General features: G+C 39.0%; 1 protein-coding gene across 1 annotated transcript; it reads right to left on the bottom strand.

Annotated features, from left to right (window-relative positions):
- Window positions 1–15,004: 15,004 nt before the first annotated feature.
- Window positions 15,005–47,613, bottom strand: LOC102956535 (cytohesin 1 interacting protein). The gene is made up of 8 exons (XM_007078484.3): window positions 47,355–47,613; window positions 40,113–40,162; window positions 39,814–39,868; window positions 35,512–35,614; window positions 35,205–35,298; window positions 32,308–32,377; window positions 20,661–20,727; window positions 15,005–17,829 (listed from the first exon to the last, which is right to left on the bottom strand). The coding sequence occupies exons 1-8, from the start codon at window positions 47,526–47,528 to the stop codon at window positions 17,372–17,374; spliced, it is 1,071 nt and encodes a 356-aa protein (XP_007078546.1). The 5' UTR covers window positions 47,529–47,613; the 3' UTR covers window positions 15,005–17,371.
- Window positions 47,614–64,866: the final 17,253 nt, after the last annotated feature.

Here is a 64,866-nt window from a genome sequence, read left to right on the forward strand (position 1 = left end):
GAAATAGACAAGCCTCAGCCAAAACTGAAAGGGGAAAGTGAGAAGAGACAAACAAATGTTAGGATTTTTAAAGATAGCATAACTAAATAGTTAATGAAGATTAAAAAGAAAATCAAATGATACCATGCAGAATATTATACTAAAAGCTTTCAAAACTTACATGACATGAGCAGTCTTAGAAGTATGTAAGTTATTAAAAATCGCTCAAGAAGAAACAGAACTATTTTTTTAATTTTTTAAAAGTTTTTATATATTTATGAGAGCTAGAAACAGTATGAATGGGGGAGTGACAGAGAGAGGGGGAGACACAGAATCCGAAGCAGGCTCCAGGCTCTGAGCTGTTAACACAGAGCCTGACACAGGGCTTGACTCACAAACCATGAGATCATGACCTGAGCTGAAGTCGGACCCTTAACTGACTGAGCCACCCAGGCAGCCTGAAACAGAATTTTTGAATAATCCTATAATTAGTGTATAAAGTCAAGTAAAAATGTACAGATCTTCTTGAGAAGTAAATAGCAGGCCCAGATAACTTTACAGTTGAATAATACGAAGTTTCCAAGGAATAGATCATGCCTATCTTTCAGAAACTCACCAGGAGAAGAGAAAAAAGAGGAAACACTCCTTGATTCAATCCTTAGACTGATTGGTAGGTCCCAGAGCTACAATAAGGAAAATGAAGGTGATTCAGAGAAGACTTCTGGCCAATACCAAAAATTTGGGATAATCCTCAACCTCAGATGGGATAGGAAGAATGGGGTGGCAGGGGGTGATTGAGTACCTGCAACATAGACGAGGAATAAGAAAACCAGGAATCATTAGCATGTGAAGGGGCCATCACAGTGAACAAGGGACTCTTACTAGGATAGAGTGAGTATACTAATTAGAAGAGAATATTTAGAAACATAATTGGTAATTTCAAGGTGATATAATTCAATGCTAAAACGTTCTAGATATTAAGAACTTGATTCTGAGTTTTACAAAAATAAGTCGATGTACCAAAAAGAAAAGTAGACCATGATTTATGAAGGAAGACCATCATAAATCAAGCAAAAAATGAAGAAAAATGATGGCAACCCAGGGGGGGGGGGGAGAAAAGATTTGGAGAACAGAATACGCAGATTGTTAAGCTATAAAAAGTGGGAATTCAAGAAAAAGAGAAGGTAGAGATAGAGCAGAAGCAATAATCACAGAAACAAAATAAGGGTAAGCCATCATTGGGTGAAAAAGGAGGTGAATTGTTCAGATCGAATGGTCAATCTAAACACGTGTAATGCACACAGACACCACTGATGCTCCTTAGTCTGATAGGCAAAATGTATCTGAGAATGTTTTCCAAGAATAAGTACCCAAGAATTCCAAGAGTACGTATTTTAAAATATACTTTATAAGGGAAACAAACTGGCTTTGGATTGTTTACATGCAAAACGAGAACGCAAAAGAGAGAAAATATTTATTACCGTCTTGAGAAAGGGCTGTCATCCTAAAGCACAATCCCCACCAGTAGAGCATTCACTTAAGAAAGCAAAGAAGAGGTGTTTTCATATATCAAAGGTTCAGAACATATGCATCTGATGAAGTTTAAAAATAAAGTTGTGGAACATTATATGTGGTAAAATTCAGTTTAGGTAAATGTATTAGATGTTTACGGTTTTTAGATATTAAAAACTACAATTTCATACATAAATTATATTTTTTACATACAATTTCATATAGACATGCCCAAAGGTCTGTAAGAAAACTCACTAAAATATTAACAATACCTCTGAGGACATGAGTAGGCATTAACTGGAAGCATTTTTTATTTGATTTAATAAAAGCCTTGAGATGCCTTGGTGGCTCAGTCGGCTGAGTTGTCTGACTCTTGATTTTGGCTCAGGTCATGATCCCAGGGTTGTGGGATCAAGCCCCAGGACCAGCTCTGTGCGGAGTGTGGAGCCTGCTTAAGACTTTCTCTCTCTCTGTCTCTCTCTCTCTCTCTGTCTCTATCTCTCCCCCCCCACCCTTCTCCACTTGTGCTCTCTCTCTCTCTCTAAAAAAACAAAAAGCATAAAAATTATTTTGTCATTGCCAAGCAACGATGCCCATGAACGTTCTCGTTTGAGGATAGTCTCCTAATCCATGCTTAACTCGTGTTAAACATGTTCTCTCCTCTGGCACCTCACAGAGGATTTTGCTCTTAGAAACCTGACATTTAAAAAAAATTTTTTTGTTTCCAAAATGAGCCCAAAGGGCACACATGTCTCTCTTGCTTTCTAAAATGACTGCCAAATTTTGTGTGTCCCATGCTTAGTGATGCATACACAACATTTAGCTTTTTATTGTTGTTTGTAAGACAAGAGGGTCAATAAGTATCTTGTGGATCCTTTTGTTTATTAAATTTCCCCCCTAAAGGAGCAACAATCAAAACCCTCCAAATAAATGACACAAAGGGAAAGCATGCGGATTTGTGTGTGTGTGTGTGTGTGTGTGTGTGTGTGTAATTCTTCAAATTGTAAAATCAGCAGAGATACTGCAAACATGATCGGTTACACATTAAAATCCAAGGATTTTGTTAAAAGCAATGAACATCAACTCGACAGTGGTCTGGCAACATACCATTTCTAATCTCACTGTATCTTTTTACCAGGGGCTGATTCATCTGTCACCTCCAATGACAGAGAAAGGGGAGACGCTCGTTTGTTACAACTGGCCTACAATTTCTGAGACAGATTCTAAGTCTCTTGAGTATTTAAATACGATCGATCCCAAACCCTCTGATTACCAATAGGTTTGAGCACCCATTTGAGGCCCCGATGAGCCTGCCCATTAGCATTATTTGGTGCCAAGTCAGAGAGAGAAGAGTTTTGAGGGACAAGAATCAAAGCCAGCTTCAAAACTTCGCACGTGCGTGGACAATGCTAGGTACTATGGGACACACAGAAATGAATAAGTAAGCAAATCCGCCGTCAAAGAAGGTAGCATTTTTAGCGGCATAAGGTAAGAACATGTATGACGATATATTCCATACTGTTATATACAATATAAAAAAAATACAATCAGTGCTATTAAGAAAGTGAAGCGCAAAGACCAAGGAAAGGTAAAGGATGGACAGCTCACATCAAGGAGGAGATATCAAGGGGGAAATTGTGGGTGCGTGTGTGGATGTGAATGCATATGTGTATTCACACATCTGTGGTGTGACGGGGAGGGTGGCATCTGAGCCATTTACACACAATTTATTGAATTTGAGAAAATTAGAAACGGAGGGGGGGAGCTGTATGTAGATCAAAGGAACGGCATCAATAAAACAATAATGTTGAGAAAGCTTGGGAGTGAAATGGCGGTGCAAAATCCCAAATTCAACCCAAGATAATTTGGCATGCACTCGATCAATCCACAAATTTTGTTAAAGCAGGTGATCATAAAAACCGGAAGATTTCATCTAAAAGATACGAGTGTATATTCATTCACCAACATTGTAACCTAAAACCAAGTACCCTTCTTTGAGTATGGACTCCCTGATTGGAATTCCAAAGGCATCATTCTCTTATAAAGCATTTATCTAGAATATCCAGCCCCAATTTCTTTAAAGTGTGAGGTGAATTCATAGACCCTTGTGAAGCAAACCAATTGCAGAATTTGAGGCTTTTATTATTTTCTTCCAATGTTTTATACTGTCCTGCCCAATTTCAGTAACAATTTTTTTTTTAAATTAAGTTTATTTGTTTTGAGAGAGACAGAGACAGCACGAACAGGGGAGGGGCCGAGAGAGAGGGAGAGAGAGAGAATCCTAAGCAGGTTCGGTGTTGTCAGTGCAGAGCCAGACTGGGGATTCCATGTCACAAACGGTGAGATCATGACCTAAGCCAAAACCATGAGTCAAATGCTCAACTGACTGAGCCACCCAGGTGCCTGCCCCTCAGCAACATTTTTAAATAGTAAGTACACTTGGGAATTACAAACAACCAAACCCTGAAGAGCATAACCTCAACAAAAGTTAGATGAACACACCGAATGTGAATTAACCCGGGAGTGGAGATCTTGTGTTGGTCTGATGAGGCAGTTATGCAGAGAAGTCTGTTAAGAAAGCCTCTACTGCAGTCCAGAGGCATGAGATGCATGTAGAGAAGCTGGGGAAATACAGCTGAACGGGAAAATCGGGACTGTGTTGAAGAAAGCATTGAGAGCTCTGCTAAGGGGGCGCCTGGGTGGCTCAGTCTGTTGAACGGTCCACCTCCTTACATCAGCTCAGATCATGATCCCAGGGTCCTGGGGTTGAGTCTCGAGTTAGGCTCTGCACTGAGCATGGAGCCTGCAGCCTGCATAGGATTCTCTCTTCCTCTCTCTGCCCCTTCCCCACTTACACTGGCTCTCTCTCATCTCTCTCTCTCTTAAAAAGAAAAAAAAGGGGTGGGGGAGATTAACCTAGCAATCGAGTAGGATGAGAGGGAGTAGGCAGAGAGTGGGGGTAGGAGTGTGGATTGTGCAGGGAGTTTCTTCCACAGTCTAGATTTAGGTCCGAAATTGCAAACTGGTTTCCAGGAGGCTAAATATGGCTGCCAGATATATTTTCTTTGGCTTGCACTGTGTTTTCTCAAGTTCAAAATTTAGTTGTCGATGTTTAGAAACGGGGAGACCATGACCATGGACAAGACAGTTAAAAACAGAAAACCTGAAAAACAATTCACGGGAGCCGAGTAGCAGCTGCCCTTCTAGCCAGAAGCTCTACAGTCCCCATCTCTTTCTGCTGTCCTGACACTGAGGCTGATTTGTCTTTATCTTGCCTATACCACTCACTCATGTGTGTACTCTCCCTAATCTTTGTAGTTATAGAAGCTGGAAGGTCTGTCCATTTGATAAAATCGAAATACAGGATATCTAGGAGAGACAGGGAGAGTGGGGGTCAGGTATATTAGAAGCAAGGAATTCTGGCTTGAGAAAATGGCTGAGGAACACAAGTAATATTTCAAGTTGTGACACGGGATGAAAACCCCAGGGAAAAGGGTAGAGAGGGAAAAGCAGAGAGCAGAGTATGTAACTCAAGGAATGGCTCCATTTAGGTCAGTGAAAGAGGAATTAGAAAAGGAATAATCAAGAAGGCAGGACGAGAGTATTTCATAAAGGAGAGAGTCTGACTGCAGAGAGCAAGTGTTACAAAGAGGTTGAGAAAAACCAGGTTTAATATACACACATATTTAAAACATGTAAAATTATGACTGGATCCCCTAAGTCTAGGAGTGGAGACAAGTTATCTTGGAGTATGATTTTGTTATGAATAGGAAGTTTCTAGAGTGGATCCTTAATTAGGTAAATATAATCTACTGTCTTACAGAAATAACAGGACCTTTCATCAGCTAACTGCAGCTGCCCCTGGCATGCAAAGTTGGGCACTATTGTAGGTGAGACAAGAAAACACTGATCCCTCTTTTTAGACTCTAAACTTAGCCATTTAAGACCTCCACTGCATTGAGATTGTCCTTAATGAGATCCACTCACAGGGAAAGGACACAAAGGAGATTGACCACAAGGGAAGGAGTAGTCTCAACAGATGGTCTTTGCTCAGTACTAGAACCCTGCTAGGCATGCAAAGAGGGGTTGCTCCCATGTGAAAATTAGAATAACTCCTTCCAATTCAGCCATCCCATCATGAAAGGGGTCCTGAAGACAAAAGACTAAGCATGAGAAATTGAAAGAACTGCCATCTTGAGAGCTCACGTGCTCTTGGCTGAATTAAATACCAGATGATCTAGACTGTCCTCTTTCCAAAAAAATCCCAAGATACTGAAGCCTTGGGACCAGGAAAAATACCAATCAGTGCCCTACACTCTGGAGAGCAGGATTTCATTGATGACATTTTGTGACACAAACAGAAAGCACAGTAAGTGAACCTGGGCTGCCGAGTAACTTCTCACAGTCTCCATTTGTCTTTTCAGGAAGTTTGGAAGCACAACCAAGTAAAGTCCCAAGGTTCTCAGGGAATTTGGAAAGGAAGATAGAATAGGATCCATGAATGATAGTTTGCTCATGCTAAGTTGAGCAAATCCGAGGATCACAAAATTTATTTCAATATTGAAGACATATGACCTTCTTTTTACTTTTCATGTTGGTAAAGCAGACTTAAGTATTAAATTCAGAGTAAAGAAAGATGGCAAACATTTATAGGCCTGATGGAAGAAATCTGTGGCTAAGTACGAAAGATGTGGGACATGGGAAAAACAGATTCACATCAGTCAGTACCTTTTCTCAGAAACAGGGCCAGAGGGAAAGTGACACAGACACCACTGGGGGTAAAAGAATTGAGGATATTCTTTTCAGATGGCTTCCATTTCAGTCAAGTAAGAGTCAAAATCATTCCTTGTTGAAAATGAGGGAAGGGCACCTGGGTGGCTCAGTTGGTTGAGGGTCAGACTCTTGATTTCAGCTCAGGTCATGATTTCACGGTTCATGAGTTCGCCGCTGAGTTCGACTCATGAGTTCATGAGTGCTGACCGCTCAGAGCCTGGAGCCTGTTTCAGATTCCGTGTCTCCCTCTCTCTCTGTCCTTCCCCCACCTGCACTCGGTCTCTCTCTCTCTCTCTCTCTCTCTCTCTCTCTCTCAAAAATAAATAAACATTTAAAAGTATATAATAAATTAAGACATGTAATTTTCGATAGTTTTCATAACTTTCTTATCCTTTTTCTCTTATCACTCAGAGTCCAACCCTTTACCAATAAGAGAGCCGGCAGAGAAATCATGAGCATAGAACAGTGTTTCTATGGTTCCTTGACTATTTGTGTAAGAATCTGTCGGGGAGCTTGCTTAAAAGGAAGATTCCTGGACCCCACCCAGGCCGATTTGACAGACTTTCTGGGATCTGATGCCTGCATTTTACAAGTTTCCCAGGTGGTTCTTATGCAACAAGCCAGCACTTGTCTGAAGACTGCTGTTTTAGAACCACTATCTTAGCTCATGTCTAGTCCAGCAAGTCTTAGGCACGACTACTCACCCACATCCTGTTTTTAATCGGTGGCTCTGTCTGTAGTTTTAAAACTAAAATAAAAGAGTCACACACTGTGGTGAGGAAATGGCAATTCTGTCTAATTAGGATCAGTCGCATACCCATTACTGTCTTCTATGTTTCACCTATGTATTTTTAAAAAACACTTTAAAAAATTTGCCTGTACATCACTTATGGTCAAGATTTGAACGATACTATAATTAAGTACAATTATATAATTTTATAATATTAAACTGCATTGCCTAGTCAATCAGTTTATCATTGTCCACTATTTAGTTGTGGTGGTGATGAGGTTTAAAGATATATTGACACATTAACTCAATTTCTGGACATTTGGGGAGAAAGCAATTACAAAATTTCACCCTCCAAACAGTGTCATTATGTACTTCTCATTTCCTTTCTGGCATTACGGGTTCATTAGCATTTGCAGATTCGGATAATAAACAATTGGGGCAAGAATGGAAGACACTGTCTTCAAACATCCACTGAGAAGGGAAGGGGTACTAGGCGATATCTTGTGTGCTTACCATTTTGAGCATGGACATCAGTAATAATTTGTAATCTTACCTGAATGCTCTCAGGTTATAATCACAAAATTGACACTGTCGTAAAGAAAAGAAAAGCTTACTGCAAATCCAGGTGATTTGCTTAGAACAACAGTTTTATAATTTCCCTTATCATATATCTGATTGATTGATTGATGACAAACAACTTTTTTTTTTTTTGAGAAAGAGAGAGAGAGTGCATGTACAAGAGCAGAGAAGGGGCAGAGGGAGAGGAAGAGAGAGAATCCTAAGCAGGCTCTGCACTGGGCACGGATCTCAAGAGCTCAATCTCAAGACTGTGAGATCATGACCTGAGCTGAAATCAAGGGTCAGATGCCTAACCGACTGAGCCACCCAGGCGCCCCTCATATATCTGTGTTAATGTCATAAATGAAGTGAAGTTCTTTGCACTCCTTCCCTAAAGGGTTTATGTACAAAAATAATCATGTTTCTGACTCCAAATTGAGTTAGGTGGCCCTTGTATAGGCTCCTAAAATATATTATATATCTTCTTTGCCTTAGAATTTATCATAATATAATATGTGTCTTCTGACACAACTGTAAGTATTGAAATAAGAAAGTTTTATCTGTTTTCAGTTTCTAACACAGTCCCCCCTAATTAAAACTGGTCAATTGTTCATTGACTTGTTGAGTGATTGAAGAAACAAATGAAAACTGAACATAAGCATTCTTTTGTGAATCAAAATTCTTGTCCCTTTAAAAAATATTTTGTTCATCTGGTAGCTACAAAATTATAAGAAGGAAAATTGTACATGCCACCAAAGGTGACTTAAGCTATGCACCTTGGAAAGTCTAGTAGACAGTCTCACGAAAGATATCACAAAGTTACACTCTTTATCATGGAGAATTTAGTTAGTAGTAGGTGTCCTCACCGTTGTAGATTTAGAAACTTGATTCTGTCATCATCAGTATTGTTCCTTGTAATCGGTCCTTTCTCTGGTTGCTTTTAAGATTTTCTTACTGATCTAAGTGTTCCATGATTCCACTATAATGTGTGAGTGTGGGTGAATGTTATTTGCCTGTTCAAAATGTAGTCTTTTTTGACTCTTGTAATTCATGGGTTTTTTCTTGGATTCTGTTAAATTCCCTTTCATCAGCTTTTCAAAACAGCAACCCTCTCATTTCCTCTATTTCATTAGGTGTATCCTCAATATTTTCATTCTCTCCTCCCTCTCTTTAACCTATTTCTAATATTTTCACTCTTTTTGTCTTTCTTTCTCTATGTGAACGTAATTTCCTACATCTTTTAGTTCACAAATTCTCCGTATCTATGTTGGGAGGTTTTGCTCCTCCCATCTGGAAGGTTTAAGTTCAATGACCATGTTTTTAGAGTAAAAATGTGCTTAAATTTATTTAAATCTTCCCAGTTAATCTTGATTAAAATAAAATTCCACCGTGCTTCCTATTCCTTCCTTTTATTCTTTTCAATCAACTTCCATGTACTTCTTTTTAATAAACTTTATTTCTTGAACAGTTTTGGTTTTACAGAAAAATTCTGGAGATAGTTCAGAATTCCCATATACCCAGCACCCAGTTTCCCCTATTACTGACATCTTATGTTAGTATGGTACATTTGTTACTGTTAATGAATGAATATGGATGCATTTTTAGTAACTAGAGTCCATACTTTATTCAGAATTTCTTTTTACTTAGTGTCTTTTTGTTGTTGTTGTTGTTCCAGGATGCCATCCAGGAGACCACATTACATTTAGTCATCATACCCACCTTGGCTTCTCTTGGCTAGAACAGCTTCTCAGACTTTAGTTGTTTCTAACGATCTTAACCATGTTCGGGGGTTACAGTCAGTATTCTATGAAATGTCTCTTAACTAGGATTTGTCTAATGTTCGTCTCATTATTAGACTCAGGTTAAAGGTTTGAGAAGGAAGACTACAGAGATGTAGCCCTTCTCACTACATCATATCAAGCCTACGTGTAATCAATGTCACCTGTCACTATTGATATTGATCTTGATCACCTGACTGAAGTAGTTGTCAAGTATCTCTGCTGTAGAGATACTTTTCTCTCCCCTTTCCATGCTGTATTCTTTGGAAGGAACTAACCACGTTTAAGGAATGAGGTGCTATACTCCACCTCTTTGAGAGTGGAATGTCTACATAAGTTATGTGGAGTTTTTCTGCACAGGAGATTGGTCTCTTCCCTCCATTCATTATTTATTCAGTCATCCATTTATATCAGTATGGGCCCACCCATGGGTATTTATTTTATATCTTTGGCTACAGTCTAATACTCTTAATTAATTTGTTGCTCAAACCTCCACATTTGGCCATTGGAAGCTTCTGTCTCCCTTTGATATCTCCATTACAATGAGGTTTTGTTTTTATATTAAATACTTTACATTCTGGCACTACAAAGTACTCCAGGTTCTTGTACATTTCCTGCCCCAGTTCTAGAATCAGTCATTTCCGCAAGGAATCTTGGCTTCTTTTACTGGAAATGGATTTAGAAACCAAGATCTTAGTGCTAGGTCTGCTCATTGATTCTAGGGTATCTCATTCCTTCTATACCTTCTCTGCTGACAGAGCAAATTAATATGTGTGAGTATATTAACCCATGTATATAATATAACTATAAATATTTCTCTGTGTAACCATCTGTATCAGTATTAAGCTAATACTGAGTGCATACTGATGTCTCTATCTATAACCCATTTCCACATGGACCACCCTAGTCTCTTCCCTTACTTACAGTAAACTCCCACTCCAATAGAGAAAATCCAGGCTCTCATCAACAACCAGTCATTTATTAATAGTTCAACTCTAATATACATGTACAGCAGTATCAGAATGGTTTACAGCCACCCCTATCAGAAAAAAAAATTTTTTTTCAACTGGGATATGTTTATGTATGGTTGCTTTTGCCTTTAATTTTATAGACTAATCATTCCCAAAGTTACTTAAGTCGGCTCCTTTTCCTTATCTTTTCTTAAGTAGGTGTTTCATAGATTAGTAATACAGTCAGAGTGTCTTGTCCCATTCTGCATTTAATCCTGGGATCCTCCAATGTTTTAAACGTGTTTTTGTTAATTCTCATACATTAAGTTATTTTTTGTGCTGTAAAGTTCTATGAGTTTGGACAAATAGATAGTGTCATGTATCCACAATCATAATATCATGCAGAACAGTTTTATCATACTTGTCTTGGTCTGCTTGGGCTGACATAACAAAATTCCACAGATTGGATGGCTTAAACAACAGTTGTCTCACAGTTCTGGATGCTGGGTCCAGATCTAGTCCAACATTAAGGTTCCACAGGGTTTGGTTTCTGGGGAGAGCTCTCTTCCTGGTTTGCAGATGGCTGCTTTGTCCTCAAATGGCCATTTCTACCCACAAGGCTCTGCTCCCGAGCAGTCAGTCACCAGAACTGTGAGAAAATAAATTTCTGTTGTCTAAGATTCTCCATCTGCAGTATTTTGTTTCTGTAGCAGTATGTTGTTTCAGTAGACCAAGTAGACTTAGACAGATCTATAAAACTCACCAGGGCTCCATCTATTCAACTTTCTCCACATACACATCCCTCCATCCTACCCCAGACCTCTGGAAACCACTGATTTATTTGTCTCTTCCAGAATTTCACGTAAATGGAATCTTATAATAGCCCTTTCAGATTAGCTTCTTTAACTTAGCAAAAGGCATTTAGGATTTATCAGGTCTTTTCCTGTCTCGATAGCTCATTTTTTATACCTGAATAATATTCCATTATATGGATATACCACAGTTTATCCATTAACCTATCAAAGGACATTCAAGTTGCTTCCAAGTTTCAGTGATTACGAATAGAGCTGTTACAAACATCTGTGTGTGGGTTTTGTGTGAACATAAGTTTTCAATCAGTTGGGTTAATACCTAGGAGCACAATTGCTGAACCATATGGTAAAGCTATCTTTAGCTTCATGGGGAAAAAAAAAGCCAAACTGTCTTCCAAAGTGACTGTGCTATTTTGCATTCCTACCAGCAATGCAAGAGCTTTTCTGTAGCACTACATCCTTGATGTCAATTGGCATGGCCAGTTGTTTAGATTTTAGTTATCCTGTAGCCATGTAGTAGTACTTCATTGTTGTTTGAATTTGTAAATCCCAAATGACAAATAATACTGCATTCTTTTCATGTATTTATTTACCGTCTACGTATTATCTTTGGAGATGCGTCTGTTTAGATGTTTCGAACATGGTTTAATTAGGTTGGATTCTTAGTTTTGAACTTTAAAAGTTCTTTTTGTATGTTGCATATAAGTCCCCTTCTAATATGTTTTTTTGCAAATATTTTCTCTCAGTCTATGCTTTTTCTTTTGATTCTGTCAACAGTATCTTTCCCAAAGCAGAAGCTTTTAATTTTAATCAAGTCCAGTATATTGATGTTTGGTTTCATGAATCATCCTTTTGTTTTACCTAAAAATTCATGACCAAACCCATGTTATCTTCCAGAAGTTTTAGACTTTTAAGTTTTATATATAGGCCTATAATTCATTTTAAGTTACTTTTGTGAAATGTGTAAGGGCTTGCATATGGATATCCAGTTGTTGCAGAGCCATTTGTTGAAAGCACCATCCTTTTTCCATTTAACTGCCTTTACTTCTTTGTCAAAGATCAGTGGCTATATTGTTACAGGTCTATTTCTGGGTACTCTCTTCTGTTGTGTTGATTTACATGCTATTCTTTTGCCAATATCATGCTTCTTAATTATTGTAGACTTACAGAAAGTCAAGAAATTAAGTATTGTGATCCCTCCAACTTTCCCCTCCTCCTCCTCCTTCTCTTCATTCTTCTTCTTCTTCACTTTGGCTACTCTAGGTTTTTTGCCTCTCCATAGAAATTTTACAATCAGTTTGTCAGGGTCTATGAAATAGCTTACTGAAATCTCGATGAGGATTTCACTAGATGTATAGATTAAGTTAGGAAGAAGTCACATCTTAACACGATGAAGTCTTCCAGTCCTTGAACACAGACTCTCCATTTATTTAGATTTTCTCAGACCGAATTTTTCACATATAGTAACAGTACATATTTTTTCAGGTTTATACTTAAGTATTTCATTTTGGGGTATTATTATAAGCTTTGCTGTCATGTTTTTGTTTTTGTTTTTATTTCAAACCCCAGTTGTTCAGTGCTTGTATATAAGAAATCAACTGGCTTTTGTGTAGTAATTTGTATTCTGTGAACTTTCTGTACTCACTTATTACTTCCAGGATTTTTGTTGTTGTTGATTCTTCCTGAATTGCTACATAATCATGTCATCTGCAAAGTTTAATTTCTTGTTCTCAGTTTGTATATACTTTTTGTTTCCTTTCTTGTCTTAGTACACTAGCTAAAACTTTTAGCACAATGGTGAATAAAAGTGATGACAGGACATCCTGAGTTTGTACTTGAACTTAGTGAGGAAATAGACAGTTTCTCACCATTATGATATTTGCATATATTCTTTAATAAGGGACTTCTCTTCTATTCCTAAGAAATATAAGTCTTATTTTCTTTCAAACTGCTTTATTTACTCATATTCTGATGATTCTGCTATTTGTGGCATCTCCTGACTTTTGCTCATGGTTAATCATTTCCTTTTGTGCTTTGTAGTTTTGATTATGAGAATTTTATTTTGTTTTTCTGTGGCATTCCTGACCTATGCTCATAAAGATGTACCCACATAGAAGTGACAAATTTCATCGTGTCGATCACTGAATTCACTTAAATACACTCAAATTCCCTGAGAAGAATTTTAAAGGAAGTAGCTAGTTCACACTTTAATATTCTTTGAAGTTTCCTAATATTTCATGCACCTGAGCAACAATGTTGGGGGGTCAGTAATGGACCTGAATTCAGTTTCCTCTTCAGCTTTTTTGGTTAGTTATACAATCTTGGCCAGGTTCTTTAATTTCAGAACTCTTTCATCTTACTACTTCTGTATTAAAAATTGTTAACATTCTCCATTTATATTTACTCAAAGAAGTTTAGAAAAGACTCACTGTATTATCAAGTTTGTGAACTCCTTGAATGATGTTGTGAACAAATCCTAAGGCACCTCCTTGATCCCCACCTCCTGATATTCACGCCTTGTGCCATCCCTGCTCTTTGAGCTTGGATGGATCCCATGACTTACGTCTAACATAATGTGGCACAGTTGGTCGGATGTCACTTGTGCAGCATGTCCTGCGATGTGGCAAAGATGATGTCACCTGTATGGTTACATTGCATTATTTAAGGCTGCCTTGCTTGCGGTCTCTCTTTCCATTGCTGGCTTTTGGTGAGCGAGCTTCCGTGAATCCTATCTATGGCACGAAGAAATGATTCTGACAGCAACCTGAGGGAGCTTAGTAGTGTTTCTTTTCCCAGTCAGAACTCCAGGTAAGAAGTCATCCCAGATGACACCTTGATTGCAGCCTCATGAGTCCATGAGCAAACCCAGCTAATATTTGCCCAGACACCTGACCCACACAAATTTTGAGCTAATAAATGTGTTTGAAACCTCTAAGTATGTAGTAATGTGTTAAACATCAAACAGCTAATACAAGGGCAAAGCCTCAATTAAGTAGGTAATGCCTTTTAAAAATGTCAGGGGAACCTGGGTGGCTCAGTTAGTTAAGGGTCCAATTTTGGCTCAGGTCATGATGTCGTGATTTGTGGGTTTGAGCCCCAATGTCAGGCTCTGTGCTGACAGCTAAGAGCCTGGAGCCTGCTTCTGAGTCTATGTCTCCTTCTCTCTCTGCCCTTCCCCTGCTGATGCTCTGTCTCTGTCTCTCAACAATAAATAGATGTTAAAAAAATTTCTTTGCAAAAAAAAAATAAAAATGTCAAAAAATTAGGTATCAAGAGGTCATCCCAGATCTCTTAAAAATCTGCTTTTAAAATAATCATTTCATGTAAGGTGAATAAGTAAAGAGATAGAGATAGAGAGAAGGGGGGAGAGAAAGGGAGGGAAGAGACTTCTGACACTGAAGAATAGCATTCTTTATTCCAGAAAGGTATTAACTTTTTTATTGCCCATATTCTGTAAGGAAATAGATACAAAGTACCAATAACCTTGTAAACTGAAGGGTTCGATATAGTTGTTATGTAGTATTTACTGTACTTAAGTTGTATACATCCATAAATACTTATACTGTATGATCAGTACACACAAATTATACCCAAGTTTGATTTCTTCAGTTCAAACTAGGATTTTTAATACTATTTGTACATGCAACTAAGATATAAAAACACTACAAAGTAGAAAGTGATGAAGAAAAGCTCATTTCAAAAAATAGAGTACCCACGTTTCTGACACCACAAAGGTGGTGTTCCTTTAGCCACATGACAGAATAATTTTCAATATGCTTCATTCAAATTTGGCTTCTCGATGCCATGCGACAAAAAATGCATTTTCACAACCAGTTATAAATTAGTGAAATCCACCAATATCGCATATTTGACAACTTTGGGATAAGCAAAAAACAAAGCACTTAGCTTTTCAATTATTTTCTCAAAAATTACATCAAAGTGAGTCATTGTGCTCCAAAAGATTAGAGAAATGAAGTCTTCTAAAGCCCCACTGAGGTCACAAGTCTGAAAAGCTCTGCTGTGAGAAATTTACCCACATTTCCACTGAACAGCTAGTTTTCTTACAACTTGTGAACACACAAAACATGAGATACCCTTCCTTCCTGTACTTTGGTTAAAAAGTGCTTTTCTTTTTTTCCAGAACATATCAAACTCTTGACTCTCATTCTTCTTACCTCAGACTATAGTAAAATTTGCTCTGTCCCTTCCCTGAACTTTTTTAGATTTGACGATTACTGTAAGGAAGATGTATTTAACACTTAAAGCCAGAAGAAAAGCAAATAACCTATAACCTGCTTTCCCAGATGATCTGTGGAAGTTCTTGAAACACTGATCACGTTGTAGAAGAATTTAAAGTCATCTTTCCTCAAATAAACATGATGATTTCTTTCCCCCGGATTTGGCAAAATAAGGTTAACAAAATACACTGCAGATGATCGTTCTAATCTATGATGGGAAATAAACAGTGTCAGGCAATCACAACTGGTTTGCAAGCCCTTGCTGAAAATAAATGTATTGTTAACCACGTAGCTATTAATGTGCCCATATTTGAAAACTAGCCTGTGGAGGCCAAGAGAAAGAGTTATTCTAAATGCGTTTGTTTTCTTTTTTACCAAAGACAATTTTTGTCCATGCAGAGTCTCTGAGGGGTGTGCTTTATGTATTCTCTGAGGAGTGGGGGTGGGGGGAAGTTCTGTGGTGATGACCACACAGAACCAGCAAAAGAGTAAACAATATCTCGAAAGACTGAAGATAGGCCAGAGCCAGAAAGAAATGGCTTTCGATGTAAGCCTCGCCCTTGGCCATGGGAACTTCTCTGAATTCCTCCTCCTTTCTGTAGGCCTAACACCTATCTAACAGGGTTGGATCACATGGAAAGCATCTTTAACCTGCTAGGTATTCAGTAAGTGGTACACAGGATTGTAACTGTTCCTGTGAAACACTACAAACTGCTTTTCATATGAATGATTCTCAAGCAGAGCCGACTGGATAATTCTAAGTTCAAATAATTAATGGAAAGCAGGTTCCAATTAGAAATCTTTTTATATTTTATTTTTTAACATTCATTTATTACCGTACAGGCTTCCTCACGCTTCCTTTTTTTTTTTCTCAAAATGACTCATTCTTTTGATTTAAGTGTGGTTCCACTCAAAGTCACCTATCAAACATCTCTTTCTCCCAAACACACACACACACACACACACACACACACAGCTTTAAATCAGTAAGGACTATTTATTACACTGTCTACTCTAGAATATAGGTCATGAGCAGCTGTATCACCAGAACAGAGTAACCATGGACTTCAAATGGATACTGAATGAAAATGTCATTGAAAGGCTAGAAGTAATGTGATACTAACATGACCAACACGCAAAAAAATGCTAAGGCAGTAACTGTGGAATCTATAATATAAAGTGAGGAATAATGCAAAAAACTCTACAGGAGAAAAATCCTTTTCCTGGCTTTAATTTTTCAAATTTCAGACATTTGCTCAAAAACAAAGATTACAAAGTTGTATGCAGGATCTTGAGAATTCTAGACTTGCCATCAAAGTTTAGGCAGAACAAAAGTTGAATCGCGTAAGTGACATTCTCACCTATTTTGGTTAGGCTGACTATAAAAAAGGCCGTATCATAATCTTCCTCAGCACCCCTATTAGACAACATGTTTCCATGGATCTCATGGATCTAAACCCTAATATTAACTTATATGCTTCCTGCTTTATTGTTGCTGTGTTTGTGAAACATAGCTATCATCTTTATTTATAATCCTTCACAGATTTAAGCAGAAAACGTTCAAAATTGCCTATTATTAAGCCTCCCTGGAGGCTTCTGATCTTAAGCAAACATAAGGTTCCGTGACCTACCAATGAACCTACGGAAGGTATCCCAAATAATTATATTCCGTCACTCTTTTATTTACACTTGACTCTGAAAAGTTCTCAGTTTTTCACATAGATAATCCAGAAAATAAATATAACCCTTGCCTTCACAGGCAGCATTAAAATGAGCAGGAATGTGCATTAATTTGTTATAGTATCTAACTTATGACTTAATTCCCCTACCTTCTGGTTATAAACAGAGCTTTCCTGGCTACAAAACGACTTAAGAAGCAAAAATCATGACATAAAAATTTAAATAAAGGTCACTATTGCCATGAAATGGGGTTTCAGTTTTGCAATCCCTCCACAGTTTCCCACCAGGCCGGGTGGAGTTGTTCTAAACAAGTCTAGAGATATTTACGAAATAAGCTAATACAAAAGGGCAAGACAGCCCATCAGAAGCGACTCTCTTCCTCTTCCACTGCACGGTGAAGGCCGGGGATGAATTTTAAGAGTTGTTTCCGGACACTTCCCCTTCTGCTTTTCCGGGGCAGGGTCCCAAATATGTTTGAGAAGTTGCCCTCCCACAAGGGGGACATGGACCCACTACTGGCAGTACTAATGCTTCGGTTCCTCCTCGAAGAAGACCTCTTCAGAAAATCGTCCCCATCCCTGGGGACAAAGCACTCATCATCTGTGCTCGTCTGTCGACTGAAGGCTCCCTTGCTTGAGTCCTCAGACACACACGTCTGGTAGCCATCTTCACTGTCCATCGTCATGGAGCTCAGACAGCTACTCTCGCTGGATAATCGATTCCGGTCCAGGAGGGCAGGGCTGGGCCCAGGCAGGGTTCCAAACAAAACTGATTCATCTATGTCCATGTTCTCCAAACTCGAGCAGTTACCTGAGTCACCTAGAATGCAGAAAAGAGAGTCTATTGTGGAATGCATATGAGCATCACTCCCTTCGAGTAAATACACAAAACTTCTCTTCAAAGGGCGCAAAAAAGAAAGAGTAAAAGTGAACAATATTTTTCACTGAGCTTCACCTATATGAACAAGTGACTTATTCTGAGGCCATTTGATAAACCTTGTAGGGGTGTTTCCCAAACTATTGTTCATGGACTAGCTTCCATGTAACAGTGTTCCACAGTCACAGAAATGGTAATGCTAAATGAAATAAATTTAAACAAGATTCTTCGTATAGGAACAGTTAAACTCATCTGACAGTATGCCAGGGTGACTTGTCAATCTCCAAGAATATAATTTCTTTTTTAAAATTTTTTAATGTTTTATTTTTGTTTTAATGTTTTAATTTGTTTTATTTTGGGGAGAGAGAGACAGAGCACAAACAGGGGAGGGCCAGAGAGAGAGGCAGACAGAATCCAAAGCAGGCTCCAGGCTCTGAGCTGTCAGCACAGAGCCCAACATGGGGCTTGACTCACAAACTGTGAGATCATGACCTGAGCCGAAGTCAGATGCTCAACCGACTGAGTCACCCAGGCACCCCCAAGAGTATTATTTCTTAAACTGAAGTGACTCTGCAACATTCACTAAAATTCTCACAGAAATGGGGTTCTAAAGAATATCTTTGGGGAAAAAAATAAAGAATATACTTGGGGAAATGCTGTCTTATGGACTTCCTCCATTTAGTTCCTCTGATTTTTAGTTACCGTATTTTTACTTATTTTTTAATTTTTTTATTTATTTTTGAGACAGAGGAGACAGAGCATGAGCAGGGGAGGGGCAAAGAGAGAGGGATACACAGAATCTGAAGCAGGCTCCAGGCTCTGAGCTGTCAGCACAGAGCCTGATGTGGAGCTTGAACTCACGGACTGTGAGATCATGACCAGAGACGACGTCGGATGCCCAACCAACTGAGCCACCCAGATGCCCCAAGGTACTGTATTTTTTAAACAATTATATAATTACTGTAACATAAGTTGAAGTATATGGGAAACACAGTTATATAACCTGCACCTATAGGCTGATTATAGAGAATTCAAAAGGTGTTTAAAACAGAAAAAAATACCTTCCAGCCTCAATATTCCTTGTTTCTTCCCAGACTACTTTAACACCTAAATGCTCTGGAATGCTACTGTGCCCAGAAAACATCCCTGTCCTGAAATAAGTAACAATTCATTTGTACAAGTTGAATTTGATCGGCTTAGCTAAATTTGTTCATCAACCTTTCTCTGTATCTGGGCTCTCCAAACTCAAATTTTAATTGCACACCAACATCCATCCTGTCCATACCCCACTTGCTTATGTACTACCTGAGTTGGTTGGTATGCTGCTGAAAGAAAGGGGATTAATTGTTATACCAGCCTGAGAATGACATAATTAGAAGGTGACTCTGCTTCAGGAAAAGAAATAGAAGAGACTTTATTTTTCTATTTGATCTGCAAGGTTCAATATGTGAGCCCTGCACTGACTAGTCATAATGCTTTCCTTTTTACTAATAAAACCTACTTTACATCATCTGTCAACGAGGTGATGAATTCTTTTTGATTGGAAAGCCATTGAGAATCTCATGCCTCGTGTATTTATTCTAGGCCTAGAAAAAGTAAACTAAAGAAGTCCTTCAATCTTTCAAAAAGAACGTACAAAAGTGGCTTTATGCGGAGTTGTTTCCCTTAATCCTGAACAAAACACCTTGTCCGTACAAGCCTGTTCCTATAGAACCCCAGAACTGCCTGTACTTATTAGACCAAACCCCATCTCCACTGCAGAATGCTCCAGAAGGGGAGGCAAAGGTTTCCTAAACACTCTCAAGTCTACAGAAATCCAGGAGGTAGCTGGATTTTTATACCTCTGTCCTGCTAGGACACTTCAGACCCCCCCCCCCCACCAAAAAAGAATCTATTAAGAATTGTTTTAATATTAATTTTAAAACATACAAAAGAGAAGTAACTTATATATAAATTTCATTTAAGAGAACAAAATTTCAACACAAACCTCTATGTCATACATTAGTGCCTAATTATGAATTAAATGTCTTTTTTCCCATAAATAAGTTATGACTTGAAACAGACATTCTGGGTTATAAATGGAGACTTTAGCTCAGTGTTATCTTAAGAAGATATAACCTATGTTTCACACCCACATACCTAGTGGTTTCAGTGAATTATTTGTATGTGCAAGTTCATTCCTCAGGTTACAGGAGTCACATAGCAAATGTCGCATCAACAATTTTTTCAATCAACCCATTCCCTTCAGAATTCACACAATTGCGAGAGCCATGCATTGACTATTGGGATGATCATTCTGATTTCTGTCTTGGGTTTATGGGCCAAGAAGAAGAGATTCTCTGCACTCATGTAACTTGTATAATATGAACAAATGACAGGAGCTCTACCCAAGAAGCGTGCTACCATTCCAGCTTCCGTAGTTTCTGAGACTCACACAACCCCCGAGCCATAAACATTGTCAGGAATTTAACTCATCCACGGCTCTTCTAAAATCTCCACGTGCCTCTTGCAATTGTGCACATGCATGTGAGCATGTGCATGTTTTCATGTGCCGATGTGTTACACGTATGGAGGAGAGGAGGTGACTGGACTTACTCACCCTCCAGATACATAGGTCACTCCAAAAGTCATGACAAAAAACATACACTAGCATTCCTGATCCATGCCAGACAATTTTTTCTTACAACGATGATAATCTTAAAATAACGTAGAGGCAGAAATACAAAAAAAAAGATGAATGTTAGTGTGGTTTCTGAACAGGAAGTCACATTTACCATGAAGCAGACGCTGTTCCTGTAACTGCAGAGATCTGAACTCCACCCATTTTTTCTTCAAGGTTTGCTGATAAAGAAGAGAAAAAGTGTTAATTATTGGGAATCCCCAGTGAAGGTAGCAATTTACTTCTGGGTGTTGAGATTTGTCATTAATTTTTTTTTTCCTTTCTTTCTAGCACTAACAAACCCTCTCATTCATTCAGAAGATTATCTTCTATACAAAAGGGGGATATTGGGAATGCTACTTTCTCAAGAAATAATCCAGTAGCACCAATGAGTTTAAACAATCGACAATAGAAACAATGACTTTTTTTTTTATTTTCATTTGTTTTAAATATTACATAACTGATTGTTTGGGTCTGTGTCCATTTTCTAGCTGTTGAGGCAAGGATTTACCACCTAGGCTTCCCCCACGCACAAGATGAAGGCATTCATAGAATCCAGACCCTGGGATTGTCATGAAAATTAAGTAAGTTAGTAGATGTAGAATGTTTGGAACAGTGATTACAACTTAGTAAATGTTCAGTAAATGCCATCATTCTATAAGCCTGGGGCATTAAACCAGTGTTTTCTGCTGCACACCTATTTATCTTTCATACCAAAAAGGGGAAGCTGGCCTGTCTGAAAGGCTTCCTTTGGAGGGCTAAACTTAGAACACTGCTAATAAGGACCCTCACTTAACTGCTTCCTTCCTTGGCTGCTCAGCACGAGAACAGCGTCCCAAGGTGGGAATGAAGTGGCTGCTGTCAGTCAAGACTGCTCAGGAGACCTGGCCTAACCCATCAAAGGGGCTGAGGTGAGGAAAATCAAAGCCAGCCAGGCAGAAACCATCTGACAAGGATAGCTAGAGGCTCATTCTCCCTCACATCCTTTGGCCTTTACCCTACCCCAGTCCTTGCCTGTTGCCATCCCCACAGCAAGCCCAGCAGGCAGGCACAGCTCAGATTTGCCTATGGCCGCTTCATCCCAAAGGAAAGGCAGCCTAGTTGGAAACAGGCACTGCTCGGTAAGAAACAGTCTGGAAGAGGTAGATGAAGGCTGAAAAGAAAGAGGGAAAAAAGCACATCTGGAAGGGGAAAGCCTAAGGAAAAGAAAATAATACACTTACAAGAATATCGTCGAATGCTTAAGGGAAGAATGGCTTTCCTCAGTTCAGGGACTGAACAATCAGTGGGCGGGATTTTCCAAGCCTTGGTAACAGTAACACTAAGCATCAACCCTTAGGGTTACCTATATGATATGCAAGCACTAAACCAAAGCCATAAAATGCCTGGCTCAGTTGATGTCTTGTTTTTTCTACATTATACTTTAGTCAGCGTGTCTACGAGATGGCCAGGCTACCTGAATTACAGCTCCTTTTATTTGTGCAAACTGTGGTCCTATGAAGGTCAGAGTTAAGGACCCATGGAGAAAAGAACTAGGATCCAGCGCCTTCCTCCTTACAGGGGTCTATCTCCTGCAAGAGAATAGAGTCCAGGAGAGGAGCACGGCATAGGCTGACAATCAACACTAAACACAGAGAGAAGCTTGCACTTGCTTTCAGAAATACAAAGTCAGGCCTTGCCAAATAGTTATTTTTTGTGAAAACAAACGTTTTAAAATATCTAATCCGTTGATTTGGTCCAGTTATCTAGGCACGTCATCATTTAAACCAAGAAAACACCAGAGTAAAGAGCAGATGTGTCAAAGTGATTAAGAGTTTTTGGTCTCTGTGGAAGCTTCCCCATTTTCCTCAGAATCTGTTTCTGCCTGTTCTTAATATTACAGTGGTATATTTGGACCAACGAGAGCTCTTGCCATCAGAAGAAAATGAAAGCATGTGGGAGATCTAACCCTACTGGGCCCTATTGCCTCAGTGTACCTAGCTCAGGGCCTGGTATGCAACAGCTGCTTAGTAAATATTGGTTGAATGAATATATCAAAGGATGGCTTCCTGAAATCAAACTCAACTCTCACAGACGGATATTTTGAGTTGGATGTATTTCCAACGTTTCCAATATACGTGAGACATACAGCTAAACATTTCCATCTTTACGACTTTTATAAAGTGCTCTCGTGGATAATACGCGGTTTAATTTTCCTAACTGCCCTACGAAGTTCGAGACTAGAAAATAAAGGTGCAATGTACCAAATACTTCCCAAGGGCTACGAACCCAGTAAAAAGCAGAGTTAGATTAAAAAGTAGCCCCTCCAGCTAGCACAGTGGATGTGCTGTTTTCATGTTAAACATCTGAATCAGAGGTCCTGAGAAAGGGAATCCCTGAAGCCATGGCTCAGAAGGGACCACTCTTTCTAAAGAAGAGCTTGTGGCCTCACAGAGTCTTTGAAAGATCAGTGCGTACTTATGTGGGACCCACAAACTAAATGTCATTGTGGGAAGGGGAAGCCAACTTGACCCTGGTTACACGTCAGATCCAGACATTTCTGGCTCGTGACCATGAAAATGAGGCTGAGAAAAGCTGCTAATGGTGGCTATGGCTCATGTAGAACTGGAGCCTAAAGAGGCAATTGTATAAAAATGCAGCCTCATGACCTGAGCCAAACAGGACACTAACCCTCTAGAAGGCATCCACACGGCCAGCCCTGGCTTGGGATTGGGAGCCTTGAAAGTGCAGGGTGGAGGAAACCCAAGCACAATATTGAGTGGTAAGGGAGAGACCACCATATAAGGGAAATGGGCAATATAAAGTCCAAAGGTATGAAAGACTAGAAAACCGATTGTCAGCACATGGATTCTCTCCAAATAAAATGAAAACGAATGTCCAAAGAAGACTTTAAAACAGGAATATTTATAATCCTCTGAGGAAGAAATGAAACCAATGTTGATCAGAACAAGAAATCTGAAACAAAGAAGTAAAACGAGAACGGATAGACATGAAAAAGAATGATCTGAAAGTTAAAAATTAATCCTGGGGCACCTGGGTGGCTCAGTGGGTTAGTCGTCTGACTTCAGCTCAGGTCATGATCTACCAATTCATGAATTCGAGACCCGCATCAGGCTCTGTGCTGATAGCTCAGAGGCTGGAGCCTGCTTCAGATTCTGGGTCTCCCCCTCTCTCTGCCCCTCCCGTGCTCACTCTCTGTCTCTGTCTCTTTCTCGAAAATAAATAAGCATTAAAAAAATTTTTTTAAGAATCAATTAATCCTTAAAGCTGGATGGAAATAACTCATTCTATACAGCATAAATACAACATTACTGAAGAACTAAACAAGAACCTAACAAAGAAGATAAAGTGATACAAAATATGAGTGGTTAGGAAGCAAGGGAAATAAATCAAAAGATTCTAAAATATGTCCAACATGAATTCCAAAAGATAATTCAGGGAATGGTGAAGAAGGTATATTCAAAGAGATCAAGATGATAGTTTTCCAAAACTGAAGAAATTCATAAGTCTTTAGATTGAAAAGATAGTGCATTTTTTAAGCAATATAAATTTAGAAATGAATCCAGACCTAGTCACATTTCAGTGAAACTTTAGATCAGCAAAGACAAAAGAACATCTTAAAAGTCACCAGAAAAAGACAAAAGATTGCCACAAATTGAAATACTGGTTTTTGAAAAGACTCAAAAATAGAAAATCCTCTAGAGTACCATAAAAAAAGGCATAAAAAGTAATACAAGTAAAAATGGGGACATAATCCTTCTTGTGAAGAAAATAAAAATATGAGAATAGAATTTTTATTATCAACTTATTCGATAAATTTGAAAAATTTGAAAATTTATTAACAAAAAAATTAATTCAATAAAACTGACTCAAACAAAACAAACAAACAAAACAGAAATCTTTAGAAGTCTTATAATTAATAAGGAAACTGAAACAGAGTTTAGAAGTATTCTCACCAGAAAAGAACCTTAAGCCCAGATGATTCAGATAGTTACAAGAATTCTAGCAGAGAAGAAAAGGGGAAGATTCTTCCCAGCTCACGCTAAGAGTCCAGAAAACATGATGCCAAAACTAAAGAAAGATAGTTTGAGAGAAGAAAACTGCAGGCCATTTTACCTATAAATGAAGCTACCTTCAAAAATCCTAAAGAATATCTTAGCAAATCAAATCTACAATTATATAAAAAAAAGATTGTAAATTATGACTAGGTTGGGTTCTTCTAGAAATGCAAGAGTAGTTTAACATTAGAAAATCTTTAAATGTCATTTGCCATATTGACAGATTTTTAAAAAATACATAAACAGGAGGGGTGCCTGGGTGGCTCAGTCGGTTAAGCATCCGACTTCAGCTCAGGTCATGATCTCGAGGTTTGTGGGTTCGAGCCCTGCATCAGGCTCTATGCTGACAGCACGGAGCCTGGAGCCTGCTTCGGATTCTGTGTCTCCTCCCCCTTCTCTCTGCCCCTCCCCTGCTCACACTCTGTGTCTTTCTTTCTCTCGATAATAAATAAATTTAAAAAAAATTTAGAAATACACAAACAAGAATAATACATGCAGAAAGCAGTGTTTGATAAAATTTAATACACAAGCACTATAAAAACTATCAGTAAATTTGGTATGGAAGGGAGCATCCCAAATCAGAAAAGTATATTCATAGAGAGAGCTCGTTCCTAATAGGAACAAGTAGGAATTCCCTTTAAAATCAAGAAAAAACAAAGATGCCTATTATTACAGTTTCTATTCAACACTGTATTATAGACTATAGTCAATGTAATGAAGAAAGAGAAACTGTTATTCTCAACGGTTACTATCTTCACAGAAAACCCAAAATAACCTACAGATAATTTGTTTAAATGATATAGTTTAGCAATAGTTCGAACAAGATAGTTTGAATGACAGCATAAAAATTGACTTTATGTATCTATACATCAACCTCAATCAAAACATTTATTTTTTATAACGAAACTATAATACAAACAAAAGTCATTCATAGAAAGGGATACATCTAGCGAAAGACACACAGGATCTACTTGTGTAAAATTATGAGACTCTGTTGAAAGAGATAAAGAAAACAATTAAAAATGGTAAGATTATGAAAACTTTTCCTCTAAGATCAGGAAGAAGACAAGATGTCCACTCTCACCACTTTGATTCAACAGAGTGGAAGTCCTCGCATGATAATCAGACATACAAGGAAATAAAAGGAATCCAAACTGGTTAAGGAAGAAGTAAAACTGTCACTATTTGCAGCTTGTATGACACTATATATAGAAAACCGTGAAGATTCCACCAAAAACTATTAACACTAACAAACTCAGTAAAGTTGCAGGAGACAAAATTAAAATACCGAAACCTCTTGCATTTCCATACACTAATAATGAAGTAGCAGATTATAATTGCATCAAAAAGAACAAAGTATCTAGGAATAAATTTAACCAAATAGGTGAAAGACTTCTACTCTGAGAACTGTAAGACATTGATGAAAGAAACTGAAGACAACACAAACAAATGGAAATATATTCAATGTGCACCCTTTGGAAGAATTAATATCATTAAAATGTCCATACTACCCAAAGTAACCTAAAGAGTCAATACAGAATACAGTCCCTATCAAAGACAAACAGTATTTTGTAAGTTTATTTATTTTGAGAGAGAGAGAGAAAGTATGAGTCGAGGAGGGGCATGGAGAGAAGGAGAGAGAATCCAAAGCAGGCTCAGCACTGTCAGCACAGAGCCTGACATGGGGCTCGAACCCAGGCACCATGAGATGGTGACCTAAGGCCAAAGTCAGATGCCCAACAAACTGAACCACCCAGGCACTCCATGAATAGCATTTTTTAAAGAACTAGAATAATCCTGGGGTGCCTGGGTGGCTCAGTCAATTAAGCACCAGACTTCGGCTCAGGTCATGATCTCATGTTTGTGGGTTTGAGCCCCCACATTGGCTCTGTGCTGACTCCAGAGCCTGGAGCCTGCTTTGGATTCTGTGTCTCCCTCTCTCTCTGCCCCTCCCCTGTTTGTGCTCTATCTCCCTCTCTCTCTCAAAAAATAAATAAACATTAAAAAAAATTAAGGGGCGCCTGGGTGGCTCAGTCAGTTGACCATCCGACTTCGGTTCAGGTCATGATCTTGCGGTCTGTGAGTTTGAGCCCCGTGTCGGGCTTTGTGCTGAAAGCTCAGAGCCTGGAGCCTCTTTCGGATCCTGTGTCTCCCTCTCTCTCTGACCCTCCCCCGTTCATGCTCTGTCTCTCTGTCAAAAATAAATAAACATTAAAAAAATTTAAAAAAAGAACTACAATAATCCTAAAATTTGTATGAAACCACAAAAGAACCCAAATAGCCAAAACAATCTTAAAGATGAACACCAGAACTTGAGGTATCACAATCTCAGATTTCAAGATAAACTAAAAAGCCAAAGTAATCAAAACATTACACCAGCACAAAAATAGATACATAGATCAATGGACTAGGATAGAGAGCCCAGAAACAAACCAATACTTATATGGTTAATCAATCTATGACAAAGGAGTTAATAATATACAATGGGGAAAAAATAGTCTTTTCAGTAATTGGGAAAACTGGACAGCTACATGCAAAAGAATGAAACTGGACCACTTTCTTATACCATATAAAAAATAAACTCAAAATGGATTAAAGACCTAAATATGAGACAGGAAACCATAAAACTCCTAAAAGGAAACATATGTAGTAATCTCTTGGACATTGGTCTTAAAAACATATTTTTGGATATGTCTCCTCAGGCAAGGGAAACAAAAGCAAAAATAAATTATGGGGCTACAACAAAATTAAAAGCTTTTGCTCAGCAAAGGAAACCACCAATGAAGCAAAAAGGCAACTGAATGTGAGAAGATATTTGCAAATGATATATGCAACAAGGGGTTAATATTCAACATATGTAAAGAACTTCCATAATTCAACACCAAAAAGCCCCAAATAATCCCATTAAAAATGGGCAGAGGGCCTAAATAGACATTTTTTTCCAAGGAAGACATACAGATGGCTAATAGACACATGAAAAAAAACACTCAACATCAGTTATCATCAGGGAAATGTAAATCAAAACCACAATGAGATATCATTTACATCTGTCAGAATGGCTAATATAAAAAACCCAAGAAATAAGAAGTACTGGGGAGTATGTGGAGACAAAAGAAACTTCATGCACTATTGGTAGGAATGCAAATTGGTGCAGCCACTGTGAAAAACAGTACGGAGTTTTCTCAAAAACTTAAAAATAGAGAGGCGCTTGGGTGGCTAAGTTGGCTAAATGCCCCACTCTTGATTTTGGCTCAGGCTATAATGTCACAGTCCGTGAGGTCGACCCCCAAGTAGGGCTCCGCACTAACAGCTTGGAGCCTGCTTGGGATATGCTCTCTCCCCCTCTCTTCGTCCCTCCCCCACTCACGTGTATGTTCTCTCTCTCTCTCTTTCTTTCTCTCTCTAAAAATAAATAAACTTAAAAGAAATAGCCAAGATATATAGGCACCCTAAGTGTCCATAAATAGAGAAATGGATAAATGGTGTCCATAAACAGTGGAATATTATTCATCCACAAAAAAGAATAAAATCTTGCTATTTGTGACAGCATGGATGGACCTAGAGGATATTATCTAAGTGAAATAAATCAGACAGGGGAAGACAAATAGCACAGGATTTCACTCCTATGTGGAATCCAAAAAAATTCCACAATCAAACAAACAAACAAACAAACAAAACAAACAAACAAAAAGAAACAGATTCAAAAAATACAGAGAACTGGTAGTTCCCAGAGGGGTGGGGAGTGGGAGGATGGGCGAAAAAATGGCAAGATCGTCTGTCACTAAGAAAACTCAATACCATACAAATGTCAAGCATTTTGAAATTGAGCTATCTACATAAAATGTGGTATCAATCAAAATTCTAAAATGTACTTACAGAACTTGACAATCTGATTCTAACATTTAAATAGATGATCAAAGAACCAAGAATAACCTGGAAGTTTTGCTCAACGGAATACCAATATTTAAGGTAAAATAACTGAGTTTGAGATAAACAATGGATTGGAATACGGAGCCCATAAGAAAATCCATGCATATATGAAACGTGCTTGAAAACAGAGGCTTCTCTGCAGTTCAGTTGGGGGAAAAGACGGACTATAAAATAAGTAGTACTGAGAGAACTGAGTATTCATATGAGAATCAGAGAAAATTAGAATCCCATCTCAAATCACATATAAAACTTAACTCTAGATGCATTCAGAATGCAAGTGTAAAAAAGAAAAACTTTAAACCTTTTAGAAGAAAATATAGAAAGTGCAGATTACCTACAAAAGATAAAAAAATAGGAGATCTTTCGTAAACAAAAATATCAAAGGCGCAATACATTTAAAGTGCTCAGGAGACAGAGCATCAGCTAAGAATAATTCAGTCACCTCGCAAAACTCTCCTTCAGCAGTAGCAGTGAAAGATTTTCTTGACAAAGAAAGACCTACTTACCCTTGCTAAAAGCAAGTACTACGGCAAAAAAAGAAAGTAAACCCAGAGGTAAGGAACAGAAAAAAACAGCAAGCAGGCCAGTTCAACGTATGAGTGTATTTGTTCACTACCAGATATCTGCAACAGAAGCCTGTAGTTTTTCTTTCTAAAAGTTGATAAAATTCTCCAAAGGCAAGCAATAATAAGAAAGATGGGGTCTTAAATGGACATTTAAACATGTTAACGTTCTTATGATGTTCTATGAGAGGATGGGTATATTGAAGAAATTCATGCATCATTTAAAAAATAGGTAAGTATGAATATTAAAACTTCAAGAGAAAACATTGAAGGAGCAGAAATTGCTTAGAAACATGAAATGTGTTTTTTACAGGAGAATACTTTATTCCATGAAATATAGTCCTATTTGATCAGTCATACTTTAAATAACACCACCAGTTTATTTTGTACATTTCTTTCCTTTTTCTACAAAAGGTTAAAGAAGCCAGGTTTATTTAACAACAACAACAACAACAAAAAGATGCTCACAAATACCCTCTTTTACAAAAACAAATTAAGTTTTGACAGTTTTAAAACCTAAATAGGGGAGCCTGGGTGGCTCAGTCAGTTAAGGATCTGATTCTTGATTTCGGCTCAGGTCATGATCTCACACTTGATCCAGCACTGAATTGGGTTCTATGCTGAGCCTGGGGCCTGCTTGAGATTCTCTCTTCTCCCTCTCCCTCTCCCTTTGTCCCTCCCCATTTGCACTTATGCTCTCTCTCTCTCTCTCTCTCTCAAAAAAAAAAAAAAAAAAAGCCTAAATGTAATTTACATTTACATTTACATTTAACTGTTTATTACATACAAAATATTCATGATAAAATGTTAGAGGCATTCCCTTTAAGGTCAAGAACAAGAAGATTATCACTCTTGAACAACATGGGGGGGTTGGGGCACTGACCCCTGCACAGTAAAAAAATCTACATATAACTCTGCACTCCCTAAAAACTTAACTACTAATAGCCTACTGTTGACTGGAAGCCTTAATAATAACATAAACAGTTAGCACATATTTTGTATGTTATGTTACATACTGTACCCCTACAATAAAGTAAGCTGAATCCTTGCACTTCAAACCTTTGTTGTTCAAGGATCAGCTATATTTGAATAATCAGGGAGTAAAGGGCCAAACCTTTCAGTATCTGCAGATAATATTGTGTCTAAATAAAAAAATCTAAGATAATCTACAAATATATTGGAATAAAGAGACTTCAGCAAGACTACTGGATTTAAAATTTACACAGGGGCACCTGGGTGGCTCAGATGGCTAAGCGTCTGACTTCAGGTCATGATCCCACGGTTTGTGGGTTTGAGCCCCACATCAGGCTCTGTGCTGACAGCTCAGATTCTGTGTCTCTCTCTCACTCTGCTCCTCTTCTGCTCACTCTTTCAATCTCTCTCTCTCTCTCTCTCTCACTCAAAAATAAACATTATTTTTTTTATTTACACAAAAATAAATAACAACAACCTAAAAGATCTTTTAAACGTAAAAGATCATATTGGAGCGCCTGGGTGGCTTAGTCGGTTAAGCATCCAACTCTTGATTTCAGCTCAGGTCATGATCTCACGATTCATGGGATCAAGCCCCCCATCGGGCTCTGGTCTGACAGCACAGAGCCTGCTTGGGATTCAATCTCTCTCTCTCTGTCTCTCTCTCTCTCTCTTCTCTTCCCCTCTCTCCCACTCATGCATGTGCACTCTCTCTCTCTAAAAATAAATAAACATAAATAAATTAAATTACAGTTAAAAGATCATATTTATTATAGCAAGAAAACTTAGAAGGTACATAAGAACAAACATAATAAAAGATATATAGAAGTGCATGAAGAAATTATAAAATATTTTTGAAGTACATAAAAAACCTGATTTAAAAGATCAAGTCCTATGTTTGAAGTAGGAAAAGTGAAAACCATAAAGATGTCAATTGATATTTATTCTATAAATGTCAATTCCCATCATAATCTGAACAGAGGAATTTTTAAAGAAATTTTACAAATTAACTCAAAATATAGCAATAAGTACAATAACAAGAGTACAAAATCAGTGTTGACACAGAAGGAAACAGAGGCTATTGATGAACTAGATGTGGGGGGAGGGAGGAAGAATACCAGATAAAACAGAAACAGTAACTCTACCCTCAGGGGCGCAAAAATTAAAATGTACACACTTCAGGGGCGCTCAGTTGGTTAATCGTCCAACTTTGGCTCAGGTCATGATCTCACAGTTCGTGAGTTCCAGACCCACATCGAGCCCTCTGCTGTCAGCACAGAGCCCGCTTCAGATCCTCTGTCCCCAGCTCTGCCTCTCCCCCACTGGCACGCACATGTGCATGCTCTCTCTAGTTCTCTCAAAAATGAATAAACATTAAAAAGAAAAGAAGTACATGCTTCACAAAGAAAATTAATAAACACCAGCTATTGTTAAACACAGTCCAGGCAAGCAACCTGCCTGTAGTAGGCCATGTGGTCTCTGCTTAGACTGACCCCCTCACTGCCATGCAGGGGAGATCTCTGGGATAAAGAGATCATTGCAATCTGTAGGACCATGACTCACATGCACATGGGTGAGGGCTGTACTTCATGGCCTGGCAGAACCTCACCCATCTAGCAAACTGAGATTTTCAAGACCCCCAAAAAGCCATCCCAGGGAATTGTATCTAAACATCCTGCAATATGCACTGTCTCCTGGAAACTTAATTTTTTTTTTTCTGCTTCAGAGTTGATTGCGTGTTGGCCAATGAAAGTAGATTCAAGGACAACCACAGGAGCAGAGGGAGATGATTTCTGGAGGAAGAAAGAGGCTGAACAGAAAGACACAGAAGAGGAAAGTGGAAAAACAAAACTTCTAGGCCCTCCTGCAAACAGGCAACACGGAGGGAAAAAAATGAAGAAAAGACCAGCAACTCCTCCTTTGTTTCTTCCCCAAACAAAATGTAAATCAAGAGAGATCACAGGTGCATGAATGAAAGTTCTTCAAGTGATGTGCCTTCCTGTTGCTTTTCTGAGCCTCACAGAAACACGGAAGGAGGAAGGAAGAACGTGATTTGCACTGGCTTGTGGAATTTAATATTCCTGTAAAGGTAATTGTGTGGCTCTTGATAATTCAGCAGTTTAGACTCATCATGACATTTCATCTTCAAGGGCTATTTCAATTCCTCAAATAGATTTTTATTCCACCACTCACACGTTCAAGGATGAAAAAGGTACCTCACTGTATTAAATTAAATTACCTTTAAAACTTGTAGCTTTGCTTCAAGCTCTGTTCTTTTGAGAATCATTGTTCCATTAAGAGTCTCTATCCTGTTTTAAGAGAAAGGGAGGGGGGAAGGGAACAGCATGAGTGATTCTTTCAAACAAGTACCATCCTTGTAGATTATGCCACTTTGAGCACAGACTACACTTAAAAAAGCAACATAAATGTTATTATTTTCATGGCACTTCAAGTATCTGCACCTAGGCGGAATCTTCTGACAGTATTCAGAGAAAGAAAATGGAACAAAAGCAACACAAAAACAAAATGTCCCCTAGAGAGGGAGGTTGAAAGAAAAGATACTGTTTAACTTGTAACCCGTGGCTCGCTTTATAGATGCCAGCGTATGGCAATGATTGTTGTTCTCTAATGGAATCTATTCTTATGGTCTCTGACTGAATCACCTATTCTATTTGGTGAATATTTACTGGGCATTTACTGTGTGCCAGAATTTAGATAGTCATGCTTAGCATGAGAGGTCCAGCAATGAAACCAACATGCAATAGGGATTTTCAAACAGTGGTAGCAACATGCTCTTTCTTGGAAAAGGGAAACATCCTTTCTTTCCTGGGATGCTAGGGACCTTTACTCTGTAAATTGACTTAATTTTACAGCTCGAACAAACAGAACCGAAACCACTAAGAGATAATAATCTTCATATGACTCTCACATCTTGGAACCTTTTAAGTTTATAAACCTTAATCCTAGCATTATCAGTTTGATGCTGTTCTTTTCTCCCTATACCAAATGCCTTTCTAAAAATAAAAGGACGTGTTCTATCCTGAGTGATTTGTTTTGTGGGCTCATGTTGAGGCCTTTATTTTGACTACTAAGTCAGCAATCTGAATAAGGTAACAAATTCCATGTGTTAGTCACACACCTAAATATTTTTAAAGTATTGGTTCAAATTCCTTCTGACAAATAAGCTGTAACTATTAAGATTCAGGAAATCTTTCAAGTCATGGGGGAATAATAGCATTAAATATGGAGACGAATTTTTCTCTATTTCTAATAGCATCATTCCCAAGATAATGACATGATAATGAAAGCCAAGATGTTGTCTCCTTTCTCATTAGGATGGTCTTGTCTCTGGTCACGAGTGAGGATCCCTATGAATCTGTTTCAGTGGGAACTTTAATGCTGACCTGAGCTGAACAAGCAATAAATGTCTATGTGCCAAACCTCAGGAATACACTGGTCACCCTCTTCAGTATTTATACAGTTGTCTCTCATTTTCCTGACGTCTGAATTTCCATTTGTCTCCACCCACTACTCCTTAATTACATACCTGCGTTCTACCCACTTCAACCATTTGGAACATAGCCTCCTGATTCTAACTGCCACCATTTTCCCTGGGATTCTATATGGCTCCAACCATATAGTTTCAAGTTTCTCTGGAGTAAAGAGCTCCTTTACCCTGAACTCACAGGATCCACAGAGTTGGACCATCAGGAGTCCCACACACAGTAAGGACATCTTTGAAGCTTTAGACCAGAATAATTGAAGAGCATCCAGGGGATTTTCTATTGGCAGCTTGCAATGAGCAGCTGTGGGGTAGCTGAAGAGAACAGATCTTGGCTTCCAGAGCGGGTGGTCAAATCCTAGCCCAGTCACTTACTATATCATTGATCTTAATTCCACCTAACTTAAGCTTCAGGCACTTGATCTATAAATAGAAATAAAACTAACATCACAAGGTGGCTGTGAAGGATGAGCGAGATAATGCACACACACCCCACCTTAGTCAGAATAAATGCTTAAATTACTTAGCCTGACAAGACCCATGCTCTGCCCCCTGGCCAACTCCCTGCCTTCATTTCTTATATTCTCCCTAATCTACCAACCACCCATCACACTGGTTGTTTCTCTATCTCTTGGACATGCCAAGCCCATTTTGAGAATTCACAGACCTCTCTCTTTGCCTGAAGGGCTCTCACCAGAAGTTCACATGACCACCCCTTCTTTTTCCTTATGTCTCAGCCCAGATTTCCCCTCCTCAGGCAAGATCCCTCTAAACGCAGGTAGAATCCTCTTACTCAGTATTCTACCCCGTTCCTCATTTTACTTTCTTAATAGCAGGAACCAAAAGTTGAAATTTCAAAATTACTTCTTTTGAAGGCTTTCCTTGTCCATCTCCCTCCACAGATAATAAAGCACTACAAGAGTCCTTGTCTTTGTCTCTCCTAAGCCTATATCACAAAGCTGGAAACATAGTATTTGCTCAATAAATATCATTTGAATGACTGAAGAAATTCCATCTTTTAACTAATTACTGAAGTCTTATTAGGCTCTAAAGGATGGTATGGTAGAAAATTCAGTCAAATCTCTAGTTGGGAAGAACACTCTCCCATGAGTAAGTCTGGACTATTAGTAAGTGTGCGTGTGTGTCGCAGGGCAGGGAGGGTTGACCAGAGTTTTCTTCCTGCTAAATGGAACACTAGAAGAGAAAAACAATTGGCTTGTGGTGTGAGAGTAAAAAACTCAGCCCTCCTGACCTTTTATTTGTTCTAACCACAAGATTATATCAACCATGGAAGCTGGACTAATTCCTCTCTATCCAAAGAGAATGTGGTGCCAGTTTAGTTGAATTTAACATTAAGATAAATAAATAAATAAATTTTCTAAATGTCATCCCTCCCACACAGATGTTGGGGCTATTGATGTCCTCTGACTTTAGATGTTGACAATACTTTCAAGTTTGAGGAAACCTTGAGAAACAAAAGGGACTGATAATACACGTCTGTACCCGATCCCAAAGCTTTGGTGCACTGCCTCCCTTCTTGTGATCCTGAACAAAAAGCCTATTCATTCACTCAACAGGCATTGTGAGAGACCATAACATTTCTGAAGCCCCATGGGAAGCAGATGGATAGTTACGTTAACACGTTTCCTGAAGATCTGATCAGGTCAACGACTTGTTTGTGGGTAAAGCCTTCCGTGCTCACACCATTGATATTTGCAAGGACATCACCTGGGAGATGCCAAGAAAAGTGAGTGTTAAAACACTTGCTTGAAGAATCCCTCCTGACATGCAAATAAAACAAAACAAGCAAGCCCCAAACCTTAGCAACATAAAAGAGGGAAGAAAATTCAAAGCAGCAATCACATCCTGACCTTCGGTAGCATAAAGATTTCTTTTCTTGCTATTTAAATCATTCCCAACATGAGCAAAGTTATAAATTACCAGTTTGCAGGCCAGCGTAGTGGGCTGGGCTATCCTCCTGTATTTTGCAAATCAGAGTGCACATCTCAGAAGAGCACATGTTCTGGTTCTGGAGCCTGTAAGTCTAAAAATTCAAGTGATACATAATTATTATTCAAAAAACTCAAAATCTATGTGTCAAAAAATAAAAGGGTGTTGATTACGCAGCAGAACAGGTAAAGGTACAAAGAACCATTGGAAAGGCTTTCTTGAATATAAACTGAATCAAAGGTACCAGTCCTGAGATTCTATGATGAAATCTGTAGCCAACCCTTTTCATTAAAAAAAAAAAAAAATCCAGGGTGAGACTAAAAGTGGGATAAGACTGGCTCAAGATTTTCCATTTTCAAGCCTGAGAGACCACCTGATGCTCTCATTATTACATATCTATTAAGAAAAATTAGGTTTCTTATTTCCCAATGGGATAAAACAATAGTAGCCAAAAAGCAAAGAGAAAAATCTCTGTGTGGTTCTCCCAAGCTAAAGCACTCATTACAAGAGCATATGGAACAGTACACATCCAGGAAGGGAGATGTGCCAACAATAATTATTTTAAATCAGAGCTCTGCAAATAATGACAATCTGCCCTGTATTTTTTCAAAAGTGCTATAATTGACGTGATTACCTTCTTGTCTAAGTGCTCTCTGGTATGCCTGCCTGAATACTCACCGGTTCATTAGTCACTCAACTAAATTAGAAAAAGTTATGCTTCGTCTCTTGCCTCAGTTTGTCAAAAGCTTGGTTTTGTTTTTATTTTTGTTTCAAATTGTACCAAGAACACTCCATAAATATTGCTCGATATAGTGGCCCAGTGACCTATAACAAACATATTTTTCTTTTGCACACATTTAAGTTACGAAGCCTAGTTCCATTTAGAATCAAAATCAGTATCTGAGTTGAGTAATCTGATTCCTAAAATTATTCCTATTACAGTACTGCTTCTCTGTGGAGAAATTAACGCCTGATGTTCACTCCTTCTTATTTTACAGACACACAGACTCCAGAACCAGAAGTCAATCATGTGCATGCAACTCCTAGAAACTTGACTTAGTTAACATCTAAGGAATCTCTATTCGCTCTGCAAGGCATTTAGAATCCCTATATCATAAAGGTACGAGGGACCTTTAAAGGTCATTTATTACACTTCCCTCTATGTCAGATCCCTTTAACAGCTTTTCTGCCAGGAAGTCTTGCTACAGCCTGGACCCTTTCAGGAATGAAAAGATGATCTAGTCCATGCGGTACATGAACCAAAGCTCTAACAGTCACTCCTCTCGGAAACCACCGTTATAACAGCTCTTATTAGCAGTGAGAATCTGCCCTCCAGGTCCAGTGATCAAAGTGAGTACAATGAGGGGAAACATGTTGATTTACACAGCCAGCATATATGTGCACAACCAGTGTAAAATTTGTGGATTGGGGACAGAGAATAAAAGGCAGAAGCCCCATAGTTCTGGATTGAAATAGTCAAATAATCCCTCCCGCCCCCCTCACACACACACACACACACACACACACACACCTAGTCTTCTAGTTCCCATTTTAGAAGCCAATGACAGAACAATCCCCTGCATTTCTCAGAGATATAAAAGTCACATAGCCCTCTCTCAGGCCCAGTGACCTTTATTCTAACACCTGCCATTGTTTGATCTACTGGTACCGGGCACGTTACTAAGGACTTTATATGACGTATTGTTTCATTTGAAACTCCTAAGAATCCCACCAGGCAGCACCGAGAGAACATGAACTTGGTGTGTATGAATCTAACATTTGTGTTGCTATCAAACTGTGTGACTCTCACTAACAGTATAAAACTAGCACCCAGGGAAATCCAAAGGGGATGTGTAGTTTCTTTGCCAATGTGCCCTTCACTTGGTAGACCAGAACCCAAATACATGTTAACCATGGGTGCACGATGTGGATACATGAGGCTCTATCTGGTCTTCAAAAAATTCCCAGAGTATTTCCCCTATTTGATGACTACCGTAAATCTTAGGACTGTTAAAGAATAGATTATGGTGTGGGGACGCTTGGTTGGCTCAGTCGGTTAAGCGTCCGACTTCCACTCAGGTCATGATCTTGCTGTTCGTGGGAGCTGTGGTGACGGCTCAGAGCCTGTATCCTGCTTCAGATTCTTTGTCTCCCTCTCTCTCTGTGCCTCCACTACTCTCTCTCTCTGTCTCAAAAATAAATAAACATTTAAAAAAAAAAAGAATAGATGATGGTGTGGAGCTGGCAATGGAAAGCATATACCAAGAGGAAATTGGCAGAGGACTGGGTTCCTGCTTTACTGGAACACACTGCAGTTCAGAAATAAAATCATTAACTCGTGTTTATCTACAAAGGTTCTAGCTGCTGTAACCTGCTGTCCACTAATGATAGTTTTGACTTGTGCTCCATATGGAGTCAGCATTCATGGTATGGGGGAGAAACATGGGGAAACAATGACATATATCATAGAAGAGTTAGAAGAAAATCCTCATTTGTTACATTAAATAGGATAAGTGAGTAGTCATCGATCTTGTTTCCAGTAGCAACTGCTACATACCCTCTGGATAATTCTCATTTAAAAGCAAGCACAAAAGGCAGTGTCTCCACAGCAGAGAGAGAGAGCGTTTCATATGAATGGGGAGTAAGAGAGAGTACTATGCTTCTAAAACCTCATAGAAGAATCATAGATGTCACCGAATTTAAAAGTAGAATAGTTCAGGGGCGCCTGGGTGGCTCAGTCGGTTAAGCGTCCGACTTCGGCTCAGGTCATGATCTCACGGTCCGTGGGTTCGAGCCCCGCATCGGGCTCTGTGCTGACAGCTCAGAACCTGGAGCCTGTTTCAGATTCTGTGTCTCCTTCTCTCTGTGACCCTCCCCCGTTCATGCTCTGTCTCTCTCTGTCTCAAAAATAAATAAACGTTAAAAAAAAATTAAAAAAAAAAAGTAGAATAGTTCAGAAAGTAGAAAGTATCTTTCTTCTTCCTATAGCCTTCTCCCTATTCATTATAGCTAGGGTTCCATTTGGTTTCTTTATTCAGAAGGCGTGTTTTACTTATTAGCAGTTTCCTGTTCCTAATCTTCAAATACACAGCATCTTTCCAATTTGGGGGCTGATATTCAGTCACCAAAGTTTTTTGAAAGCAGCACCAAAGTTAAGATCTCAAAGCTGATGTGCACTATAAGAATACGATTATGCAAAGAATATGATTATCTAAAAGAAATGCCAAAGTGTGATGGAGGAAAAAAAACAATAATACATAAGCTATTACTGTTGCACTTAATTGGACTGGACTTCATCTGACCTAACTCACCATTTTTACAAATATGGCCATGAAAAAGCAGAGAGCAAATAAGAAATGAAATTTTTAAGCTATTAGAAATTGAAAGCTATATGAGGCACCTGGGTGGCTCAATCAGTCAGGTGTCCGACTTCGGCTCAGGTCATGATCTCATGGTTCATGAGTTAGAGCCCTGCATCAGGCTCTGTACTGACAGCTCAGAGCCTGGAGCCTGCTTCAGATTCTGTGTCTCCTTCTCTCTAGCCCTCCCCTGCTCACGCTCTGTCTCAAACTCTCTCTTTCTGTCTCTCTCTCTCTCAAAAAATAAACATTTTTTGAAATGTCAAAAAAAAAAAGAAATAGAAACTTACAAAGACTGTTAGAAACTTCCTAGAGCATGAGACAATATGCAGGTAGACCCAAATGTTCTAAAATGTTTCAAATAGTAATTATAAGGTGTTGTCATTAAGAAAAAAGTCCAATTTTCTTCGTCATATCCAAGATAAAATCCTTAGTATCTCAAAATGTAACAGAGGTTCCACACGAATACATGCAGTCCCATATACACAAATATACACGCTTTCAAGTATTTCTTGAATGCCAGAGAATAGATTTAAAATCTGATGTACAGTACAAAAATGATTATGCAAAACACATCTTAAATGCAAATATATAAAATGCACATCTGTAATAGAGTATTTCACTTTCTTATTTAGAAGATCTGGCTGAAACCAAGTATTTCTGATCAGGCTCAGACTTACAGGAAAACTAAAGCAACTCAGAACAAGGAGCTGAGCAGGTCTCAGGGGTTTTATTTTGGCTTCAATGTTTTCTTTTCTTGATGGCACCCAGCACGCTGAAAAACTCCCCCAAACCACTGCACACTGGATAAAAGTCACAGATACAAGTCACGGAGCCCATGATTCTCTGATCCTGTCTTCCCTCTTTCTTTGCAAATATCATACTATCAGTGCCACTTTCTTCATTAAAATCTGGAAAATTGAAAACTGCCCACCTGGATTTCAAATCCAAAATTTCCATTATCTTGCTTTTCCACGGTAACAAGCTTTCTGTAACAAAGAAAAAAAAATTGAAAATATGCATGAAGACCAAAGTATCACATTTGTCACATACATATCATTAAATAACTGCCACAATTACGAACAGCTGACGTTCATGTAAACCGTAGTATGTGAGACTCTGTGTGTGTGTGTGTGTGTGTGTGTGTGTGTGTGTGTGTTGTCGTCCACAGTCTGAAGAGCTGTGCTCCTGAATGCCTTGGTGAGAGACACAAAAATACAAGAATCTCTTTACCTTTGAGACCAGGAGAAGTCACCTAAAGAACTTGATCTCGTTAAAGCAAGCTGAAAAATATAATAAGCACACAGTTATCCAAAGGTCCTTAAGACACAACTATGAAGTGTTGTAAATCACCAAGCACTTTGTTCTTTGTCACCTTCTTTGGCCCAGCTCTGGGAAATTGTTATGTAAAGGTAGTAATTTCCATTTTCTAGTGGTAGCAAAGGAGAGCAGGGAAGGGGAACATTGGAGCATTAAAAGGCTAAATGAGGCTCAGATAATAATACACCCTGGCAAAAAGAGTCCACGTAATGTGGCAAAACTCCAAAGCTTCCAAAAGGAATGTCATCTCTAATCTCTATTTAAAATAGCCTCCGAAAGATTAACCATAGCAATTTCTAATCACACGGAAATCCAAAGAAAACAACACCCACAGAATGGCATATAAAACTCAAATGCTTGATAGTTTTTTGAGATACTGATGAAATGACTGTATTTATTATAATAGTTCAATATGTTACTGTTTTTAACAGGATAAAAGAATCTCTAAAGAACCAACTCATATGCAGAAGCACAATTCAGGTGAAACCAGGGACTCAAAACCTCAATTCTGCTTATGATTGATTTTTGCAGAAGGTCTGGAAGAGTGCGGTGAGATCTGTAGCCAAGAGAGCAAAGGAACCAAGTAGTATAAACAACAGGAATACTATCACCTTTCCTCTTCGGCATATTTTGGAAAAAGATCCTATAAACATAAACTTCCGAGATATCTTCTACCCTTGTAAATAGGAAAAGTAAGCAAAAGGCAGCATCTTGTTTTTTCAGGTGATGGCTGTTTTTTCTGTGTTTTTGTGTTATTTGTTTAGGAATTAACAAATGGTAATCAGCCCTTTCTCAAATGTTGGTCCAGTGGCCCAAAATGTAAACTGCAATCCTAGCTAACCCACGGGTGTTTCATGGTCAACCTGACATGCCTGTCATCTATCAGTGAATACGTAAAAATGTCAGGGGCTGCTTGGGTGGCTCAGCCAGTTAAGTGTCTGACTCTTGGTGTTGGCTCAGGTCCTGATCTCGCGGGTTGTGAGTTCAAGCCCCACATCGGTCTGTGAGCTGACGCTATGGAGCCTGCTTCGCATTCTCTTTCTCTCCCTCTCTCTCTGCCCCTATCCCGCTCATGCTCTCTCTGTTTCTCTCTCTCTCTCAAAATAAATAAATAAACTAAGAAAAAAAAAAAAAAGTCAAGAGATCAACACATAGTCCAAACAAATAGAGGCTGAAAATCAGAAGGCGAAAAACACATAAAATTAATGCACAAAGAAAACCCTCATTAAGGCATTTGTTAGGACAGAAGCCTACGTCACTGTAATGAATCTGAATTATCAAGTACCAAATGCCAGCCTTTTCACAAACTTTCTGAAATGGCTCAGCGTTCAGAATTTGGCTACTGATTGGTCAGTTAAGCTAATGTAATGAAGAGATGATCTCTCCTCGCTTTGATGCAAATTGATTATGTTTTGGAATTCCTTGTCTTTTCAGTTCCACCCTCAAATCATTTGCATCATCCTGAAGTCTGCAATCAGAAGGCTCAGACCCAAAAAGATTCTCTATATTTGCCAGAAATTATTTACTTTCAATTTGTAAGGACTAACGATAGATGGCCTGCAACAATGTGCATAGCTTATTTCATCCTGATTTGTCCTACTAACCACAAACATGGGCTAGGGACAACTCAGCTATGCAGTAGGGCTGCCTTCTTATAAAAGAGAGCAATAAACTTGATATTGCCAAGTATTTTCATCTTGCCAGCACACTGCACTCACATTGTCTCAATCGACTTTCATTATTTGCATCTCCCTGGCTTTTATCCTTGTTTCCGATTGCAAGCTTCTTAGGTAGGTCATATCTACCTGTTACCTGTTATCATAACCAGGGCTTATATTTAAAAATACTACTCTTGCTATCAATATTCATCATATTATTCACATATTCTTGTATGTGGAGACTGTATGTGTATTTATATAAAGGGTATGCTGGATCAAATACCTCGCCTCTGTACAGAATTATCTTTATCCTTAGAGCCACGTGGGGACTGTACTTGTTTTCCTTTCTACCCCAGTGCCTAGTGCAGTACCTGGAATATAGGGGAAACTTCAAAATAGCTAAATAGACAAATAGAAGTAAACTATTAGACACCAATGTAAGTAAGTAGTGATGAAAGATCAAGTTCAGGAGAAATGCATTAAAATATTCTTCAACTTTGCCCTTCATCAAATTTTAAATATTTGCAGGAAAAACTCAAGGGTAATCATTAAAAATATAAAATTAAATTTAAGAAAATCCCAAACACGTGGCAACATCAAAAATGAAAAACAAAACAAAAAGAACAAAACCATCTCAGTCCAAAAACAGCAAGACCCATAAAGGATTAATAGGAAACAAAGGAAGTTCTAATGCCTTAATACATAACTGCCAAATGAATAAATTGTGGCAAAAATGAATGAGTTATTTCCAGCCTTTCCTCGCAATTTTAAATGCCCTTTTGCCAGGAAAATAATCATAGCACTGACAGGAACCTTAAGATTTCATCTGGTCCACCTGTAACCTGCCTTCTAAAGTAAAAAAAAAAAAAAAAAAAAAAAATCATTCCAGATAAATTCAAATATAAAATAGTTTAACTCCACAAGACAAACCCAAAGCAATTTTCCTACTTTTCTCTGGCTAACCTTTCTATCTAGCTAATCGACTAGTTGAAAATATTTGCCTAGCACACCGTGAGGCGCACGGCAGAGACCCAATTCCTGTGGCTCACCTGATTTGGGTTACCAGTGACACACACACAAAATCAGACTAAGTCAAATTGTAAATTAGTTTCTACTCTAAATTAGCAATGAACCTCTCTTAGGCACCTAATGTTTAAAGAAAAAACAATTTAAACAAATTAGGCACCATCAAATTCTCTGACATGTGCCACATCTTGACAAACAGCCTCCTTGCATGTGATCTGGGCTGTCAGACTCAGGCCATGTGGAAAGGAATGTTCCCAGGGTTCAGCCCGTGCTCAGGCACCCGGGTATCTGCCTAAGTGGGAAGAAGCATGCCTAAGGCCTTATCCAAAGCGTCACCCTTTGAAAAATATTTTGCCTACAGCCCTTTTCCTAGAGTGAGCGGTCCTGTTCTAGGCTCTAACCTGTTCTAGGCTCTAACCCGTTCTAGACTGTAACCCGGGGCGTCAGTGCTCCCGAATGCGCTCCCAGCCAGAGCCTTTTCTCGGGGTTGCAGCGGAGACACCAAAACGTATGGATAAGGAACGGGTGTGTGATGAACGGCATATGCCGGCAACAGCTGTCTTTTATTACACATTATCTAATATGAGAACTCTAGGTTTGGCAATTTGGCAGGCCTGCAAGCCACACATTCAATGACGACCGCTGATTAGACAAAGCTCCTTAACCCCTTGTTAGCCACTAATATAAAGATGCCTGGGGTTGAGTTTATGATTCCTCTTCTTTTGCTTTTAGTCAGAGGGCTTCAAAGATCAGGCATTAATATTCAAAACGGAATTTTTGCCGCTATGCGGTGATTTACAATGTCCCTCTTTAGGGGGAAGCCAACACTAAATATTTCAGCTGTCAGTTTGCAAAAGATCAGGGTAATCTGTAGCTCAGCCAGAGAGCCAGCAGACTCACAGGAGCTCAAAGTTCAATACTGCAGCCACTTCTGCTGCTAAGTAACAGATTGTTACTTCCTGGTCCCCACTGAGTGAATGCATTTCCGGAAAGTATTGGGGGTGGAGAGAGGATATATATTAACATGTTTCTTTTGTTTCTATTGTTTGTTTCAAAAGCCCAAATCCTGTGCCTTGTTCTCTTCTCCAGTCTCTGCTGCAATCTCCCTAATTCTTCCAGGAATCCAGGTTTGTTTTTGTTTTTGTTTTTTTCTGTTTCCCTTTTAACCCAGGAACCTTGAGTTAGCAGGGCTCTACAGACTTTTCTAAGATACAGCAAAATAACGAAACCGTGTGCAATTTCCTAAGTCGTAAGTGCCCTTAAGGAACCCAAATAAACATCACAGCTTCCCAAGAAAGTCTCACTGTGGACTCATGAGCTTCTTTTCCAAGAAAAACTGTGGGCTGTTCACTCAAGGCATGCCACAGTATGAATTAGAGAATACTTTTCCAATTATTTTGTAGTGAAATTAACACAGTGTTGTACCTAAAAGTATTCATTTAATGATCAAGATGCCTTGTTGCAGTTAGAAACTTGGGAGTTCGGGGTCACAGACAGGTGAACAGACAGAAATCATGTGAAAGCTTCTGCAGGGCAGAACCCATCCCAGAAATAGACACGTTCCAGAGTTTAGCACAAAATTCCGTATCAGAACTTTTAAGTGAATTCACCCTTTCTGAAGTTGCCTATTGAGTAATAATTCAATAACCTGGAGAACGTCAGGCAAAGACAACCTGTGGTACCAGTGAAGCACATTCCAGTTTCTAACCCATTTGTCAGGTCCCTGGTTCTTAAACTGCCTTCCAACTGCAACCTACTACCCTTGAGGGAGCGGCCCAGAGGTACAATCACTACTCCTTTGTTATCACCACATTTATAAAGCCTATCTGTATTTCCTCCCGTCTCCTTCCCACACTGTTTCCCTTTGCAGGGATTTTTACCCCCAAAAAATATGTTCAGAAGTAGAAGCTGTACTGAGATGTCTGTCGCCTCCTACAAATACAGGTATTGAGATAAGAGGAACACACAGAAATCTATTTTTAAGCAATTCCAAGTGTAAACACCCAAATGCTTCCGAAGATTAATCTGAAACTACGTGCTCACCAGATACAGCTTTGCAGAAACCAAAGCCAACAATAACGAGAAGTATGAACTGTTGACGTCAGCCCTGAAAGTGTTGAAAATAACAGTGGGCAGAAAAACACCTGCTCATGTGGTTGCCTCACAGGGATCTTGTTGCCTGCGATTCAGGGAGTGCCAAATGGGTGATTATTCTCTACAAACCACTTAAAGGAAATGAACATCCATTTGGAAAAGCCTGAAATGTTGGGATAAACTTGCATCAAGTCTCATTGATGCTAACTCTACAGAATCATAAGTATCATGCAGAAGAGAGTTTTTGTTTTGCCTTCTTTTTTTCCTTAAAGTCATTCTCACAACAGGAAGAAAACGCTGTTTGAATAGGAGTTTGCTATGGGAGAGAATAGGAGAAAAGGGAGAAGACGGGGCCTAAAAAGATGAGAACATCAGATAGATTCCTCGGTGTGAGAATGTGGGCATTTGTATGTATATAGGTTATATACCTATGCACAATGCATGTGTTTTGTGTGCCCAAATCCCTCTCCTTATCTCCTTCCAGTAACCTCGTACTGACTGCCTTCTTTTTAGTGGAAGCTATCTTCCCTCGAGTTTAAGACCAGATGTGACTCCTCCGTTTTCACTGCCTTTCAGAGCCAAGTCCCCGGGTCTCCTCTCCATTCTGTCCATTTCCTTTTTCTCCAACTACTATAAAAGTTGGTCCCTCACTGCTAATCTCTACCCACGTACACACCATGTTTCTAGAGTGAGGTTCCTAAAACCCTCTACTGCTCAAACATGCCCAGTGGCTACCTGTGTTGGTCAAATCACTGCTTCCTCAGGGGAAGTGTTTAGTAAAGCAGCCGGCTGGCTTCTCGGCCTTTACGCTAAGATCAACGTAAAGGAGCCCAGCACCAAGGTCTCCACTCCCCTTCAACAGACACTTATTGGGTCTTCCAGACATAATAATGTGCTGTTACCTCAATGTGCCCTAAAGGCCCCGAGATCTGTGCCTTGGCATTAATTATTCCCTTGCTCTGGAATACCGTTCAGAACTGAACATCCTATCCTTCAAGGTTATATTAAAAGACATGTCCTTGAATTAGAGCATTTATGTTGTGTAATGCCTATTTTGTTCTGCCTACTGAATTGTTAACCCTAAAAGGCCAGGAAATGCGTTCTTTTCATCTCTGTACCTTCTACACACTGCTCCATATCTGAAACCTGAATAAAGACCTTGGTGCTTCCTATAGCTGCTTTATTTTCAGACAGGCAGTAAATTGATAGAAATGTTCATCATTTGATTAAACGTAATGTCATAAAAGCACTTGCGCATTAAACGAAGATCAAAAATCCCAACCATGGCAAATTATGCCCTTATCTTCATTGTGAAAAATAACGAGGAATCAGCTGTATACGTTGCTGAGAAAAGATCACGACTCGCCCACTATGCTCTAACTCTCTAATCCTGAAATTAGAAGGCTTAAGAGGAGCACATGATGTACATGGAGGATTGAAGGGCAAAAATTCATGCTTTAAAGCAATTCCAGTTCTGAATTCAGATATGTACTTGGAGCATGATAGCAAGTTATGTAACTAAAACCTGAAGAGGTGCTAGGGTTAAAAAAATTATTTTAAAAATTGGAAATTGTAGAATCAAAGAAACGAAAAATAAACTCAGCTGGACATGGATTTTCCTAAGCGAGTTTTCATCTCTAGGGAAATCCCTTCCAATAAAAATAAAAATGATAACACGATGGTTGAGCACCAACTTCGCGTCAGGCGCTGTGTTAGGCACGGCGCATTTTCTTCACTTACGCCAAAGAAGAGCTCCTTAGGGTGGTTCTATTATTATCTCCATTACAGAGAAAAGAAAACGAAGTCTTAGGCAAGTGGCTTGCCCAAGGTCCCACCAGCTAGCAAACAGCTGAGCTGGTACTCAATCTGCCAGTTTATCCAGTAAAAGTCTTCATTCCCAATGGCATTAGGTATGTACCTGTGCCCCCACACTGAAAATAATTTAGTCAACAAACACTGTCCTGGAGAAAAGGTACTCTCATTCCATTGAAAATGACTATCACGGAGTGAGGCTGGGAGGCATAGAATCAATGGGACACATACAGGGGGAAAAGATCAATGATTCTCAAACGGGCCACATCTGCATGCACTCTCTAAGTTTGATGCCCTTAACGATTTTCATTTTACCTGAACACCTCTTCAAATGAGAAAAACAATCTTCTTTTAAGTTTGGCCTTGAAAACAATATTTTATTATGGTCTTAAATCTTTTGGACTAGTCCATGAGCAACCTGGGCTTCTTCGCTGCGTCCTCCCCCATACTCTTAGTGACTAATTCCAAGCCTCTAAAGTACAAGTTCAGTGCAAAGTCAGATAAACATATCACTCTGCTCCCAAGAGAACAGGAAAACTCTGAAAGTACAAAATAGTAATCATACCTGCTTTCTTCCCCGAGGCAAAGTGGCCACTGTGTCTGCCAGCATTTGAATCCTTCTATTATCATCCATTCGGAAGCTGCCTGTGAGTGTAGAGTCAGAGTTATAAGATGGACCAGCACAGTAGTCCACCAGATTGCCATTGCTGTTCTGTTGCAGGAGCCTTTGTAAAGACATTGTGAATAAAGATTACTCCAGCTAGCACATGGTTGAGTGGCCTTGCAGGATGGGGGAAGCTAAAACTCTAACCCTCTGACAAGTAATCAAAAGTAGCAAAGCAGAAAGAGCCCATGTGACTTCTGTGGTTTTAGGTACTTGTTACACAAACCCTATCTTGCAGTTCACTCCCATTTCTCAATGCCTTTTTTCTTTAAGCCCCTGGGAGAAACAATACTTTTACCGTTAAAAAAAATCAACTTATTATTTTCTCTTTCAAAAAACCAGAACTCTTATGCTTTTATGAGCTGTGGCAAGTTGTGTTCAAAAAACCATCTGCCTTATTTTAAAAGGAAGAAAGAAATATTTCCCCAAGTTCTGCCATTTGCTACCCACCCATTCTCCTACTTAATATGGGCAGTTCAATGTCAAAGTCAAGATACGCATTCAGTTCTTGTGGATATAAGGAAGAATTACAGGGTCCAGTCATAATGTTCTCTTACAAAGTCCTTGTAATGTACTTTCCCCAAAGTACACCTTAGCTCATTAATGTTCATCAAAAAGGCATTATATCTGCCACTTGGATAACCATTCAGCATTCTTCCAGTTGCCCTTCTACTACTTTGTCCTGACTAAAATTATCCATCATCTTACAAGGAACAATGGGAGGAGAAGACCAGCACGTTCAGAGCTCAAAGTTGACCCTCTCTTAGACTGGACTTTGCTGCAGTATCAGCCTGTGGTCCTCGGGGAATAATGGAAAGAACAGGAAGTTATCAGGCAAACCAAGGTGGCGCAAGAATGTTTCTTGTTGGTCCCGGCATGAATATGGGTCAAGGACGCCATCATGAAGTACTCAAGATCACAGATACTTTTTTTGGTGGGGGTTTGAGACCTGTAGTTTTGAGACAACTGGTTTCAGAGGAGGAGCGGGGATGTAAGTAGAGAAAAGAATCAAAACAAAAATCAAAAAAAGAAGTTTTACCTACTAGAAAAAGTCAACTGTGATTTTCAAAATAATTGTGAAGGTCAGTAGTAGGATGTAAAGGAGTTAGAAAGTTTTGAACTAAAATGGAGGTCAAGGTAAATCCAGGCCGAACAGAAGCTGCCAAATATAAAGGGTAAAATCTTGAACAAAACGATGTTTCTAAAAACATAAAAATATCTAAATCAGGTATTACAACTGCATTTGCCTTCAGGGCCCAGATGGGTAAAATAATATAACATAAATGTGTAAAACAAAAGAGAGTGGTAGAGACTTTGACAACTAAAGAATGTGTCAGTTATGAAGACATTTATGTGGTGTGTGTGTGTGTGTGTGTGTGTGTGTGTGTGTGTGAGAGAGAGAGAGAGAGAGAGAGAGAGATTTTAAAACATCTCCAGGCTATGAGGTACATGACTTAAATCAACACTATTAATTGAGGACAGCAGTGCACCTGCCCCCTCAGAATTTTATAAAGTTAAGTAAATATTTTCATATTTCAAAATGCCAAATGGAAATTATACACTTGCCTGATATAAGGCCATATAGCAAAATGACAACGAAGCATTACAGATGGATGCCAAAATTGTATCAATTTAATTTGTTATGCTGACCTTAGCTAATATAAATTATAGAAGTTTATTATTAAATTAAGAAATTAGAAAAAAAAGCTTTACTTATTTTATGACATTTGTTTAAGAAGGAGAATCTTTCAAATCGTAAGATCCATTGCTGTGCAACCAGAGACAAAGGCAGAGCTGACATTCAGTCAGTATATACCAGATTGGTCAGTCTTGTTAATTATATATTTAGGACCTGGCCTATTTTGATTGGCCAGTTCCCTTTTCTGATTGTCAAAGTCTTGTGTCATACCAGTTATTAAATATTTTTAATAACATCCTCCATCAAAAATAGCCTTTGTGATAAAATGTGGAGAAATACTAATATTTTCATACAAATATGACTTCAAGCCTCAAACCCTTGATTCACAAAGGTGTTCTACTATTTACAATTTATTTGTTCTATAGAATTTACCTCAGAGTAATTACACTATTCTGAACTCTCTTCCTCTTCATCCTCCCCTTTATTTTATAAAGCTGATTCAGAAAATAAATCAGATCAATCTATCTACCTACTCAAAAGATTTCAAAATTGCCTCATTGTCCACAAAATAAAATAAAATAAAACTTTTAAAAAGTCCAGTTCTTATCTAACTTTATTCTCTGAAATGTCATATCATTTTTTTCAGATCTTTCTTTTGAACTTAACATATGATATTTAGATTACACCTGGAAAGTAAGAGCCAATTTGTATCTTTAAATGTATACTCGTGTCCTATGTATAGAAAGCATTCAAGCAATGTTTGTTAACAAAAAGGGGAGGGAAGTAGATATTTAACAAAAATGAATTAATATTCATCTAAAGCACCAAAGAAGAAAAACTAAACTGGTAGAAAATTCTTGTATTATGGACCCATAGTCCAAAGAGCCACAATCTTACATAAAGAGAAATCTGAGAGATGCAGAAAGAATCTCTTTTAAAATATGTCTGTCATGGGGCACCAGGGTGTCTCAGTCAGTTAACTACCTGAATTTTGGTTTCAGCTCAGGTCAGGATCTCATGGAGTTGGAGCTCTGCATCAGGCTCTGTGCTCTCTGTCCCTCCCCCACTCATGTTCCCTCCCTTCCGCTTTCCTTTCCCTCTCCCATTTCTCTCTCTCTCTCTCTCATCTATCTCCTTCTCTCTCTCAAAATAAATAAGCTTAAAAATATATATATGTCTGTCATCTACTCAGAAAGCTAACATCCCATTATTGGGGGGGGGGGGACATTCTTATTCGAGGCATTTTTTCATAACTATGCAAATACTCGTGGATTGAGTTAAGTTTTAGTACAAATGAATTGAACCCTGAGGAGCTGGAACATGGGCAAGATGTGATAGAGGCCTCTGAGAAGGGTATATACCTAGAGGACGGAACATAGAAAGTCAGGAGGGTCTAGAAGGCAAACTTGGCCAATTCCGTAACACCCATTAAACTCATAGACAGCTATAAGAAGGTTAACAACAGCGGTTTCAGAGCCTAACTTTTTGGATTCAAATCCTGGCTCTGCAAGTAGCATTTGACCTTGGAAAAGTCATTTATTCTTTCTGCTATGGACTGAATTGTGCCCCACTATACTCATATGCTGAAGCTCCAAACCCCAGTGTGACTGTATTTGGAAACAGGACCTATAATTAAGGAGGTAATTAAAATTAAATGAAGTCCTAAGGTGGAGTCATGATCCAATAGAATTGATGTCTTGATAAGAAAAGACATCAGAGAGCTAGTGCCTGCCAGCTTGCTCTCTTGTCTCTCTGCCATGTGAAAACATAGGGAGGGGGGAGCCGTCTGCAAGCCAGAAAGAGAGGAAAGAGAGCTCTCACCAGGAACCCAATCTATGGGCACCTTGATCTTTGACTTTCCACCCTCTAGAACTGTAATAAATTTCTATTGTTTAAGCCACCCGGTCTGTGGTATTTGTTATTACAGTATTGGTCCAAGCTGACTAATACGCTCTCTAAACCACAGTTTTTACATACCTAAAATAAAAATTTGTAGGGAAGAACAGATAAAATAGTCCATGCATAGCACTTGGTTCAAAGTAGAGTATTATTATTGAATTTTAAGTAATAAGAATTCAAAAGGAAAAACTTCAAAGGAAATTACTTTAATTCCCTATGAAATGCCTTATCTACTACCAAATGCTCATATATGCAGCAAGGGTGAGCAGTCTAAAGGCCAGAGTACATGTGAAAACCCTTGCTGTCCTGTACCATTTTGCAATGCTTGCAAAACACTGTCAGAGCCAACGTCAGAAATTTCTGGGTTTCCGTTACCCCTAATTCATCTATTCATTAGAGTAGATATGGGACAGAAGGAAATGGCTGCTCAAAAAAAAAAAAAAAGAAAAAAAAGAAAAACCCAAGAATTCCTTTGTGTCCTTCAGGTTTTAAGACAGTTGTTGGGTTTATTTTATTTTGGCTGTTTGCCTTTATTTGCACAAGAAGTCTTCATTTGCTTCCTGGAAAACCATAGGGTTTTGTTTTGGTTTGGTGTTTGGTTTTGCTTATTTGTTTTATTTTTGCGTTTTGCCTTCATTTACACAGGAAGCCCTTATTTGGCTACTTGCACTGACATAGACACAGGTTATAGTCACACAGACAATATTTGAGTCTTTTATGTTTGAGTTTATGTAAGGTAAATTTAATTTGGTAGGGCTACTCTCATATCTGAGAGCTGACTAACAGTGACAACTGGTTTGTCCTATTTCTCACCTATTTGTGTGATTGGACTGGGTGGATGGGTGTCTCTATCTTCCTCAAAAACTCTGTGTGGGTCCCTGGGATTCTGAGAGAGTTGCTTAAAGGGAATTCTCCTTCTTCAGAAAAAGGTAAACGACAATCAGGGCTGGCTCTGAAAAATAACAAGCTCAGGAAAGGGAAATAATAGAAACAGAGATCATGAAGTCCCTATATTAGAAACCCTAATGTGGATACAAACCAAATATTAGCTTCAAGTTGTGACGTACTTATTTAAAACCACACACACACACGCAAGACTTTAAATCTAATATAAATAATAGTTAACAATAGATCATATCCATTATGTTTTATTACAAGTACAAGGAAATTTTCTGACCTATTAAAGCTTAATCCAACCAGTCATGAAGCTATGGGTAGACTATAGTGCCACCTAAGAGATTTAGATGCTGAATTCATCTGGGGTCCTAAACAGATTATCTGGATCAGTTGTTCATGAATCCATTCAGTAAGATAATTTCAAGCCTTATTTCAAATGTAAAAACAGATTATCTTTGTGCATTCATTTTGTGCATTTATCGCATAGAAACATAATTAACTGCTTTTTAAAAAAATTTATTTACATCATTTTACCTACTTCAGGTTTAGGGAGCGTGCTCTGAGCATGATGGGAATATGCCAAAGATGGGTCTCTAAAAAGGTCCATGTTAAAGGTATAAAGTTGTATGTGGGCCACTTTGAGGTGATACCTATGTGTGTAGGTTTTATCCCGGATCTCTGTGGGTGTGTCAATACATCTGTACAAAATGCTTTGTAGGTACGAAGGACTTAAGTCTTCAGGACACAGTCTCTACAAATTATTTTAGTTATTTTAGTTATTTATTTAATTTGAGAGAGAGCGTGCACAAGAGAGAGCACGTGTGCGCGCATGCAAGGGAGGGAGGGGCAGAGGAAGAGAGAAAGACTCTCAAGCAGGTTCCACACTCAGCGCAGAGCCCAACGCAAGGTTGGATCCCAGGACTCCGGGACCATGACCCGAGCTGAAAGCAAAAGTCCGAGCTCAACCAACTGAGCCACCCAGGCACTCCCCTACAATACTTTTAAGACTGTACTCCTCAGAATACAGTAAGAAGAATACTCCTCTTCTTCAGTAAGAAGATCCTTGAGTTACCCGGAGGAGAAAGGTGTGCCAGCTTCTGGAATTTCCAGCCCTGACTTGAACCACAGTAGCTCCATCTTTATTTGCTTTGTACTGTGTTCCTCCTCATACCACATGGTTTCCTTGGCTTAAAAAACGAAAGCTACAGGCTTATAGAACAGAGAAACGAATCACAACACATACTGTGTGAAAAATAATAGCCTGTTAAGTCACTCGTTAAGAAAGTGTCAGTCCGCAAATGAGTTTCCCGGTATTCACAGACATGGCTCTCTTTTGGAGGGAAAAACACTAATAGTGAGATAGTTAGGGTTCATGGGGACAAGCCCCAAATGAAAAACATTGTGTACCTGAGGCGCTTTCTGTTGCCCACTCCTGTGAAACTGTTTCTCCTCCGGGACAGAACCAGAAACGGGCCACAATGCAGCCTTATATACAAGCCAGACTTAAAATGGGAGACCCCGGCTCCAAACCACACCAATGAGCTTCCTGAATTGTCTGTCAGTATTGACCAATCAGAACAAGGCCCTTCCAACCCTTTTGGAGAAGGGCACTTTCTCTATGGGAGGCCTGCCTGACTGGGGTCTGTCTGTTGGTGCCGTTGCTCCTGTAACAATAGTAAAGACTCTTTAAGCATGAACACAAAGTAACGAGTGATCAGTAGCCCAAGGATCCGTAATTCTGGATTTGCTGAAAAAAGTTTTTAAACTACTTTTTTTTCCCCATGAATTTATTAAGAGAAAGGTGAAGATGCTTTAAGCAAACTGAAGTACATTTTCATCCTAAAGAAGTCATTCTCTGATATGAAGATGCCTTTCTCAGAAATATAAAGTCTCTAAGAGAAATAAATTGGCCACCTAATTACCAGAATATTTTCCTTGCTTGAGGATTATTATCTTAAAAAAAAAAAGTAGCTATTTTTTTTCTTTTAAAGTTGCTTCATTAATAAAGCATTTGGGATATGACCAACACGTTTAAACATATAGGTCAAAATATGTATTGTTTTTTACTCTAACAACCATAAAATAGGTGAAAAGTATCAGCTACACCTAATAAAAATTACTTCAGTAAAGTATGTGGTTTCCATTTGAACATAGGGGTAATTCACTGAAATGAGTTCATTCAGATCCATTTGAGTCAAAGAATAGGACCTTAAGCATGTGGGCAAGAAGATAAAATATTTACAAATAGATAATATATACATATGTGTGTATACATAGATGAGTGTGTGTGCGAGAGAGAGAGAGAGAAACTATAATCTTTATTGGTGATATGGTTGCATAACTAGAATATCCGTGACAATCTGCAAGCCACTGAAAAGTAGACTCAGTAGACGGTTTTCTTAAGTGTGAGTTTCAAAGGATACCATATAAAGAGAAATGAATTTATCATACTGTAGCAATGGATGAAAAGAACTGAAATAACGGGGGAGAGAAACATTATCAAAAGAGCCAAAAACCATAAAATAGGAATGAACCTAGCATGTTTAAGATTTTATGAAGAACATTATAAAATCCAGACTAAGGAAAAGAAATACCATGTTCCTATATGAGGAGAGTCCTTCTTATAAAGATATCTGTAAATTTCCTAAAGTATTCAATGTACTGCACATCAAAATCCCCACAGATTTTGTTAGCTTGTTTGTTTATAACATTTTATATATGTTCTTACACTCCTCTGAACAAGAAAGTACACAAGACTAGCGGAGAAGAATTTGAAAATAATAGTGGTAGGTAAGTATGGGAATTGAGAAAACTATCGTACCTGAGTATCAAAAAATATCATAGGAGTTAACACCATCAAATAGAATAGGTCAATAAAAAGAATATTAACAAATAGAATATTGTCAAATGGAAAGAGAATCCCAAACATATCCATGCATATTCAGGTATTATATCATTAAAGCAATTAATTTCATTAGGAAAAGAATAGACTCTTCAATAAATGTGGTTGCTACCCATGTGGAAAAAAATTAAGTGATAGTATTTTATTACGATGGATAATAAATTCCAGATGGTTTAAAAAGTTAAACGTAAGAAAAAATTTACATATATAAAATAGTAGTGGAAAATACAGAATATTATAGTAAGATCAGGTTGGAAATGGTTTTCCTAACAATATAAAAGTCCAGACAGCATTAGCAACATAAAGATTAAAAATTTATGTCCAATGAAAACTATAATGAACATAGGTCAAAGCTAAATGGCAGATACCAAGAAATAGTTTGTGATGCACAATTGATTACAGGAGAAATACAAGGCATCAACACATTTATTAAAGGATATTCAAACATGTTAGCAATCAGGAAAGTAAAACTTGAAATACTATACACTAATTTTACCCACCAGATAAACAAAAAATAAGAATGGATAATACCTAGTACTGGTTAAGTTACAGTTAAGTGGACTCTTAGAACTTTGTAGGAATATAAATCAATAAAGCTTTATTAATAATTTGACAGTATTGGAATCAAAATATACACACCAGGAATTCTACTAAGTATTTACCATACAGAGGTACTCTTAACACATGCAGAAAACAGTACAAAAATGTTTCTTGTGACATTATTTGTAATTATGAAAAATTGGAGTTTTAAATGTATATATATTGGGAAGTGTCTAAGTAACTGATGATAATTCCATGGAATATTCTGCACCCATTAGAAAATACAAAATAAATATGTACATGCATAAAGATCTTTAAGGGAAATAAAGCAAGAGAAAAGAATAATGTGCATAATAGGATCCCATGTTTGTTCCTTAAAAAAAGATCATTTATGTAGATGTGCACAAACATATGCCAACCTGTGAATACTGGTTACTGCTGGAGAAGGTGCTGTGGGGGCAAGGGAGGAGGGGTATGAAAGAAGCCCTACAAAATTTAGTCTATGTGTTTTGAACCTTTAATAACAAATATGCATTCCTATACTAGTTGGTCAACTTAAAAAAATACCAACAATTCACAGAGAATGTTAAAAAGACAATCACCTTTTGTTGATAATAATATCTTAGCATTTTCAAGGTCACCATACCTGTTTAAGCTTATTGATGAGAATTATTGGATGTGTGATGTTTGTTCACAGCCTACGATTTTGCTTTATTTAATGGGATATTTTGCACCCATTTAGGGAATTCTTTCATATTTCTTTATCATTTTCTGTCAACCAGCTAAACTTTTTCCTCAGGAAGGACCGCTGGACTCCCCACAACATAGTGTAGTAAAGGAGAGGAACACAATCACAAGCCACTGATTTTTATGCAAGTAAAGGGCACCGGTTCGTCCTATTGAAACCCCCTCCTGAATGGCAGAACTGCCAAGTTCAGTTCTCATTAGTCTTCTATTACCCCTCCCCTTCCCCACCACACACGCATAGCTCCATTTCAAAACCCAGATCTTTCATCAAAATTCAAGGTAAACAAGTGACAGTGTTTCTTCTTTTTCCCTCAGTGAACACCTTGCATCACCCTCAGTACTCAGCTTTTTCTTAACTCGCCCAGGGGCTGCAGGCAGTGCCACACCACAGAATGGGGAAGGGTTTCGGAACTGTAGAAGGGAGCTTCTTAGAAAGCAAGACACCTGTCTGGGACTGGAATTTTGCATACGACTTGGAAGACTAAAATACCTACTTGCTAGGTAGGTAATTTCCTCCTGGCCTTTGAATAAAATCCAAACTCCTTAGCCTGCCCTTTGAGGTTGTGTATATTCTGGTAGATCATATGACCTCATATCATACCACACCCTGGTTACACTGGCCTTTCTTCTGACCCTCCAACAGAAAGCAGTTCCTCCTCAGGGCTTCTTGCACTCACTTTTCTCTATGCCCAAAACAGTGCTCTCCCCACCATCTTCAAGTGGCTTGTCCTCTGTCTCTTCAAAGTTCAGCTCAAGTATTGCCTCTTGGAGAGGCCCAAACTATTCCTAACTGAATGGATAAAGGTGTTAAATAAGCCAGTCCAAGAAGAACAACTCTGGGAGGGAGTGTGCACCTTGGAGTTTCCTAAGTAGACAACTGTCCAATCTACTGAACACCTGGAGCTGCCTGGATTGACCTTACTGCCTGTAAGGGACTTGCTTTTGACAATAGCAAGAGAGGCAGCAGAGAAAGGCTAGCAGGAAGCAACTTAATGGAGTGTACTTCACCTTCTCCATTTTTGCTTTTAGAGTCTAGAGAGATGGGGTGTGTGTGTACGTGTGCATCAGAAGGAAATACAGAAGAACAATAAGGTAACTCTTAGAATATCAGAATTCTCTATTTTACTTCCATCCCTGTCTACTTACAAAAAGAAGGAAAGACATGAAATCTTAATTTCTCTGAGATCCAAATGTAATACAGGGAAGGACAGTGTATTAGTCATTTCCTTGTGTCCATAAAGTTATGAACAGAGCTGGCTAAAATGGGCATCTATAAATTTTTCCTATTATTTAATGGAAATAATAAAGTCAGACAGACACTGTACAAGGTAGTAAGCACAGGAGACAAACCAATGACAACGCATCCTTCTTTGGTAAATCCATAGTTAGAATCTTCAATATAGAATCAACTAAATATACAACTGAAAAAACATATATATCCTTGAAGTCATAAGAAAATACTAGCTGAATTTACCGAATGTTAGACTGGAAGGAACCTGAGAGTCATCTCATCTAACTCCCTTAATTTTGGGGTAACAACAACAACAACAACAGAAACAACAACTAAGCCCTGGAAAATGTAAGTCTCACTGAAGAGACAGAGTAATTTCATGGCAGAACTATAAGTAGACTGCTTGGTATCCTTCAATCCTACAAGCATTTACTGAGTACATAATCATAGTAACATCTTGGCAATGTCTGAAGTGTTTACTCTCATAAAAATCATAAGAATAGTATTATATTTATCATTATTTTTCAGATGAAGCTCACATACTTGCCTAACCTTACACAAAGAATATCCAGGACAGTCAGGATTAAAATCCACAGCAGACATTTCCAATGATAACAACATTAACCACTATGCAATATTGCTTCCCCAAAATTGCTCTAACACTATGGGGACGTAAAGATGAGCCAGATAGGACCTTGCCCTCATGGAGATCAGAATCCAGACACATAGGGAAAAAAGTCTCTCAGAATGATAGCAATTAAAACAATAATTCAAGGGGCACCTGGCTGGCTCAGTTGGTTAAGCATCCGACTTCAGCTCAGGTCATGATCTCGTGGCTTGTGAGTTCAAGCCCCGCGTCGGGCTCTGTGCCCGGGCACAGCTCAGAGCCTGGACCCTGCTTTGGATTCTGTGTCTCCTCCTCTCTCTGCCTCTCCCATGTTCATGCTCTGTCTCTTTCTGTCTCTCAATAGTAAATAAACGTTAAAAAAAATTTTTAAAAATAGATCTAAAAAATACTATGGATTTACTAAAGAGGGACCAATTATTTCCTCTACTGTAGCTCAGTTCATTCCCCTAAGAAATTTACAATCTAGATACAGTGGTCTGATTTGTACATAATTAAATCATAATAAAAGGAAGAGTACCACAGGGACTGAACTGTGTCTCCCCCCCAAAATAATGTTGAAGTCCTAACCCTTGGTACCTGTGACCTTATTTATTAGAGTGTCTTTGCATACGTAATCAAGTTAAGATGAAGATTTAGGGTGGGCCCCAATCCAGTATTATTACCCGTGTCCTTATAAGAGGAAAACATCATATTGAAGGGAGACACATAGGAATCACACAATGTAGCAGAGACAGATTTTGGATTTCTAAGCTTTGTGGGTGCAAGTCAAGGGACACCAGGGATGAAAGGGCACCACCAGAAGCTGTGAAGAGAAAAGGAAGGGTTCTGCCCAGAGTCTCAGAGGACACATGGCCCTGATGACACCTTGATTTCAAACTTCTAATTTCTAGAACTGTGAGAGAGAAAAAAAAAGTCTGAGTTAAGCGGCTAAGTTTGTGGTAACTTCTCATGGCAGCCCTAGGAAACGCATACACATCCATTCTTCCTTATATTTAAAGAAAGTATAACAATATTAAAAGTGGAATGTGTGGTCAATCTCAAGAGCAGGTGGTTATTCAGCCCCTCCTTGATCTGGGTGCTGATTCAGAACACAGTGAAAGGTCTGTGAAGTGACAAGTATTGACATTTTATACACAAATTCACGACAAGGGATTATGCTGAATTTGGAAACAATGATACTTTCTCTTTAGCCAAGCACTGATCATTCTTTTTTACTAATCACCTGGATGGGGCTGGGGAGAAGGTTGTGAAATGAATGATCTAACCTAAGATAGGTAGACAGCTGGCCTAGTTCCCAAAACAAAAGCCTTGGGAAATTGCCAAGAAGTCCGGACACTAAGCTTCTGGAGGCAGCCAGCTAGGGTTTTTCCCTCCCCACTGATGGAAAAATACAGGAACTACTGCTTCTCTGGACGAACACCTGATCATATGGTCCTGCCAGTGTCAGCCAGAAAGTGGTCCACATCTCTTGTTGAGCAAGGATATGATCTACTTAAGAGTACTGATTTCCAGTGTTGAGCAAGCCTATCAATTACTATATATATATATATGCCCATTTGCACCTCTGACTGCAGAGGAAATTGTTAAGATAAAAGTAAGTGAGGACCCAATAAGGACAGTAGCAATGACTTAGGCTCCAGAAGATCTTGTTTCCTTCCCCAGCTCTGCCACCTAACAGCCTGAGGGCTTTGGCAAAGTCAGTGACAATCTGGGGTACGTTTCTCCATGGACTCAATGCCGGGGGAAATGCCACATCATTATGTGGATCAAAATAAATGACATAGGAAATGGAATAGGAATGGAATAGGAATGACATAGGAATGGAATAAATGACATAGGGAATGGAAGATCTATGAGATTGTAGTCTTACAAGAATTTAAGGGTTTTAAAGTTCCCTAGAGGATGCTAGAATTTGATGCACAACCTACACTCTTCTGGTACCATATTTCTAAAAACCACTTTGGTCCACTTCCATTATACACACCATAGCAGTGAGAACGTAGTATTTCAAACCCAGGGATGCCATCACATCAGCTACAGAGTAAGCTTCAGAGTCCTTCACATAGTTTGTGGCCCCTTCCTCGGCCTGTATCCAGGACCCTTTCACAGCTGTGTATCCCTGTGTGTGACCTTACACGTACAGTGCTTATGAAAGGAGTAAGGCCAACCTTTCGGCTTGAGCTCTTAGGCCCCTGGGCAAGTTACTGAACTGATCTGTGTGCTATTGTCCTCACCTATAAAATGGGACTAGTTATACTGCACATCACCAAGGAAAACACAAGAGTACACAGAACCTAGTATTGTTCAGTAAATGCTTCCTGAAACCATTATTACTCATACTGTTTACTCATATTGGCCCGCCAGCCACCCTGGACTGCTGTGTTCCTTCTATACACATGGTTTTTTCCAACTTCTTACCTTTGTTCACAACACATTGTTCACCTGAATCTACCTACACCAGCTCTATCCGTAGAAATCCAACCCATCCTCCCAGGCCTGACTTAAATACCCTATCTTTCACGAAGCGTTGCCCGACGTCCCCAAGCAGATATGAGCATCCAAAACACATTTTTGGGGATCTCTCTTATGATGAATCACATTTCCTCCTCTCCCTTAATAAGTCGTGAGCTCACCTCTCCACCCCCCCTCCCCAGGATAGAATTCTTTCCTCATTCATCTCTGTATCCTTCCAGCTAGCACTTGGAAGAGTGACGTTCTCATAAGAGCTGCTCAGTAAGCATTTGATGAATGCATTCATAACCTGCCCAAAGCTCTGGCAGTTGATTTATTCTCCTGGTGGTTCTTTACTCTGGGCAATGTAGGCATTTGATGAATAATAGTTACTGTGTTTTCAATATCCATGTGTAATTTATGTTTTCTGGATTGTTTGGCTTAATTGTAATGAGTGTGAAATAATTTGGTAGTTTGAAAGGAAAACTTAATACGGTAATAATATACATTTTATACTTTATTTCTGTGCTGGTAAAGTGCCATCAACTGCAATAGTTACCATTGATATACTATACTTTTCAAGGAAAACTTCCACGTTAAATGTACCCATAGACGGTAAGAAGCATCGTAATATCAGAAATGTAAACTGTGGAAAAGATATGCATCAGAATTGAAGAAGTGTAATTAGGGCTCCTTTCTCCCAGCATAGACCCCTCAGTGCTCTGAGATGTACACACTTTATAAATTAGACTCACCTAGCCAGTCTTGTAGGGCAGAATGCAGCCTGTCACTTTGTTTCAGACTTCTCTTTTTCTACTTGATTGAACCTCATGTTTTGTCACTTCTGCCTCTAGAATGTCTAACGTCTAACATCTGACCACCTACCTGCCTCTTCCAAGCTCGGGCCCTGGGTCCAGCAGCCTACAACACATCAAAATGGTAGGCAACTGATCTCCCTACGTACAGTCTCCCCCAACCCAACTATTCCTGTCTGACTGTGTCATACCTCAGGCCTACTGAATAAAGTTTACACTTCTTAGCCTGGCATTAAAAATCAGTCAGAATCTAATTCTTACCTAATTTTCCAATCTTAGCTTTCAATCCAAATAAATTTAGAGCCCCTAAGGTGTGAAAGCCTTCTTCCTGAGAATATACCTAGCATTGTCATACCTCAGCATCTTTGTTTAAACTCTCCCCTCTTCCTGTGTCTGGGTGGCTCAGTCCATCGAGCATCCAACTTTGGCTCAGGTCGTGATCTCACAGTTTGTGAATTTGAGCCCAGCATCGGGCTCTGTGTTGATAGCTCAGAGCCTGGAACCTGCGTCATATCTGACATCTCTCCCTCTCTCTGCCCCACTCGTGCTCTGGCTCTCTCTTTCAAAAATAAATAAACATTAAATAATTTTAACTGTCCCCTCTTCCTAAAACCTCCCCCTCGTTTCTATTTGTTGAAACTTCCTCCACTGTTAAGAGCTAAGCTCATGTCCTACCTCCTCGGTGAAGTATTCCCTGATGAGAGCAGCCAGCCTATCTCACTACCGCTAAACTCCTATAAAATTTAGTATCTGCCTCATTCACACAGCCCTTGACACATCACCATATATTCTAGTCACTTATGTGAATCGTCGTCCTCCTCCTATTAGGATGAGAACCTCATTTTATGTATATTTATCCCCCTCATGGGCTTAAACCACATATTGGTTTAGTAAAAATTGAATGGATAGATAGCAAGTGAGTAAACAAGGTTCTTGGAGTAGATAACTCACTTGACCGGATGTCACGTGGAGGTTTCTGGAGTGACATGGGGGGAGTCAGAGCCGATGAAAATTACTGAAATTAAGAATTTTACTTCAAGCTATTCCATATGCTCGTTTGACAGGGCACTCAGGAGCGTGATACAGGAACGACTGGCACGCTTAAGGATGCCCCTTAAGGCTATTGGTAAAATGGCCACTGTCCCTAACCGATTGGTTTTGTTTTGACCAAGTAGAAAACATGCAGAGTAGAAGGGCTAAACTATTAAATATTCTTGGGGTCACGGAGGGGAAACTCTCAAGTGTATGTCACCACCGAAATACCTGTTGTAGGTTAGCGGTGTCAGAAAAAGATGTCACCACTTTACAGGAAAGAGAAGAGGAAGGAAAAATATGTCATTTTGTGGAAAGAGAAAAGGAAGCATTTCACGTCTTCCCTGCTGGTGGTTCAACTTCGGCCGACAGGCTCTGTACCGCGGAGGATTTCGGGACCACCCTCCTCGGCAACACTGGAGAAGCATAAAAATGAAGTCTGTAGAAGAGATGCATCTGGAGAGAGACAGTAATTACTGGCCAGGACTGATTAAAATTCTCGCTAGGACCTCAGAGAAGCGCTGAGCGTGGCTAAGCAAAGAAAGGAAAGCGTAACTGCTGCTTCCCAGAGCACGTGTGGAGTGAGGAACAAAGACAGGAAAATATATCACTGGCTCCTAGCCACAAGCTAAGAAAGTGAACGAAGGAAAAGCCAGATTGTATCGATCTGTCGCTCCTATCTATGATATGATATTCAACGCCCTAATCAGTGTGTAGGACAACGCTTTCGCTCCCTGTAAGCAGATTGTTAATATTCCCTAGGTCTTTCTCATGCTGCTGCATTTCATCTCCCTCAATAACAGCAATCACAGGGGCAAAGTTTGTTTGTGTGAAACACTTGTCTCACTCATACACCTGGCAAAAAAAAAAAAAAAAAAAAATCCCGTACGTGTTACACACTGACACACTGATGTTTCCTTCCCTCTTCACTCCAGAAAACAAACTTAAGGTTTTACTCCCTGAACCAGGGATGACAAGATCGTTTTTGTTTTTGGTTGTTTTTTTTTTTTTTTTTTTTTTTGCCAGGTTGTTGACTCCCACCTTTCCCTGACCTAGAGAGTTGGTTTACTAACTGGTTTCTCAAGTAGATTTTTAAAAAAATAAATGCTTTTGAAGTATTCTGTCCAAGATGTAGGGCTCACATGAGCAAAGGTCTTCAAGGCAATTAACTTTGATCTGTTTTCCAATAACTGCTAGCTGATGATGTTACTAAACTTATGCCTTTGAACTTTTGCTAAGGATACAAATTCCGTTCAGGAGTAAATGGAGTGGGCCTGGGTGGCTCAGCCAGTTGAGCATCCAACTTGATTTTGGCTTCGGTCATAATCCGAGAGCCCCACATTGGGCTTTGAGCTGAGTGTGACACCTGTTTAAGGTCCTCTCTCTCTCTCTTCCTCCCTCTGCCCCTCTCCCCCGCTCACGTACTCTCTCTCTCTCTCTCACAAATGTAATAATCAGTTATACCATTATAGATTTGTCACTGTCCACTGTATCCCTTGCTTGCTGTTTGCTATCCTTTGCTTAATGGTTTTGCTTCTGGAACATGGTTCACTCTCCCAAACAAATGGAAAGCCAAACCATCTAAATCAAAGAACTCCCTAGGAAAAACAGCGTACTTGAAAATGCTGGCAGTGTTTAGGGACACGCTAGTCTGTAATATGGCTTTTGTCATTTGCAAGTGAACCACCATGGCTTAGTGTAAATTTCCCTTTTTCTCCACTTTTTAAATGTGATTTCCCTGAAGGCAGGAATCATGTCATGAAAACTATGGACTAAATGGGATCTTTTTTTTTTTTTTTTTCAATATATCAAGTTTATTGTCAAATTGGTTTCCATCCAACACCCAGTGCTCATCCCAAAAAGTGCCCTCCTCAATACCCATCACCCACCCTCCCCTCCCTCCCACCCCCCATCAACCCTCAGTTTGTTCTCAGTTGGACTAAATGGGATCTTGAAGATCATCTAGCCCTGCTTACCAAACCCTGAGGCCCTCTTTGTCATTCCCCAGGTAAGCAGTAGTTAATTATTTACTTAATTCCGTGGGTGCTTGAAGGATTTAGGTACAGAGAGGAATGCAGTTGTGTGTTATTTTGCTTTTAACTACTGGTAGTTTGTTAGTAATAGTTTTGTAATTGTCTGTCTTTTTCTTTTCCTTATTCCTCCACTTTTTTACAAAAACGCTAACAAGGTTTGCAAAGAAACACAAAATTGGCATGCAAACAAGGTTTGAGAAAAAGCAGGGCAGGCTGAGAGGAAACCAGCGGTCTCCCCAGAAGAAAGTGTACTTGGAAAAGTGTGATTTTTCTATTTACATTCCTTTTTTTTTTTTTTACAGCTGTTTTTTGAAAACGCCAAGAATAAACAAGATACAATGGGCTTTGTAAAGGGAAGGAAAAGAAGATAAGCGCTGCACCCAAATGCCAACATCACAGATTGAATAGAATTGTCCCAGGTTTTATGACTGTTTCATCCCTAGCTTGAAAAATACTGTATATTTTTTGTCACCAAGGCTAATTTCATATACTTTGTACGTTTCTCCTGTATTCCTGGTAGATGAGAAGCCTTCATAAAGTTTGAGATGGGGGGACCTTAGAAATAACTCAATACAATGCCTTCATTTTACTGATGGGGA

Source organism: Panthera tigris, chromosome C1, assembly GCF_018350195.1.
Source record: "Panthera tigris isolate Pti1 chromosome C1, P.tigris_Pti1_mat1.1, whole genome shotgun sequence".
Lineage (NCBI taxonomy): Eukaryota > Metazoa > Chordata > Mammalia > Carnivora > Felidae > Panthera > Panthera tigris.

What these genes read in the sequence shown, in the direction of transcription:
- LOC102956535 (XM_007078484.3), bottom strand. Translation starts at nt 47,528, where the DNA reads ATGTCTTTACAAAGGCTCCTGCAACAGAACAGCAATGGCAATCTGGTG. An exon ending in GACTTCTCCTGGTCTCAAAG is followed by an intron (nt 39,869 to 40,112) that starts GTAAAGAGATTC and finishes TCTTTGTTACAG; the next exon opens with AAAGCTTGTTACCGTGGAAA. An exon ending in CTACGCTGGCCTGCAAACTG is followed by an intron (nt 35,299 to 35,511) that starts GTAATTTATAAC and finishes GGCATCTCCCAG; the next exon opens with GTGATGTCCTTGCAAATATC.